The 72,089-nt window shown below is 41.6% G+C and overlaps 1 protein-coding gene across 1 annotated transcript; it reads left to right on the plus strand.

Moving 5' to 3' along the window:
• The first annotated feature begins 21,958 nt into the window (after nucleotides 1-21,958).
• On the plus strand, nucleotides 21,959-40,638 carry LOC132864424 (tripartite motif-containing protein 16-like). The gene is made up of 6 exons (XM_060897841.1): nucleotides 21,959-22,600; nucleotides 28,756-28,851; nucleotides 30,931-31,164; nucleotides 31,353-31,512; nucleotides 32,002-32,061; nucleotides 40,061-40,638. Exons 1-6 carry the CDS (start codon nucleotides 22,001-22,003, stop codon nucleotides 40,594-40,596), a joined length of 1,686 nt encoding a protein of 561 aa, XP_060753824.1. The 5' UTR covers nucleotides 21,959-22,000; the 3' UTR covers nucleotides 40,597-40,638.
• Nucleotides 40,639-72,089: the final 31,451 nt, after the last annotated feature.

The raw sequence follows: 72,089 nt of genomic DNA on the forward strand, positions 1-72,089 counted from the left end.
ACATTTAATTCAACTTTTAATAAATTAATGAAACATTTTATTATTTACTTAAAGGTTTATTTAAATAATTATCCGTGTCACAATTCATCCTCCATAGGTAGGAATGCCGACACTTGTTGCTCCACGGAGTTGCTGCCCAGTTCATCAGATTCTCCCTCCCTTGTCACTGCTTTTGCATCTGACCCGGGTTTAATCTGAATCCCAGTGACGATGACGTCCTTCATCCTGGTGTCCTGTTCCAGTTCAGCAACTCTGCTTTCCAGGTGGGCGAAACGCCGCCGGTCCTTCTCGGCGTTCTGCAGCCTGAGCGACTTCACTTCCGTCACCAGGTCCATGATGGCTTTCTGTTGTTTAATAACGGAAACTTCCTCCGCCAGAAAGTCGAGTGACTGTTTAATGTCCTCGCCTTCCTCAGCTGTAAAGTTCTTTTTTTGGAGGCATAATTCACCAATAAAGCCATCCAATTCATTAAAATGTTTGGAGAGTCGTTTCCTCGCCTCGCTGCCTTTCTGAAGTTTCCCGCCAGAGGAATTTTACTTGGCAACAGAATGTATCTGAATTCTGATTGGTGGTTGTTATATTATTCAGTCCCCCCAGGATTCCGCGGCCTGTTTTGTGATTGTTGCGGCTAAAATGTCTGATGTTGCGGCGGGTTTTCCAAAAAAATTGCGATAAAAGTTGCGGTGGTTTTTTTAGGTTTTTGTTGCGATTACATTGCGGGAGGAAGTGAAAGTTGCGATTTTCTCTTTTTGTGATTAAAATTGAGTGATATGTTAAATATTAAGTTATTACTGAAGAACTATTTATTAAAAAAAACAAAGACACTGAGAAATGGTCCTATAAACAACTTTACCAATATAAAAGATTACCAGGACTACAAAAATGCAGAAAAATAGGCTTTACTTATCCAAAGGCACCTGTTGGTTCAAAAGTTAAAGTGCAGAGAACCTCACAGCACAACATGAAGTTACCTTAAAATATAATATAAATGCCTCAGCTTTCATGTAAGAAAAAAAAAACTAATACTAGTACTGTGTGCAGGCAGTCTCTCCTGAAGACTAAATTAAACAATAATTATAAACTAATAAAATAAATGGCTCAGGCTTCATAGAAGACAAAAAAACAATTTGAACAGAATCTCACAGTATGATGCTGAAGCTGCCTAAACAATGGAAAATAAAATACCATTTTGGCAAAAATGTTGGCATCCATTAATTTCTTGTATTAAGTAAAAAAAATAATGTAAAGTGCACACAGTCCTTCACTGTAAACACAACACACTTTCAGGAACAGAATTTAAGCCTATATAAACACTGACTCGCACATGCAGTGTTACGAAATACTGCCTACATTTTCCAGCCCAAAATATGTTCAAAACCCGCCAAAATGCACTTGAAACCGCCCAATCTGGCAACACTGGAAGTAGGGCGGAAGGTAGTTTGTCGACATCACCTCAAGACGACGCCAACGATTGGTCAAATTTGCAGGAAAGTTGCGGTGATTGGATATAATTGCAACACCGCCCTGAATTCGTGGGGATTGGTTGAATTTGCGTTGAAGTTGCAAATCGCAACATCGCAAAATCCTGGAGGGTCTGAATACCTTGTTACCTTTCTTTGCCTTTACTCTCACAGGAACGATGGCGAGGACACTACCTGTACCCCCGGCCCCAGTCTGCGAGCCTGCGTCCCCAGCATCCACGAATCCACTGACAACGGTTTGTGCTTCCCTTGGAGACTCCTTTTTTGGCTCCTCCTTTGAAGCCTCTTCATTTGGTAAGTCTTTAGGTTTCTGTCTTATGTGTAAGAGCATAGGGTGTGTTGCTGAACATATCTGACAGCTCTTCTTTTCTTCACAGGCCTTACTCATATGTCCACCTTTAAGACAACTGAAGCAAAGTCCTTTGCTCTTAAGGAACTCAAGCTTTTCCTTGTGCAAAGTTTTTGAAGTTTCTTGCAATGTTCCATGGTATGATCTCCCTGACAGAAGATACAGGGTTTTATGAAGGCCTTGTTCACGTTTGTTCCCTTCTCCTGAGCTTTCTTGTTCCCAGCACTAGCAGCATCTTTCTCGGCTTTCTGCGCTGTTACTTTGGTGGCTAGTGTTGTGATGTTGTTCTTTCCACTTGACTTTTCTGTCTGGCGTTTTGTTTGCCCTGAGATTTCGCCGAACACAGGGTGTGATGCCATCTCGGCCTGTATGTTGACAAACGCCACTACATCTTTGAACCTCGTCCTACGATCTTACTTTTTCTGAATGTCTATGGCGACACTCCTGAATCTCTCTCTCAGCCTGTATGGGAGCTTTGCGATGATCGTGCGCATGTTAGCAGCATTTTCCATCTCTTCTAAGTACTCTAGATCTGCCATTGCATTATTACAGCTTGTTAGAAAGAGGGCGTAGGATTCAAGTGCCTTGGTGTCATCTGTTTTAATGGTGGGCCAGTTTAAAGCCTTGTCAAGGTATGCCATGGATATCAGTGTTTCCGCTATGTACAATTGGCTGCGGCGGGCCGCCGCACCTTGATTTTTGCCGCCGCACCTGGAATTCCTGAAGGGGGGCCGTGGCCCGGGTAACTTTTTGAAAATTATTTTTGAAAATTATTTTAAAAAATAGGCTAAACCAATATTTTTTGACGTTGCGCGGACTCGAGCCTGGCATAAACCGCTCCGACGCGCTATAATGACACCAATCTATCACCAGCCAATCAGGAGACTTAATCAAACGCATCTCCCGCCCACTTGTGTCTGCGTCTGATGCTGCATTCATGTGCTATGGGAAGATGATATTTTCCAATTGGGAAGTGGTATTTACCAGTGTGTTGTGTTCACATGCTTTTGTTGTTGTTGACAAATTAAAGATGGTGGACCAGATTCAAGTTAGCAATAGTTAGTTAGCTATCGTTAGCAATAGCATCTGCTCTGGATAGGTAAAAACAAACCATAACACTTTTTAAAGGAAACGGATTTCTAACGTATTATATTACACTTGTTAATGACGCAACATTGCATAGACACAAAAAACTACCCACTAGTACTAGTAAAAAAAACTTTAGTAGCGTACAATGCTTAACATTCAAGTGTCTTGTACCGCTCGCCGCCATGCTGAAAAGGTTAAAGTTCATCTCATCTCGGCAACTCGTGTATCAAAATTTTCTACGAGTTGCCCAGTGGAAAATACCACAAGAGGGGGCGTTCATGTGTGCTTTCCATGTCGGCGTTTGGTATTTACCATAATTCCCATAGCACATGAACGCAGCATGAGACATTGAATTTTCACAGAAGGAGGGAAGAAGTTGACTGAGGTAAGGCTGTGTGATAAATTAACGAACAAATAAGAGAGGAATTTCAACATATAGGGCTTAAGTTTGTTCCCGTTAAATAAGCATTGCTTGTACAGTAGCGTTATGTCGTTACAACGTTGACCCATTTTTAACGTGCCGAGTACCGACTCGACTGTAGCCGCTAACATGCTAATTAGCTTGCTGTCAAAAGTGCAAAGACCTTAAATTGCTCTGTGTAAATTAGAAAATGGCGCAATTTCCTCTATAGCTGTCAGCTCAACTTGTCTTGAGTTTTGAGCCGATCACAGCAGGGCAGCACTGTGGCCTGAGGTAAAACAGGATAGTTTAAGTTTGTTTAAATTACAGAAGTGAGTAACTCAATGACTGTCTCCTATACTCTTCATATACTCGTACTGTTTAAGTAATGCAATAAAACTAATCTTTAAAAGAGGAATTTACTCAAACTGTTTGCATAGAATGAACTTTGGGGTTAACAGTGTAATAGTGTTGCAGTGTTCTGCAAATTTGCAATTTAATATTTCAGATCTTGAGACATGAAAGTGCTATTTTAAAAAATAAAAGGTCAGAGATGTTTTCTTTGTTGTCTATTTAGTTCATTTTATTTCCTCAATAATTTTCCTTGATTGAGAAATCGGTCTGGGCTCTTATGGGTTAATCAGTAGCCTGCATGCTAGTATATGTTCCATTTACAGTCAAACATTTTGATGAACTCCAGGCTCAATTTTGATTAATCAAAAATCTGCGTAGTAGTACAGTCTGAAGATGCTCTTGCACATTTGGTGTCAATTGAACAAAAATTACGGGAGGATATAGGTTTAATAAGTTTTACAATTTTTGAAGTGAGTGATGGATTGATAAGTTTAGATGTGTTCAATATTTTCTTATCTTCAGACATAATAGTGTAGATGTTTCTTTACCTGCTTGATAGTTTTGACCGGGACTCCAATCTTCCTCAGAAGAGTCATTAGTCCTTAAATTAAATTCATTGTAGACATGAACTTAAAATCATTGTTTTATTTTATGGCCTCGGTGCCCTGGCTTTTGGCCTTCGTGCCCTCAGCATCAGCAGAGCGTTCGTTTTCCACACTTCGTCGATTGAAATCATACCTCCGATCCACAATGACACAAAAGAGACTGAATGACTTGATGAACTGCCATATTCACCGTGACATTCTGGAACAAACTGACATGACAGCCATCGCAAAGGAGTTCGTGCAGGCCAATGACAGACGCAGGCAGGCCTTTGGGAAGTTTGAAGCGTAAGTCATTGGTTACTTCTATTAGCACCGCCGAGTGCACTGCTTCCTCTGTTTTCAATGTTTCTATACTGCATTGGTACTGATACAAGCAAGTTGTTTAAGTTGAGTTAGCCTACTACCGAGGTGCTTTTGTTGTGTACTGTTGGCTGTTTTAGCATTTTATTCTGCGCAGTTATGTGCTGGCATGTTGTGGGCTAAAGTCATGACCGATGGATTAATCTATGTATAGCCTTCTGTGCTGTTGGCTGTTTTTATCCTCGTACTGGGGTGGGACGTCTGAGCGCAGGTCTTGCCACCGCACCTTCAAACATTTTCTAGGGGAAACACTGGATATCTTATATTTATCACCAAATCGTTCCTTTAGAAGTCTACTGGCTTCAGGGTAGCCCTGATCTGGGCAGGCCTAGACATTAAGCATTTACCACTGGTGGCCCATTGGGCCAGTGGAATTGAAAAGTTACTGGCCCAAATGGAAAACGTGGTGGCCCGAATGTGTGCGGTACCCGCATTCAGGCCACCACATTTCATACAGTTCATAATACACTATGATCATTGATTTTTGGCTAGAAAAGTAGACTTTAGGGGTACATGTTGTTGCCGAGCGCAGCAAGGCTGAAAATATTTGCAGAACATCCCCAAGCCACATCATTGTAGGAGGCAATAATCTCCGTACAAAGTAGTGTCACTTTTTCATGACCCCCCCCATAAATTCATAGCCCCCCCCATAAATAATGACCGCCCCCTAAAATTAAAAAGAGCCTTCTCAAGATTATCACAACTTATATTTTGATTTTGTACCTGAAAACAATACTGACAAAAGACAGTAACTCAGTCTAAATTACCAGCAATGGACTCAAAAACAGTCAAATCATATTGAAATAAATATATAAAATGTTTTTGCTTCTGAAAATGTGCACTGCACTGAAATAGCAATAAAGTCAATTTAAGGTTTATAGTTTAGTGCAATAGCTTTCCTCTTCCATACTCTCATCTAAAATGGCAGGGCTCTACATTAACTTTTGAAACCGCTTGTCCTGTCAGGCAAGTTGAAAGGAAATTTACTTGTCTGAATGTGAAGTTGACTTGTCCGAAGAAATATTTGAGGAAAAAAAACAAAACAAAACCACAAACTATTTGTAACCCAATCTTTATGGCATTTGTTTCCGAATTCACAACATATGCATAATATCTATGAATCAAAAGTAATCAATACCTGATATACTGAGGCAAAAGTTCAAAAATATAGTAAAACAGACTGATTGATACCATAATTCACCAATTATTCTGCTGAAGTTCAGAAGCCATATATCCCAATAGAATAGAAATTATGAACATAAAATTAAGAACAAAATAACTATACTATGAGATCCAGAAACACTAACCATTATATACACACAGATCAGTACTCTGCAGTTCAGTAACAAATATCACAAAAAGTCACATTATCATAAAATTTATGACTTGATGAGATATCACTAGTTTGGACAAGAGAAACAAGCAACAATGCTATAAATAAAAACAACTGATAAAATTGACTGATTAATACTGTAAATCACTGATTATTATACACTGAAATCTAGTTATCAAATGACAAGACAATATATCTTATGAAAACCTCCACACCTCTATTGACTCACAGATGAATGGATACAAATAAAGTTTCTATTCATCTTCATCTATCAACCCTTGAGTTCTGGTCCATCAATTGGACTCCATCAATCATTAATTTATTTTGAGAAACTGAAAACCAGAAAATTAAAATTATATATATTTTCATTTTTAAATTATTAATTTTGAATATATATCCTCCACTGATTAATTGTCTAATTATTCAGTGTGGCTCCTGTATGGTATTTAATGGTAAAAATATATATATAATTTCAAATAATCCATAATTTATATCTAAATTATAGAGCCCGATGTTTCAAATCCCTAAACTCCCATTACTAATTAGTTAATTAATACAGCCGGTAACCTAATTAGCAGCCATTTGACAGCTTGGTGTTTCCTACATAACTTTCCCCACTCCTACCTCACTCCCTGTCAATCCACACGCATGCAGGCGCACATTCCCCGCCACACACGCTCGGCTATATAATGAACACCATCAACAACAATTCAAAGATTTGGAAATTACCACACACTCAACGTTGAATAATTTTCCCGCCAACAGAAATGTCAACAAATCCACGTGTATGACACAATTAAAACCAATCATACACGACCGTTTACTTCTCAGCTCAAATACACGAAGTGGTATTGGCTGGTTTCGCAAGTGGAATATTGCGCATGCGCACATCGCTCTTTCCGAATAGAAACGTCCAGCGATTCATCAAAACAATATGTCAAGTGAGATGCTTCAGAAATCATGTGAATAAACTGATACATTTGATATGTAACCTGAATATCGGCGTATTTTGGCACTTGTCCGATTGGACAACTAACTGAGACGATGAACTTGTCCGATATTAAGTATTACTTGTCCCGGACAAGCGGACAACCGTTAATGTCGAGCCCTGATTATGCGTGCACATCCTGCTGCCATGGTGTCACTAAGTGTGTCCCGATGGTCATCTGAGACTTTGGTAAACTCCGCCCTTCTCGCCTCGATCTGGCGCTCAACCAAAATGACGCTTCCGAACATCGCCAAACATCTCCGACGATGCACGAAAACGACACACTCCTGCCGCGGAGCGGAGCGTGACGTAAACAAAGATGATGGACCTCGTATCTAAAAGGTGCATTTTATGAACAATTTCTTCACAATTCTGGGTAAAATATGAGTAATAAAATTTGTTAATTTGTATCGAAAACATACTGGCCCACCCGGGCCACTGTTTGGCCAAATTTAGTGGCCTGAACTGGCCCGAAAGACGTAAAAAACGCCGCCGGGCCATCGGGCAAGTGCTAATGTCGAGCCCTGCTGGGTCCATGTGAAAGCAGCTGCGCACTAAGTCATTAGGCTGTCCATTTGTGTGCTGTTCTAGGTAATAAAGCCGGTCTTTGCTATTTTCAGTCTTGCTCTCAACACTGTGTTCGAAGGCTCTCATGAAGAGACGGAATTCTAACAGATCTCCCTTGAAAACAGGAATGTTCGGCGATGGCAATGTAGACAGCCTTTGTTGCTTTATTAGGCTTTCAGTGATGTCATTTTTGCGGTGCATGACGATAACCAGATTCTCTGTATTCACAGAATTGTCTAATGAGTTGACGGGAGCTTGTATCGCATCTGCATCTCTTCCACTAGTGTGGCTGTGCTGAGTGCTACTACTGGCTACACCACTCTTACTGCGGCTGACATCACGCTTCCTTAGAGTAGACATTAGTACATCCACTCTACTACTTCTGGTTCTGCCTGACACATCTGAACCTCCATATTTTCTTAGCACAGTTAATTGCGCATCATTTGCAGCAAGCCCTGCTTGTAGCTCCAACTCTTCCTTTTCAACCTTGAGCTGTAGTTCGTGTTCTTCTAAAGTCTGTCTTCTTCTCAATGCAGCTGACTTGGCTAACAGAGCGGCTCTTTCTAATTCTACCTATAAGCGTTCGGCACGAGCTGACGATGTTGCAGAAGTAGTAGAGACAGACTTAGACTTTCTATACTTCTTAGATGTGACTGACACACTATCTTCAGGATGTATCGCATCACTAACCTTGTTAGCCTCTTCTCGGCGTAGTATCGCATCCTGTATCCATGTATTCACTTCTTGCATAAATTCTCTGTGCTCACTATTTCTTGGCACAAACCAATCCCTTTGATCTGTGTTCATGTTCTCTAGGTATTCAATCTGGCAGAAGAGGTCTTTAACGTGCTCATTTATTTTACTGAATTCCTTTATCAGTGTTTCATATTTGGCCAACAAGTCCCTTTCTATAATTTTCACATTTGCATTATCATCCATTAGAGCTGGGGTGCCATGGTAACGGCCCGCGGGCCGGATACGGCCCGATTGGTCATCACATCCGGCCCGGTGGTTCATGAGACTTTTTTTTTTTTTAATAATAAATTAATAAAAATCGAATGTTGTGTTTTTTTTCGTAATGATTTTAAATCGAATGTTTCAATTTGATTCCATTTTCGTATAATCCATCGGTTCGTTTTTAGCTGCTCTCTGCTTGCTGCAGCACGCGCAGGTGCAATGACCCGGATTTAATGTAGAGTAGGCTAGTTGTTGCTCGTTCACAAGCAACAACAGTCTAAAAAGAGAAAAGTTGATTCTGAGGGTCGCATCTTTCAGGAAAAATGGAGAGAGAAATACTTTTTCTGGGAAGTAGGGGGAAAACCTGTTTGTCTGATTTGTTCGCAACAAGTGGCTGTACCGAAGGAATACAATGTCAAAAGACATTACGAGACCCACGCCGACAAATACAGCCAATTCACCGGGCAACGCAGGACTGAAAAGCTAAATGAGCTTGCCTCAAACCTTCAAAAACAGCAAGCAGCTTTCTCAAAGTCTCAAGAGACACATGAAGGTTCGTTTTAATATCATACATCATCTTCAGTTCTCCTTTAATGTTAAATGCGGCTGTTTTCAAAGAGGGGTGTCTCAATATCTTTGTTGTACATTTTATTTCATGTTAGGGGCAGTGAAGGCGAGCTACATCATCGCGTGGGAGATCGCAAAAGTGTCCAAGCCATTTTCGGAGGGTGCATTCGTCAAGGATAAATACGCATCTGTTGGAATCCAATCTTTCTATCAGTCATTGCCACCAGAGTACCCAATTATCACGGCCTTTGCCGGTAAAATACTCTGTATGTTCGGGACAACATATTTATGTGAACAGGCATTTTCAGTAATGAATATTAATAAATCAAAACTGCGTAGTCGTCTGACCCATGGACATCTCAACGATGTCATGAAAATAGCAACTGCCCAGAGTCTGTCCCCCAGTGTCGACAAGCTGGTAAAAAGTAAAAGATTTCTGGCTTCCACATGTAAAATGTAGCTGGTATTTCTCCCCCATGTAACCTTGTGCTGTGTACTTGAGGGGGAATAAACAGGATGGGTGTGTGGAAATATATGTGGGACTTGACCAGCAAAGTTAATGTGCCATCTGTAGTTTGTTTTTATTGGTATGTTCAGTCACATTTGGCTCTTTTAAACTAATGCTACTGGATATTTAGTCACTTGACCTATTGGTGGAATTATTTACCCTGGCACTTCTTTCTTTTGACTCGTTTAGGCCTACTTGCCAATCGTTTTAATTGGCCTAATTAGGCCTATGCATTGACATGTTTTTGATGTGCAAGATCAATAAATCTGATCCAGGTCATTTACAGTTTACACTTGTGTTATTTGTGTCTTAGTCCATTTCTGTAGCATTTTTTTTTTATAAATGTAGGCTACTTGCATGCTTAGACTGTTACATTTTCAGAGGGTAAATTGCTTTTGTCTGCCATGTTATTGTGCGCCTCATTTTGAGGCTATAGCTTTACAATTCCTTTTGGGCATATAGGCCTTCAAAAATCATATAAAATAATGTCCTTTTGTTGAGTTAGTGTCTGGTCTTTTCAGGCCAAAAGTGTAATTCGGCCCCCAAGGTCCCACTTGAAAAAAATCTGGCCCCCCTGCATTAGAGCATGCATTTCGTTCTTTTTCTCAGTGAGTTGGCCTAGGATGGCTCTTCTCGAGCTTATTTTCGTTTGCAGATTATGTTCCAGTGCTTTTCTTGTTGGTTTAACCATTCGCTTTTCCTCAGTTAGGCTTTCAGTTAGGTTTACCGTGGCTTCTGTTCCTGTCTCAGTCATGATTGCTTTGATGGTCAGTCGTTCTGGTTTTTACGGGGTTCCACTTGCAACAGACACAAAGCAGAGAAGACGAGACTCTTTGGAATTGTTAGCGAACTATCCACCTGGTACTCATAAGCCACGAACACTGCGCCTAATCAGTCCCCCCAGGATTCCGTGGGCCTTTTTTGTGATTGTTGCGGGCTAAAATGTCTGATGTTGCGGGGGGGGTTCTAAAAAATTGCGATGAAAGTTGCGGTGTTTTTTAGGTTTTTGTTGCAATTACATTGCGGGAAGAAGTGAAAGTTGTGAGAAATTGTTGCGATTTTCTCTTTTTGTGATTAAAATTGAGTGATATGTTAAATATTAAGTTATTACTGAAAAACTATTGATTAAAAAAACAAAGACACTGAGAAATGGTTCTATAAACAACTTTACCAATATAAAAGATTACCAGGACTACAAAAATGCAGAAAAATAGTCTTTACTTATCCAAATGCACCTGTTGGTTCAAAAGTTAAAGTGCAGAGAACCTCACAGCACAACATGAAGTTACCTTAAAATATAATATAAATGCCTCAGCTTTCATGTAAGAAAAAAAAACTATTAATACTAGTACTGTGTGCAGGCAGTCTCTCCTGAAGACTAAATTAAACAATAATTATAAACTAATAAAATAAATGGCTCAGGCTTCATAGAAGAAAAAAAGCAATTTGAACAGAATCTCACAGTATGATGCTGAAGCTGCCTAAACAATGGAAAATAAAATACCATTTTGGCAAAAATGTTGGCACCCATTAATTTCTTGTATAAAGTAAAAAAAAAAATGTAAAGTGTACACAGTCCTTCACTGTAAACATAACACACTTTCAGTAACAGAATTTAAGCCTATATAAACACTGACTCGCACATGCTGCTTCTCTTGAACGTATACACGGAAGTAAGGCAGAAGGTAGTTTGTTGACGTCACCTCAAGACGACGCCAACGATTGGTCAAATTTGCGGGAAAGTTGCGGTGATTGGATATAATTGCAATACCGCCCTGAATTCGCGGGGATTGGGTGAATTTGTGTTGAAGTTGCAAATTACAACACCGCGAAATCCTGGAGGGTCTGATATATGCTTAATTAGTCAAATTAAAGTGTACTTTGTTTGTATTATAGTACACTTTAGAAATTAGTACACTAAGTACACTTTAGAAATTGCACATAACTTTCACTTAAAGTATATTTTTAATATATATTTCTAAAAGTGTAATCTAGTATAATTATTTTAAAGTGTGTTAAGTGTTAGCGTGAAAGCGTGATGTTAGTATACTTTTTATATATTTACAAAAAGTACAATTTGTGTAAGTACATTTTCAATATACTATTAAAAATATGAATATACTTTAAATAAATAATATACATATAAAGTACATTTTTTTTTCGCCAGGGTAGGCAGCTTCAGCATCATACTGAGATTCTGTTCAAATTGTTTTTTTTTCTTCTATGAAGCCTGAGCCATTTATTTTATTAGTTTATAATTATTGTTTAATTTAGTCTTCAGGAGAGACTGCCTGCACACAGTACTAGTATTAATAGTTTTTTTTCAGTCAATGGGTCAAGCTAATACTCTGGCGACTTCCCTGTGTAGATTAACAGTGCGTAAATGCCAAAATCACAGTAAAAAAAATTAGTTCATTTTCATTTAACGTACAATAAGTCAGTATGGACCCTTTTCACGTGACGTCACGACAAACGCGGCCGCCATTTTGGACATGTACTACCAGTAGTTTACCACAGCCAACATTGAGGAACGGCAGCAAAGAAAGTTTTTACTTTCAGCAAGACTTCCATCATGCCACTATATTGTTGTGCACCTGGATGTAGTAACCATCAACAAACAAGGCAAGGTTTATCATTTTATCGGATCCCGACGGAGAAGATGGATAGTGGCCATTAACAGGAAAGATTGGCAGCCCTCGGCATACCAACGCTTGTGTAGTGACCACTTTGTTGGAGGTAAGACGAATAAAATTAGCCAGAAAAGGCATTACATTGCTGTTAACATTCTGTGGTGGCGAGTGTGTAACCAAATAGGTTAAAATAACCCATTGTAACCTCTTTGTTCTTCTGTAGTAGCTATTGTTGACTAGCTAATGTCAACAAGTAGCTGGTATATTACTGTAGTAATGTTTACGTTCAGTCATTTGGATGACTGTTAAAACCTTTCAGTCTCAAGTTTTTCCTTTACTGTATTTACTAGTTTACTGTAATTATGATCTGGCAGCTATTTACACCGGATCCAATGTAAATAGCTGCCGGAGCCAACGTCCGAGGTTCCGGAGCGCGCTCCGGCTTGCTCCCCCTCAAATTAAGCAGCACGCTCCGGCTTGCTCCCGGAGTGCTCCGGCCGAGGTTCCGGAGCGTGCTCCAGCCAAGGTTCCCCTCAAATTAAGCAGCGCGCTCTGGCTTGCTCCCGGAGTGCTCCGGCCGAGGTTCCAGAGGGCGCTCCGGCCGAGGTTCCCCTCAGATTAAGCAGCACGCTCCGGCTTGCTCCAGAGCAAGCCGGAGCGCGCTGCTTAATTTGAGGGGGAGCAAGCCGGAGCGCGCTCTGGAACCTCGGCCGGAGCACTCGTGGAGCAAGCCGGAGCGCGCTCCGGAACCTCAGACGTTGGCGTGTATGTGTATGGCGATGGGTTTTTAACGACATGGGTATACAGATCATGTGGGCCGAAGTCAGGTAAAGACGAGGGCTTCGTGTACTTCCGTACGTCAGTGAACAATCCTGGTGGAAGCAGGGAAACGTCGTTCTCTAAGCCTGCTAACCTCAATTTTTGCAAATACCTCTCCCTCTGCTCGCCCTGTAAATGCCCTACGTCGCTGGATAGTGAAGGTGTTTTCTGCATCTCGCTCCTTTTTCTTTTATGTTTTTCGTTTGTCGCCTTCCTCGCATTCAAACTGATTCGAGCCGAAGTCCACTACATGTCCAAAATGGTGGTCGCATTTACGAAGGTCATGTGACTGAAAAGGGTCTATATCGAATATCATGACAGGCCTACTCTCACCTCGTGAGGGGAAAAGATATTGCTTGGTGATTGTTGATATATTCTCCAAGTGGATAGAAGTTTTCCCTACAGCAAAAAAGGACTCAGACGCAGTGGCCAAGGCCTATGGGATATAATTCCCTGATGGGGCATTCCAAGGAAGATTTCCAGTGATAATGGCACACCATTTATAAGCCAGGCGTTAAAACAATGGGGTAATTATTTGGAATAGACTTAAGACAACATTGTGCATACCACTCTGCTACTGGAGGAACGGTAGAATGGGAGATTGAAAAATAAACTGAGCAAATGCTGTGGGTGGTAAAAGAGAGCAACTGGACTTGCTTGAAGATTCTTGAAGATGTTTCACCTCTCATCCGAAAGGCTTCTTCAGTTCTGTCTGAGCCAATGTTTACATTAGACCGTATCAGCGGATCATCAGATTAACGTTTTTAAAACGATTAGTGTGCACACAGCAACACCAATACACGATTTGCGTGCTCACAACAATACCAATACACAGATACGCTCGGCTCCGCAGGCATCCTGCGCTCCAAATCACTCCGCCCTGAACAGCGAGTGCCCTCTGGAGGGTGCGCACTCCAGCCCTGCGCAGCTCACACAGCGCGCGAGTGAAGCACACTAGCAGTGTTTTCGGGACTGAGCCGCTGTGTGTGTGATCCCAGCGCATATCACTTACCACTTGCAAGTGGAAGGATGGCAAGCCTAAAGACAATCATAACTACACAATGGGCAGTATTTGCATCAGTATTTGCAGTATTTTCATACTTTTATACTCTTTAATGAAAGGTGATACAAGGCGGAAGTCCACGCCGTTTTTCAGCAGTCGCGTCACGTGACCAACGCCAGCGAATCAGGAAGGTGGATGTCACAGTGACGTTGTCCAATGAGACGCCAGCTAGAGCTCAGCACAGCGTATCCGCATATTCTGAATGTTTACACAGCACCGGAGCTGACACGATCTGGATTGAATACGTGGACGCTGGCGGATTCCCGTTTCCCGGCGTTTCCAGGCGGTTTAATGTAAACGGACAGTGCATCCGCGAAGAAAACGAGACAGATACGGTCTAATGTAAACGTAGCCTGACTAGTAGGGAGTATCGGGTATTTATCCTCTCATGGATGAAAAGCTCATCTAAGGTGTCGTTGAGTCATCCTGTTGGTGTGGGTCACTGGGGGCTGGATGTGAACGGCCTAAGAGTCATTAGCGTGATCAATGGATTGCCCGTTAAGGTGATCAATGGAATGCTGATTCTCTCTGTCCTCCTGTATGCCACTGAAAACAACTGGATTTTGGTGTGCATTCAGTTGTCTGGGAAGTGTGCCAAGGATTGCATTGTAGGTGGCTGATAAATGATGTCTTAGACCCCCACCTCTGTTCAGTGATGGCCGTTCCAGGTTGACAAAAATGGCTTCTTTAACTCCTCGCTCATACCAACGATCCTCTCTGGCTAAAATGCGTACGTTCCAATCCTGAAATGAGTGTCCTTTGTTGTTAAGATGAAGGTAGACAGCAGAGTCCTGGCCTGAGGAACTGGCTCTCCTGTGTTGAGCCATACGCCTGTGAAGCAGTTGTTTGGTCTCACCAATATACGAATCTGTGCATTCCTCACTGCACTGAATTGCATACACTACTGTAGGTACCATGCGCCATCTTGTGTCTAAGAACTACAACTCCCAGCCAACTTCCACGTTGACTACGTCACGCCTGGGCGGGATCATGTACATCACATTCCTCAGGAATTCAACAAAGGACTTGGAAATCCACCATCTCGTGCTCTTTCGTGTCTGACTCTCAGCGAGACGGGCTGAATGAACGTCTCACCATCAGACATCTAAACCGCGCATTTTCTTCTCTATCTAACCCTGATCAAGTTAGATTTCGGAAACACGCGATCATCAACTCAAGCGAGTTATTAAACCGGTTTGCAAGTATTATTTTTCTTTTAAAGCGTACGCAACTGCAAGCAAAAAGGCAGTTTTTCTAAAAAGTGGCTGGCCTTCTCTTCTTTTCTGTTTCTTTTAAATCCGTGCATGGTACTGAACAAAGACTTTTCGTCTTATCAACTACGAAGATCACCAAAGAAAGCTTCAGAACTACTCTCACCGAAGCGCAACCTTCCGACTCGAATTTCTTCAGACAGAAGACGAGACTCTTTGCAGTAAGAACAGGCATTGGGCAAACGGAAGTTTAAGTCTTAGGAATTATTCACTTAATGTGAAGTTATATGAAGTTAAATGAAGTTTATACACTGAATTTTGGTTCTCTATCATTTGTTTGTTGATTTAAAATTGGTTAATCCATAAGTTTGTGCATCTCTCTCTCTCTCTCTCTCTTCCTTAACATTTTAATTTCACTATTCACCCACATTTTGACCTTAAGATTTCAGGGGGTTTGATAATGTTATGAGTATGGAATTCTTTTGTTACTTAGAAAACACGTGCCCAGCAGGCCTGACCAGGCCTGATGTACATACCAACAAAATCAGATAACATTCCACACACCCTGGCTCTGCCTTCCACGAACTACATTCCTTGGGCCTTAACTCCTCCCCCACAAACACGTGGAGTTAGCCACAAGAGCCAACCCTCTCAAGAGAGACCCAAGGTGTCTCTCTCTCTCCCTCTCTTTCACACACCCACATATTCATATACACACACCTCACTGTATATATTCCAACTGATTATCCATTTTTGATCTTTGTATAATAAATTCATTTATTATCAAAGCTGTGTGTATTCATCTGCTGTTTCGATACTTTGAAGTTGACCAATCGCAAAGAATTCAAGGAAAGGTGTAGACAATTTATGTAACATGGTAAGTGATCAATAATGATATACCATAATTTAGCTGTTTGGTAATTTATCCAGGATTCATTGAACGATTCACTAAATGATTCACTAAATGATTCACCTGAGTGATTCATTTCAAACGATTCAAATGAGACTGATTCTATGGTATGATTCAATTCAAATGAGTCAAATTAAACGATTCAATAGGATTGATTCATTTTAATTATTAACCTTCAAATTTAATGAGACTGATTTCATGTAATTATTAAAGATTGATCACTTATCCAATCCTAAATACACAAAATCATTAATTACACCTACACTACGTTGTGTGCTCCGTCACCCGTACGGTAAGCTGGACCCCCAAGATGGCCGCCACTAGGGAATCCCCGACTCTGTGATGTCATGTGAAAACTATCTATACCACGTAGTTCATTAACTGACTACTGCCACAGACTGGACAGTCACCAGTAGGTGAACCCTGTATGACAGTATTATAGATTTAATGTTCTCATTTACATGATAAAAGGGGGAATTGTAGAGTAAATTTTAGTGTCACACTGTCTTGTAATTTTCCTTTTCACTGAGCGTTTCCTCTTCAAGGACTAACGACTCAGAACATTCACCACTGCAACATGTTAATCTTATCATGCTCGTTATGTGCGTAGCAGATGTGCGTACAAACCAGCGATTAGAGAAGATCCAATCAGCTTTAGAGCTGATCACGCTCCGGCATGTAATTGCAATAGATGTCTCCTTTTTATCTAGTAAAGAGTATATATAGATTTGAGAACAAAGGGACGGTATGAGTGGTGTGCTGAACCCTTATCACCATGTGTCTGTTTCTGCAATAAACCTTCTTTAACTTACAAAATGACGAGACTGGTGTTGGTGTTTGTCATTTTTCAACGACGTGTTGGAAAGATCTTCAGGAGCAGCATCAGGGCCATTTCTGACTTTAATTTTAGTATAATGTGTTAAATGGATGTGAACAAGAAGTCAGGAGATGAGAGGAGAAATTTTTATTTTTAATTTTTAACTTTGATCAAAAACACTTCCACTGTTGAGGTATTTATAGATTTATTTTTAGAATGTACTTACACACACACACTCTTCCCTTTCTGCTTTTTCATTTTATCCTTGGGCATTTTTTTTATAATTTTATTTTTACTGCTTGACCATTTTGTAGTTTATTAGGTTATTATGGTTTCAGAATGGGATTAGAAATTTAAACATAATGTAAGTAAACTATGTGCAAACATTACAAAAATTCAATATAAAATGTTTTTAATCACAGTTACAGAGAATGGATGGATGGATGGATGGTCAGATCAATTAATCACTTCAGAATCCTGTTTATGAGAGTGAGAGAGAGAGAGAGAGAGAGAGAGAGAGATGTGGTCATTGTTCACTTGAACTATCACTGGTAAGATTGTTCAAGTCTATACGCCCTGTATGTCTGTGAATATTCTCAGTCATCCAGGACATAGTAACTATGGGTGGTAAAAGAGAGCAACTGGACTTGCTTGAAAATTCTTGAAGACGTTTCACCTCTCATCCGAAAGGCTTCTTCAGTTCTGTCTGACTGGTAGGGAGTATCAGGTATTTATCCTCTCATGGATGAAAAGCTCATCTAAGGTGTCGTTGAGTCATCCTGTTGGCGTGGGTCACTGGGGGCTGAATGTGAATGGCCTCGAGAGTCGTTAGGGTGATCAATGGATTGCCCGTTAAGGTGATCAATGGAATGCTGATTCTCTCTGTCCTCCTGTGAGCCACTGAAAACAGCTGGGTTTTGGTGTGCATTCAGTTGTCTGGGAAGTGTGCCAAGGACTGCATTGTAGCTGGCTGATAAATTATGTCTTAGACCCCCACCTCTGTTCAGTGATGGCCGTTCCAGGTTGACAAAAATGGCTTCTTTAACTCCTCGCTCATACCAACGATCCTCTCTGGCTAAAATGCGTACGTTGGAATCCTGAAATGAGTGTCCTTTGTTGTTAAGATGAAGGTAGACAGCAGAGTCCTGGCCTGAGGAACTGGCTCTCCTGTGTTGAGCCATACGCCTGTGAAGCGGTTGCTTGGTTTCACCAATATACGAGTCCGTGCATTGCTCACTGCACTGAATTGCATACACCACGTTGTCCTGTTTGTGTCTGGGTATTCTGTCCTTAGGGTGGACCAATTTCTGCTTCAGGGTGTTACTGGGTCTGAAACGTACCGGAATGTTGTGTTTGTAGAAAATCCTCCTGAGTTTCTCAGATAGACCAGAAATGTAGGGAATGACAATGTTCTTGCGTTTGTTCCTGTTATCCTCCTTGTCCGTTATGTTCCTTTTCCTGCTCTTGAAGAAAGACCAGTTGGGATACCCACAGTTCTGAAGTGCTTTCCTGATGTGATTCTGCTCCTTCTCTTTTCCCTCTACCGTTGTAGGGATGTTCTGAGCCCTGTGTTGCAAGGTCCTAATGACCCCCAATTTGTGTTCCAGTGGGTGGTGAGAATCGAAGAGTAGGTACTGGTCCGTGTGTGTGGGTTTCCGGTAGACCTCGATGCTAAGGCTTCTGTCTTGTCTAATGTGTACATCACAATCCAAGAAGGCTAGATTATTCCCACTTACGTCCTCCCGAGTGAAATTGATGTTGATATCCACTGCATTGATGTGTTTAGAGAAGGCTTCCACTTCATGGGCTTTGATTTTAACCCAGGTGTCATCTACGTATCTGAACCAGTGGCTGGGAGCAACTCCTGAAAAGTGGTCAAAGCTTTATGTTCCACTTCCTCCATGTAAAGATTGGCCACAATAGGGGACACCGGTGAGCCCATGGCACATCCATGCTTCTGTCTGTAGAAACTTTCATTAAACTGGAAATAAGTGGTAGTCAGGCAGAGGTCAAGCAGGGTGCAAATCTGGTCCGTGGTGAGGTTCGTTCTATCCAGTAAGGTGTTGTCTTGAAGGAGTCGTTTTCTAACAGCTTCAACTGCTTCTGTGGTGGGAATGCAGGTGAAAAGAGAAGTGACATCATAAGAAACCATGGTTTCATCTAAGTCCAGTTTGAGGTCTGCAACTTTAGTAGCAAAATCTTGGGAGTTTTTGACGTGATGTAGCATATTCCCAACAAGAGGAGCCAGGATGGTGGCTAGGTGTTTGGCAATGTTATAGGTGACAGAGTTTATACTGCTGATGATAGGTCTGAGTGGAGCTCCTTCCTTGTGAATCTTGGGGAGTCCGTATATGAGAGGAACGGCTTCCCCGGGGTACAATCTGTAGTACAGAGATCGGTTGATGGCTTGGTCCTTTTCTAGTTGTTGCAGGCAGCTAACAACTTTCTTTTTGTAACTGTCTTGGAGGAAGAAATCTGACCAGGCTACACAACCGGACATAGAAGGGAAATGGGTGAAGAACTTATCTGACAGGGTACTCACCCAACCAGAGAAAGATGTTTTATCCAAGGGACTTAACTTTGCAGTTTCACCAGAGCGGATACCAGTGGTAGATCTCATCACAGCCACAGAGTCAGCCATCAGAAACAACAACCTGACCAACACAGAGGCAGAACAACTTAGACTGAAGGTATCAGCTGCTCTGTCCGGTGCAAAAGCACCCCCCTCCAACCTCACCAGCCAAGAAAGGAGGGCTCTTACATTGCTTCAAAGAGACCGGGACATCACCATCCTTCCTGCTGACAAAGGGAGATGCACAGTGGTTCTAAACACAGCGGACTACCACTCAAAGATGTCCAGTCTCCTCAGAGACACAACCACCTATGAAACCTTAAGACGGGACCCCACCAGTTGTTACAAAAAGAAAGTTGTTAGCTGCCTGCAACAACTAGAAAAGGACCAAGCCATCAACCGATCTCTGTACTACAGATTGTACCCCGGGGAAGCCGTTCCTCTCATATACGGACTCCCCAAGATTCACAAGGAAGGAGCTCCACTCAGACCTATCATCAGCAGTATAAACTCTGTCACCTATAACATTGCCAAACACCTAGCCACCATCCTGGCTCCTCTTGTTGGGAATACGCTACATCACGTCAAAAACTCCCAAGATTTTGCTACTAAAGTTGCAGACCTCAAACTGGACTTAGATGAAACCATGGTTTCTTATGATGTCACTTCTCTTTTCACCTGCATTCCCACCACAGAAGCAGTTGAAGCTGTTAGAAAACGACTCCTTCAAGACAACACCTTACTGGATAGAACGAACCTCACCACGGACCAGATTTGCACCCTGCTTGACCTCTGCCTGACTACCACTTATTTCCAGTTTAATGAAAGTTTCTACAGACAGAAGCATGGATGTGCCATGGGCTCACCGGTGTCCCCTATTGTGGCCAATCTTTACATGGAGGAAGTGGAACATAAAGCTTTGACCACTTTTTCAGGAGTTGCTCCCAGCCACTGGTTCAGATACGTAGATGACACCTGGGTTAAAATCAAAGCCCATGAAGTGGAAGCCTTCTCTAAACACATCAATGCAGTGGATATCAACATCAATTTCACTCGGGAGGACGTAAGTGGGAATAATCTAGCCTTCTTGGATTGTGATGTACACATTAGACAAGACAGAAGCCTTAGCATCGAGGTCTACCGGAAACCCACACACACGGACCAGTACCTACTCTTCGATTCTCACCACCCACTGGAACACAAATTGGGGGTCATTAGGACCTTGCAACACAGGGCTCAGAACATCCCTACAACGGTAGAGGGAAAAGAGAAGGAGCAGAATCACATCAGGAAAGCACTTCAGAACTGTGGGTATCCCAACTGGTCTTTCTTCAAGAGCAGGAAAAGGAACATAACGGACAAGGAGGATAACAGGAACAAACGCAAGAACATTGTCATTCCCTACATTTCTGGTCTATCTGAGAAACTCAGGAGGATTTTCTACAAACACAACATTCCGGTACGTTTCAGACCCAGTAACACCCTGAAGCAGAAATTGGTCCACCCTAAGGACAGAATACCCAGACACAAACAGGACAACGTGGTGTATGCAATTCAGTGCAGTGAGCAATGCACGGACTCGTATATTGGTGAAACCAAGCAACCGCTTCACAGGCGTATGGCTCAACACAGGAGAGCCAGTTCCTCAGGCCAGGACTCTGCTGTCTACCTTCATCTTAACAACAAAGGACACTCATTTCAGGATTCCAACGTACGCATTTTAGCCAGAGAGGATCGTTGGTATGAGCGAGGAGTTAAAGAAGCCATTTTTGTCAACCTGGAACGGCCATCACTGAACAGAGGTGGGGGTCTAAGACATAATTTATCAGCCAGCTACAATGCAGTCCTTGGCACACTTCCCAGACAACTGAATGCACACCAAAACCCAGCTGTTTTCAGTGGCTCACAGGAGGACAGAGAGAATCAGCATTCCATTGATCACCTTAACGGGCAATCCATTGATCACCCTAACGACTCTCGAGGCCATTCACATTCAGCCCCCAGTGACCCACGCCTACAGGATGACTCAACGACACCTTAGATGAGCTTTTCATCCATGAGAGGATAAATACCTGATACTCCCTACCAGTCAGACAGAACTGAAGAAGCCTTTCGGATGAGAGGTGAAACGTCTTCAAGAATTTTCAAGCAAGTCCAGTTGCTCTCTTTTACCACCCATAGTATACGCCCTGTAGGAAATACACACACACACGCACACACTGTTTCAAATCTCTTCACACTGAATGGCAATTTGCTAACATAGCCAGGCCCCTACTGACACATTACAAAAAAGGAGCCCTCTCTTTAAAGCCCCGCCCACTCTTTCTGCCACACAGAACACACACAACCAGGAAGTTCATTTCAGAGAAAACGAAACTCAGCAGAGAGTTCAGAGTCTTTCTCTCTCTCAGTACAGGAAAATGGCAGAGGCTGGTATTTCAGTAGATCATTTTTCTGTGGATCAGTTCAGCTGTCCAGTGTGTCTGGATCTCCTGAAGGATCCTGTAGCTATTCCCTGTGGACACAGTTTCTGTAAGGTGTGTATTAATGGCTGCTGGGATCAGGAGGATGTGAAGGGCGTCTACAGCTGCCCCCAGTGCAGAGTGACTTTCACCCCAAGGCCTGTTCTGTGCAGGAACAACATGCTGGCTGAAGTGGTGGAGAAACTGAAGAAGACTGAACTCCAAGCTGCTTCTCCTGCTCACTGTTACGCTGGACCTGGAGATGTGGAGTGTGATTCCTGCACTGGGAGAAAATACAAAGCCGTCAAGTCCTGTCTGGTGTGTCAGGCCTCCTATTGTGAAGCTCATCTTGAACCTCACTATCAGTCTCCTGCCTTTAAGAAGCACAGGTTAGTTGAAGCCTGTGCAGAGCTCCAAGAGAAGATCTGCTCTGAACACGACAAACTGATCGAGATCTTCTGTCGTACTGACCAAAGCTTCATCTGTTATTTGTGTATGACGGATGAACATAAAGGTCATGATACAGTTTCAACTAAAGCAGAAAGAAATGAAAAACAGGTGAGAACTGGACATCATTCTTCTTTTCCAAGTCATTTTATACAAATTCTATTTCTAATCTAATTTCGATTCAGTGGATTTAATTGGTTCTCTGTCATTCTCAGTGAAGTAAATTTTTATTTCCAGTCAAACAGTAATATGTAAAGAAATGTTAGAGATCAGACCAGTCAGTCTGCTTTAAACAGCCAACACCCAACAACCTTCTTCCAGCATTTTACAGCTAAAGTGCTCACGTGACTGTGTTAAAGCTCTGTAACTGGAGATCATATTTCATAACATTTAATGATCTACAGGTAAAAAAAAAAATCTTTATCTTTCTGAATGTGGAAATTGGGTGTGGTTGTCTTCCGGTGGAATTGGGTGTGGTTTTGAATGTACACACAGCACCTTAAAGAAGTAAACCTGACTATGACTCTGGATTTTACTGCTGAACAAATAAATAACTCCCATGAATCCAGATGTGCACTGTGCATGTCTCCCCCCTCTAAACTCACTGAGAAATAAAAGGGAACAGTGATGACGCGCACTGCTCTCAGATCAGTCTTCTTCTTCTGTCAGGTTTTATGGCAGTTTACAAGCAAAGTGTATTACCGCCATCTACTGGACTGAGGTGCAATCAAATGGATGTCATTTCAAAGAAAAATTGAATAAAAAGGAAAAACAACAAACTAAATCCTATTTGCTAATTTTGTTTCTTTGATAAATGTTATCATAGCACAAGTGATGTTTTCTGATCTCGGCTCACCTAATAAGGTGTCTAAAGAAAAGGCTTTCTTGACTGCGTTCACTTCCCTCTTCAGTTTTTCTCTGTCTGTAGAATTTTAAGCACCTTAAAAGAACATGATCTACATCCTCTCTCACTCCACAAAGTTCACATTTTCCAGATGGATGTTTGTTTGCAACGTATAAGCTGTTATTTAATCCAGTATGGCCTATTCTCAGTCTTGTAAACCAAACCTCCTCCTGTCTGTTTGGGTAACTCGGTTTGCTACTTGAGATCTTTCTGTATATTATATAAGTGTCTACCTTTCTTCTCCTTATCCCATTCAGCTTGCCATATGTTAACTCTGTTTAATGAGTACCTTAAAGTGCATATCACGGGTAAATTCAGGAGCAAGATCAATGTAATTCTCCTATTTTAAATTAAACTTTGGTCAAATATCTGTAACATTTTTTGCATTTTTTTTTTTTTTTTTTTACCTTGCGCAATACCAGAAAAATTCAGTTGAAATCAAGCCATTTGAGGTGAATTGGTCCGCCTCTGAAAAAAAATTGGCATTTGAATTTCCCGGGAAACATTTGATTTTTCGTGACATCATCTGCGGGACGCCTCCCTCTGAATCCTACATCAGTGCTGGTTTGTTTCTGAGAAAACGACCTGGTGGTTTTCTGCAAATTTCTTCGTTATCGCGTAACTATTAAAATGGTTCATAGATGTATCGTAGGAGGGTGTAGCGACACCAATCTTGATGGAATTAGTACTAATCATTTTCCAAAAGACAGGACAGTGAGAGAGAAATGGGAGCGCTTGGTCTACACAGGCTGTGCACTGAAACCGGGCAAGCTCTCGCAGCCTGCCAGCGCTTCTGCAGGTGACGTCACGATTCTGGCTCCAGACTCCCTTGGGATTTTTTAAGATGCGTTTGGTTATTTATTTTTTTTTTTCTGCTGTAGACAGATGGCCTTGTGCAAAATTACCCTTCTGGATGAGTGTGTAAAGGGACATACTTTTCATATAAAAAAACCTAAATTGGTCCAGAATATGCACTTTAACTTCTGATCTACTGAGTGGAATACTTAACTGAACCTCCTCTTCTTTGCTTGCCTCTTTTGCCAGCTTGTCTGCTTCCTCATTGCCACCAACTCCTTTATGGGCTGGAACCCATACAAACTGGATTGATATTCTCTGTTGACTGATTGCAAATAAGATATTAATTTCATTCAATAAGTCCTGTCGGCATGACGATTCTCTACTTTGAACGGATGTGAGAGATGACATAGAATCAGAACAAATAACTGCTTTAGGGGACCTAGTTTCTTCTATCCACTGTAATACAATAATAATGGCTGTCATTTCAGCTGCAAATATAGACAGATGATCTGATGTTCTCTTTTTAATAGAGATTTTGTAATCAGGGATATAAACTGCAATACCTGTTTTACCCTCTGAATCTTTAGATGCATCTGTATAAACCTGTGTTGTATTATAGTACCTACTTCCTAAATATTGCTCTACGTTCTGATCCACTCCTCCAGATTTAGCTATCTCTTTGGTTTCCATGATCACCGTAGGGGAGCAAAACAACCAAGGTGGAGTTGTTACCAGGGGCACAGTCTTATTACAAATGATATCATCTATTCCCAATTGACTTGGTAATTTGTTACCATCCCATCCAAAGCTACAAATCTGGGATATGCCATACTCCCAACACTCACTGAGAACTTTTTTTAGTAGGGTGTGATGCCTCATGTCCATTTAAATTAATCCAGTTAGCCATACTCAACTTAAGACGTCTGAGGCTGAAGGGCATTTCTCCTGATTCTACTTGCAACGCTGGTATGGAAGAAGTTCTAAATGCACCACAACATGTCCTGAGACTTTTAGCCTGCATTCTATTGAGTTCATTAAGCAATGTCTTCAATGCTGAAAGATACACAATACAGCCATAATCTGAAACTGATCTCATCAGTGCAATATAAATTCTTTTAAGGGACATCCCTGAGGCTCCCCAGTTGTACCCTGATAAACATTTCAAAACATTAATGCCCTTTTTGCATTTCTCAGTTATTTTCTGAATATGTTCCTTCAATGTTAACTTGACATCAAACCAAACTCCCAAGTACCTAACAATATTAACTTGCTCTAAGGACTGGTTATACAACTTAAGCTCTACTGTGGGACTCACTCTTTTCTTTGAAAAACAAATAAATTGAGTCTTTTCTACAGACAAATGAAAACCCCACTCACATGCCCATTTTTATACCTTGTTGATAGCTAATTGCATTTTAGTTCTAATATCAATATTTCGTCCTTTTATCCACAAAGCTCCATCATCAGCATATAATGCTCTATTGATTCTAATATCTATTTTATTAAAAACATCATTAATGATAATGTTGAACAGTACTGGACTGCATACACTACCTTGAGATGTTCCATTTTCTATTGAATCGATGTTAGAGAAGTTAACCCCAACTCTTCTATTGTTCTGTCCTTTAGGAAGTCTCTAATCCAGTTAAACATCTTGCCACCAATACCCATCCTATTCAGCTTAATTAACAACCCCTCCTTCCATAGCATATCATGCGCTTTCTCTCTATCAAAGAATGTTGCTAAAACTGATTCATTATTGACTTGTGCTTTCCTTATTTCATTTTCTAAACATACAATAGGGTCCATTGTAGTACGTCCACTACGGAAGCCGCTCTGGTGTGGGGAGACAAGACCTCTTTTTTTCAATTTCATACACTAGCCTTCTAGTGATCATTCTTTCCATAATCTTACATAAATTTGATGTTAATGCTATTGGCCTATAACTTTTAACTTCAGTTTTATCCTTCCCTGGTTTTCCAATCAGAACCACTACAGAATGTTTCCAACACAAAGGCAATCTACCTTGCTCCCAAATCTTATTAAAAAGACTTAAAATTACATATTTAGCCACGTCATTGACTTCATTTTATAACATATACCATCTTTCCCTGGTGAAGTGTTCCTAACCTCATCTAACGCTCTCCTCAGCTCAAATAATGTAAAATCCTTATCAAGTACACTCTCACTTATTACCTGCTTTTCCAGTAATCCTTTATTCTCATCTATTACTTTAACTCTCCAAGACAATTCATCATCAGTTAAGTTCTGTGAACTATGAACCTTAACTTTTCGCAAGCATCTCTGCTTTCTCTTGATTAGTTACTGCCTCCACATCATTGTTTTTAATCACAGGTAAGGAAAACTCCCTTCTAATGCCTCCCATCTTTTTAATCACGCTCCAAATATCATCCCCTTTGACTTCTGCCCTATTTTAGAACAGAAATCACGCCAATATTTCCTTTAGCTTCTCTTATAATTCTTTTAACCTTTTGAATGTGATTTTTTTTTGTATTCCATTAAATTGGTATAGGAATGGTTTGATTGAACAATTTTGAAAGCTTTATTTCTAGCTTTAATTGCTTCCTTACAATCATCTGACCACCAAGGTACCATTCTCTTTTTCCTCATCCCAGAAGATTTGCCAAGAACCTCTTCTGCTGACTCATAATATATTTGTAATGATTGAGTTTAACTCAGGGCGGCACGGTGGTGTAGTGGTTAGTGCTGTCGCCTCACAGCAAGAAGGTCCGGGTTCGAGCCCCGTGGCCGGCGAGGGCCTTTCTGTGAGGAGTTTGCATGTTCTCCCCGTGTCCGCGTGGGTTTCCTCCGGGTGCTCCGGTTTTCCCCACAGTCCAAAGACATGCAGGTTAGGTTAACTGGTGACTCTAAATTGACCGTAGGTGTGAATGTGAGTGTGAATGGTTGTCTGTGTCTGTGTCAGCCTTGTGATGACCTGGCGACTTGTCCAGGGTGTACCCCACCTTTCACCCATTGTCAGCTGGGATAGGCTCCAGCTTGCCTGCGACCCTGTAGAACAGGATAAAGCGGCTAGAGATAATGAGATGAGATGAGACATACCATCTAGCATCTCTCTCAAAATTCTTTTACCAGGGTTATAAAAGTTGATAATTTTAATCTTAGTTTTACCGACCCAAATCTCAACCAGAACTGCTTCAACCTCTTTATCTATATTTAAAGCTCTGTAATTAATCCCCTGCTGAATAAATGTGGCCACTCCACCTCCTGCAGTATCCCTGTCTTTACGCACTGCTAGGTATCCATATATTATTAAATCAAGTGATGGTTTTAACCAGGTTTCCTGTATACAGATAATGTTTGGTTTAACAACTTGTTCCTCAGTAAAGTGTTTTAGTTCCTGACCATTAGCAATTAAGCTCCTGGCATTCCACTGTAGAATAGATAAGTCATTATTAACTGCCACGTGGTGCTTGACTATCAGATACCTCTAATACCATATTGTGAATGGAATCAACTGACAATTCATGAATCTCTAGATAATTTTCCACTGCTTATTAAATTATTTTAATTCTATCAATTCTACTTGCTACTTGGGCTGAGCAATTAACCACTTCCACCATAAAAGCAATGAATTTTTTCTTCTCCACAATTAAAGTCTCTTCAGTTACTTTACAGCATTTCAGAGTCGTTTGAGTTTGACTCGGGGGTAAAACTACAGGAGTCATACTTCCTTTAACCCTTGATTTTCCTTGGTTTTCTTTGTCAACCTTTTTAATAGCTTCGGCATAAGTAACGCTCTCTTTCACCTTAACACTTTGCACTTGAATTGCTCTTTTATACATCTCACACCCTTTAAAGGCCGCACTGTGTTCACCTCCACAGTTACAGCACTTGATTTTGTTCCTTCCTCACATTTACCATATTCATGTTCGCCTCCACATCTAGCACACCTAGGTTTTGACTTGCACACAGAAGAAATGTGTCCATATCGCTGACATTTAAAGCATCTAATTGGTGGTAATTCCATTTACCTGACTTATCTTCACCTTCCCTGTTATAGTACTCTCACTGTCATTCTCTTCTGAAAACTCCTCCAAATCATTAGTTTCACACTCATCTAGAACTCCTTTCAATCCATGATCGCACCCCAGTCCACCAAAAGCCAGTTGCAATGAATCTGCCAGCTCTTTCGCATTCCCGGAAGCACTCATCGCGTTTTTTCTCAGATCAGTCTGTCTGTGAATCCCATTGAAAGTCACAGCTGCCTTTTGAACAGTTTCACTCCAGAGAATATTGCTGAACTACCTTGATGTTTCTGTCACACAAATAACATTTGAAATAACAATCAGTTGACATTTTCACAGAAAACTAAACTTATAATATCATAAGTGGTGCAAACATATGAAGATAGAAGTCACTTCATTTTGGGTGTCTTTTAATTTTAGTTAGTTTTAGAGGCGATATTTCTAGTTTTCATTGAAATGTTTTTATTGCCTTTTTTTAGTTTTTTTTTTTTTCGTTTTGGCTATAATTGTGTAGAAGATGATGAAATGTATTTAAAATGTATTTTATTTGTTCTCAGAATGAGCTAAAGGAGGAGCAGATGAAATCCCAGCAGAGGATCCAGGAGAAGCAGAAGGAGGTGCAGGAGCTGAAACAGACTGTGGACACTATTAAGGTGAGGAGTGAAGAGTAGCTGTGTTTCAATTAACCTGCTTAAAGGAGATACGCAGAACCATGGCCTCATTTTTTGTTCATAAATGCCTTGAGACCCCAAGAATGGCACAGGAATAGTTTTAAGCGTTAACAATCAATCTAATATCGTAATATTTATGATTAAAATTATTCATATAGGTAGCGGCCTGAGTGAATGACCTTGACGTCTGTAACGTCACAGCAGGAAGGCTATCGGTCCCATCGCCATTTCCGCGATACTAAAACACAGAGCTAACTGCAACTTCCAGCTTCCGTTTTGAGGTAATTTATCGCCATGCCATGTAGATGTGTTGCTGGCCGGTGCAGCAACATGACAGAAGGTGGATTTATGTTGCATTCATGGCCCAAAAATGTTCAAACTGCAAAGATTTGGAAGCATTTTGCGAGAAGTTCACAGGCACATTGGGCGCCTACGAAGTGGTCTCTCCTCTGCTCTGCACATTTTACTGAAGACTCGTACGAAACCTCTGATCTGTTGAGGAGCGTTGGCTATAAGCCAGTTTTGAAAGAGGGTGCAGTATCAACAATTAAATAAAACTATGAGAAAAGGAAAAATAAAAAAATAAAAATAATTTTTTTTAAAAAAGGAAAGCAAGTTCACTGGCACCAGCTCTCCCACAGTTTGAGCCGAGGGTTGTTGGTAAAACCCAGGATGGAACGAGACGTGACATATTATCGCTCAGGCAGTGACCTCCCTGCGGTTGTTTCTAAAACCGGCGATGTCCTGTCCCAGGTTTTAGTAATTGCCTGAGCCGAGCAGTAATGGTGGAGTACTCGGTATGGAGAAAATGGAGAATGAATGGAGCAGCCGTCTGATTTCTAAACTGGATATTGTTGCCATCTCGCCCTTATGTGGAAGAAGCGAATGAACGGAGAACTGAATGAACAACTGAACATCAGATTGTTTTAAAACAATCGGCCACAAGATTGGCCTTCAAGAAGCGAGAACGCAGACGGGTAAGCTCCGACTCTCATTTGGATACAAAACAACAAAAACAACACGTTTACCTGCATTTAGATTAATACATTGTATTGTGTATTTAAGTTACCGGTCTAAGATTTATTTAATTTGCTTCAGAATGTGATTGTTTCAGTTCATCTGATTATTTAATGAGCCTTTTACGTTTTATCAGTGAAAATGCTTGCATGTGGGCGGCACGGTGGTGTAGTGGTTAGCGCTGTCGCCTCACAGCAAGAAGGTCCTGGGTTCGAGCCCCATGGCCGGCGAGGGCCTTTCTGTGCGGAGTTTGCATGTTCTCCCCGTGTCCACGTGGGTTTCCTCCGGGTGCTCCGGTTTCCCCCACAGTCCAAAGACATGCAGGATAGGTTAACTGGTGACTCTAAATTGACCGTAGGTGTGAATGTGAGTGTGAATGGTTGTCTGTGTCTATGTGTCAGCCCTGTGATGACCTGGCGACTTGTCTAGGGTGTACCCCGCCTTTTGCCCGTAGTCAGCTGGGATAGGCTCCAGCTTGCCCGCGACCCTGTAGAACAGGATAAAGCCGCTAGAGATAATGAGATGAGAATGAATAGATGCATGTACGTGTATGTTGCATAAGTTATAACACCTATCCTGTTTTAATGAGTCAACCCACAATCAATGAAGTCAAATCAGTCTTAGTTGAGCAAGTCGGTAACGGTATTTCTTACTTTCACCATAAATTTTTATTTATATGACTTTGGTCTATAGCTGTCAAAGGCCTCGGCCTTAAAACCAGTTCCCGCAGTGACATCACGCGCTCAGGGCTGGCTGGCTCAGCGGGGCAGCTCCAATGCCAAATTTGCGGTCGAGTTTAACTCTCAAAAAAAATATTTTTTGATTCCTATTTATGCAACATACAAGAGTCAAGGATGGAGATACTATCCACTCAGAAATGTATTTAAAAATAAAGGTTCTGCGTATCTCCTTAAAATAGTGAACTAAAAAAACAAGGAATGAAAACCCGGGGTTTAACAAAAACAACTCAAATATCTCTTGAGAGAGTTTATTTTTACAGAGTATCCGATTAGACCTACATTGTGTGTGTGTGTGTACTAACAGAAGCGTTCACAGGCAGCAGTAGATGACAGTGAGAGGATCTTTACTGAGATGATCAGCTCCATGGAGAAAAAGCGCTCGGAGATGACGGAGCTGATCAGAGCTCAGGAGAAAGCTGAACTGAGTCAAGCTGAACGACTCCTGAAGCAACTGGAGCAGGAGATTGCTGATCTTCAGAGGAGAGTCACTGAGCTGGAGCAGCTTTCACACACACACGATCACATCCACTTCCTCCAGGTAACACTCACTGTCTGATCTACAGAGGGCGCTGTTCCTCACAAAGTTTCCTCCTAAAAGCTCATTACAGCAACAATAAATGTTCCTGTCTGAGATCCCAAGTGTGTCTTTGGTCTGATTCAGTCTGAGATTCATTCGTTCCTCACCTACACTTTTCTCCTTCTCTATTCTGTGTTTCCTCTCTGTAGAGTTTCCCGTCTCTCTGTGTTTCTCCTGGATGTGACGACTCACCCAGCTTCACTGTCAATCAACATCTCTCATTTGATGGAGTGAGGAAATCTCTCTCAGATCTGAAAAAACGAGTCAAGGAAATCTGTGAGGAGGAATTCAGCGTAATCCATCCACAAGGTAAACAAACAAACATTTGTTCTGTATCACAGTAGAGAGAGCCATAAAATTCACATTACAGAAATAAAAAGTAAACGGGAACAAAACTGCATCAAATCACAAAGCATTAGTATTAGCCTCAGAAATTACATGTGCAAATTACAAATAAATTTCCCAGATAAACAGGACCTTAATCACAAATCCACAAACTAATCTTATTGAACTTTACACATAACAAATATGATGAACATTAGATCAGAACCGAGGCCTTAATTCCTCCATAAAATCCATCAGAAAGTAAAAACACACACATTGTCAGAGCTTCAGCTGGGAGAAGTTTTTTGCTTCTCATGATTCTTACATTCAAATGCTGCACAGTGTGATAACATTTTGGCCGATCTCTAAATCGTGTCTGACTGAGAGCAGTGAGGAATCTAATTTTTCATTTTCATGCTTTAAACTGTTTTCGTGTCATTTTTCAGTCTCCATTTTGTCTCTGTGTCTCTACAGCTGCGGCAGTTCACATGATTTTACCCTCAGAACCAAAGAGCAGAGAAGATTTCCTGCAGTGTAGGTGTAACACACACACACACACACACACACACTCTTCAACTCAGAGGAGGACCGCCCACATGATGGTCTTTCTTTTGACCTACAACACACAGAATGTGTATCAATAATAGTTTATTTATATCACACACAGAATTCTAATACATACGAAGGATAAAATTCTGCCTAGAAATAACTAGTAATCTAATCTCACTTGGCAGAAAAAAATAATGGATTACTGTTATAAAGAAGAAAGCTAGTCGCACAGAGGCACAATGATAAAATACAATATTTCAACAAATACAATAAAACAATAAAAAGAGGGAAAAAATGAAATGACAATGTGAGGAAAAGAGAAAGGAATGCTGATCTGAAGCGATAATCGTACTTTTGATAGAACGCTTGAAATTGCTGAAGCTAAGACTCTGGAAAGATTCATCAATACTGTTCCAGAGAGCAGCAGCTTTGAAGCGAATATTAAACTTGCCATCGTTAGTTCTGGCTGAAGGAACACAAAATGAAGATCTCGAAGCCAGTCAAGTTTTATACTTGTGCCTTGATGCTAAAAGTGTCAAAAAGTTATCGAAGGCAGGCAGCAAATAAACTAGAATGAAATTTAAATAAAAAATACTGTTTAAGTAATCTATAAAATCAGAGAATTTCATCATCTCCAGCTTTTTAAAAATAGGAGGTGTGTGTTCATTAAAAGAAGCTAAATTAATAATTCTGACAGCTTTCTTCTGGAGTCCAGTTATCGGTCGAAGGGTAGCCTCATAAGTATTACCCCAAACTGTAACACCGTATATTAAAAAAGAATAAATAAGAGAGTAGTACAGCTGAGTTAGAATACTTTGAGAAACAGTGATGAAGCTCAGCGATAATTCCAAAGCCTCTGGAGATTTTCTTGCTCTACTGGTGGATGTGTTTCCTCCTGATGAGGTGAGAGTCGAAAACTACTCCAAGATACCTGATGTGGTTCTTCTGTTTAATCGGCTTATAATTAATTTTCAGGAAATGGTTCTGCTCAGTTTCTTTTGGGGTGGATTAAAAAAGAACAAAATTTGTTTTGTCGACATTCAGAGAGAATTTATTTGCACAAAGCCATGCGATGATATCAGAATTACTTTATTAATCCCCGGAGGGAAATTCAAATTTGCAACCAAGCTCCCAAATATTGACCAATTCAGAATTTACCCTGGCTTCTAGAGAATCTAAAGATGAATCTGCCAGGAATAAATTTGAGTCACCTGCAAAAAGATGAAAATCAAATATATTGGAGCAGCTCATAAAATCATTTATGTATAAGAGAAATAGAAGGGGGCCATGATGTGAACCCTGTGGTACTCTACATGAAATTGGTAAAGAGCTGGATGAAATATTAACGATTGAAACAAACTGATGTCTATTTGATAGTTATGAGGCAAACCAATCATGGACAATCCCACGGATGCCATAAGAATATAATTTTTCTTACAAAATATCATGATCTATGCCATCAATGGCTTTACTCAGACAAAGAATGATACCACAGGAAAATTTGCCATCTTCAATTGCTCTTTGGATTTTATCAGTGATTTAGTAAAAGTGCATGTTCTGTAGATCTATTGTCACGGAAACCAAACTGACCAGAATATATTAAATCAAACTTCTCTCGATATGTATTCAGCCTATTTTACATGAGTTTTTTTCTAATAATTTTGATAGACCAATTTCTCTTTTGTCAATTTTTATGATTAGAAGTTAACAGTTGAGCTCCTGCTTTAAACACGGGTCTGACACGAGCAAGTTTAAAAGAATCAGGAACAGTACCAGAAGTAAAGAAGTGATGTAGGATCTCCACAGGCTTTGAGATTGAGTTTAATATCTTGAACAGGGCTACAGAAATACTAAAGGGGCCACAAGCCTTTCCAGACTTGAGCCGGAGAAAAAAGCCTTGAATTTCTTGTGTCCAGGACTAAGAAGAAAGCTGTCGCTTGTCAGAGAAGCAAGAAAATCTGAAAATATTTTGTTGACCTTTGGTATTGCTTGGCTGATACTTTTACCAGTGTCTGCAAAATAAACATTGAACTCATTTGCTAGATCCTTTTACCTATAGGAGTCAAATGGTTTAGCTTATTTCTCTACACTTTGTACTGAGCATACAGGCACTGATTTCTCGTCTTGATCGATTTTTCTATACAATTTGATTTTATAATTCATTGTTCTAAGACTGAAGGGAAATCCAAGGTTCAGATTTGAGTTTGATTTCCTTCCTTGACATGGTTTTTCAGAGGAACATGAGCGGCAATAATTTCATCAGAGTTTTCAATAAAGCTGGAGAATGTCAGGAATATCAGGCTCACCATCGGACTGGCTAGAGCAGTCAATTTGTTGAAAACCATAAATAAATGCATCATTGAACCATATGAAATCCATCCATTATCCATAACCAATTATCCTGTGCAGGGTCGCAGGCAAGCTGGAGCCTATCCCAGCTGACTATGGGCGAGAGGTGGGGTACACCCTGGACAAATCACCAGGTCATTGCAGGGCTGACACATAGAGACAAACAACCATTCACACTCACATTCTCACCTACGGTCAATTTAGTACCAACAATTAGCCTAACTAACCTGCAGGTCTTTGGACTGTGAAGGAAACTCACACAGACACAGGGAGAACATGCAAACTCCACACAGAAAGGCCCCCATTGGCCACTGGGCTTGAACCCAGAACCTTCTTGCTGTGAGGCGATAGTGCTAACCACTACACCACTGTGCCACCTGCCACAGGAACTCTCTTCTCTAAACTTGCTTATTCAATGGGGAGGGTGAATTGAGTCAATAGACACAAAGTTGGGAAAATGGTTAGTTAGGTCATTATAAAATATTCCCATTACATGTATATGTAGCATATTTAAGTCATCCGGCCATCCATTATCCTTAACCGCTTACTCTGTGCAGGGTCAGCCAGGATAGGCTCCAGCTTGCCTGTGACCCTGCACAGGATATTTAAGTGAATTAAAATATATATCGTCAATAAACATGGTTGTAAAGAATAGGAAGATAAAGTATTGATAAATTGACCTGTAGGTATCCGAGTGTCTGAATTCATCAGATTTAAGTTTAGGTTGCTCACAAAAATACAAAGCTTTGACTCCTCATGGATTTTATCAATTATTATTGAAAGCTTATCCAGAAATGGCTGAAAAGAACTGTTTCGGTGTCTGTATCTCACACCACAAACTGTGTTCTTACTGCCTTCATTATGGAGCTCAACAGAAACTGATTCGTCTTGATCAGAAGTATTAAGGTCATCTCTTAGATTATCACTTCAGGAATTTATGAAGAGTCCAATTTGGAGTGTGGGGAAATGTAAGTAAAAATTGCCAAAACTATCTTTGAGTTGAATGCCAGGTTTCTGAAAGGCAAAGGATCTTCAATAGATGATCTAAAATACTGAGTATGTCTTGAAATGCATCAAATTTAGCTGAGAGGCTCCTGATAATATAGTGAAGGAAAGAGAACAACTTGTCAGATAAACAAGAAGATAGTCATCTATATCCCCCGCCCTACATACCAACTATATACCAAGTTTCAAGATATTGTCATGTTTTTGAAGTTCTGCTGCAGGAAACCAACCGTACCTCTTTACACTGACCTCAGCAGCCCATGACATAAACCCACCAGACCTTTGGTCCAGGTGAGCTCAAAATTAAAATTTCACATTTCTTAGTATCAAAAGGCACATACACTTTACTTCAACACATATACCAACTTTCAAGACCAAACCACTCATAGTTTTCAGGTTCTGCTCTGAAAACCAAACCTACCCTAGAGACTAAGTCTGAAATTGTTTCCATGGAAACATGAAAAATTAAAATTTCTCAAATTTCTTCGTATGAAAAGGCACATCTACATCACCTTGTTAATATGTATACCAAGTTTCAAATCCGTATCATGAATAGTTTTGGATATATGCTCCAGAAACAAACATTGCTCAAAGTCAAAATCTATTACTATGTAAAAATGTGAAAAATACTTTTTTCCAAAAATCGAAAATAGCAAAAGGCACCAGTTCACATGTTGGTTGATATTTATACAAAGGTTCATGAAGATATCTTCAGTAGTTTTAAAGATATGGCCCAGAAATGAAAACATGACCAGATGGACGGATGCATCGACAGAACCTGTTTCTATATCCTTCTCCAACCTTCGTTTGGGTGGGGAATAATTACGAAGTTCTTGAGAAGAATGAAATTCGTGTGGGGAATAGTACCTAGAATTAATATGACGAGTATTCACGTCAGGATTGAAATAACTTAGGTTTGGTGATAATTCTAATCATCATAATTAATCTCATAATAATTCTAAGCAGGAACAACGTCAGCTTGATTCACACACAATTATACTGACAAAGTTAAGGTCAAAACAGAAAAAGACACCACGATACAACACTAAAGATTGAAGTATTTTGTGTGTACAGAATGCTGAGGGAAAAGGGAGGAAAAGAAAAAAATGGCTGAATGTGAAAGCTGTTTGGAGTGGTTCCATCAGGAATGTGAAGCGACCCCAGGGCCTGTTTTTCACGATGGGGGGCAGCAACTGCAGAATCTAAAGGGGATGAGGTGCAGTGGGTGAAGACGGACCACCAAAAGCAAGATTTTGTTCATTAACTTGGTTATTAATGCATAAACATTTGATTTTTTTTCTTTCTTTCGCCTCGACTGTCGTGACATGCGTGGATTAAATATACATTATTCTCGATGCGTCAAGTTGGAGCTTAATCTTATTTTTATGTAATAAAAAAGGGCTTCATATTTAACAACAAATGCACTGGACTTGGAAAACTGATCTACATTCCTCACCACAGTTTATTAACATATCATCACCATCTTTTAAACTTGAATGGTCTTCAGAAGTCACAAATCTAAGCTTGAAGGTTGATTTTATAGACATGGTATCTACATTTTAAGCTGGGATTTTATAAAGCTCATGAGCGGACATCGTTACTGCTGAGAATTATGGCGATGACACGATCAATCTCAGAATTCCAGACATGATAAACAAAAGTACAACACTTATTCAGAAGGTCATTAAAGCAGGGGTCACCAAACTACGGCCCGCGGGCCAGATCCGGCCCGCCACCCCCCTTTGACCGGCCCCCCAGCCCCTCTGCCCCCCATCACTTGAACCGGCCCTATGAGGCAATCCCCAAAAGTGGTCATGGCCTATTTTTTTAAATTGCTTTTTGGCAAATAATAACATGTCTGCATCTTGTATTTTGTTGAATTTATCAATTAAAATTGATATTTAGTTATAAAATGAACTATTCATATTTTCTTCATATGCTCGCGATCAAGCAGTGACAGGCAGCGCATGCGCAGAGAACTGTCAGTGTTCAGGACAGCAAAATGGCTAGCGGTCAGCGAAAAGCTGACAGAGAGTGCAGAGTTTTTAAAGAACAGTGGACCACTGATTATTTTTTCGTTCAGTGTAAGGACCGTGCAGTTTATCTTGTATGCAAAGAAAGTGAGCTGGTTTTCAAAGAATATAATCTGTGTCGTCACTATGAAACCCGCCAGAAAGAGTATACTAGTTTGCGAGGGCAAACAAGAGAAGACAGGATTCGGAGGATGAAATGCGGACTGGCTGCACAACAGAATGTATTCCTTCACCAAACCCAGATCAACCAGGCTGCTGTCTGAGCTAGCTATAAGGTAGCTCACCTAATAGCTACGCATGGAAAGCTGTTTACTGATGGGGACTTTGTTAAAGTATGCATGCTTGCTGTGGCCGAGGAGGTGTGTCCCGACAAGAAGGATGCGCTCAATGCGGTGAGTCTCTCCGCACCTACTATGACCAGGTGAACCAAAGATTTGGGGGACAACGTGTATGACCAGCTGAATGAGAGAGCGTCAGAATTCGAGTTTTTTGCTTTGGCCATGGATGAGAGCAATGACGTGCAGGACACAGCACAACTACTGTGATCTATTGATCTATTGCTCATATTATTATAATTTCACTGTTTTTTTAAATGTATTTATTTTATAGGCCTATTTATTTGACCTTTATTAAGTGCTGCATACAATTATTATTTATATTATTAATAATATCATCAGGCCTACCTACAATTTATAATTTTCCACTCACCTTTGCCAGTGTCAATCACCTCAAATAGGCAGATGTTTCTTACCTTGACAGCTTTGATATTATTTTTATTAGAAAAAAAATAAATGGAATATCAGTGGTATTTCAAATTAAAACAAAGTGTGAAGACTTGATTACTACATTTGCAAACCACTAGTAAAGATAAACAAATATGTGCTAGGAAACAAGTGTTGATATAGTAGTATGGATATAGTAGTGGGGATGGCCGTACCAGGCTAGTAATCTCTACTACACAATGAGGCCTGCTGGTGGTCATATTTGTCTGGGTCATACAATTCTATGTGATATAGCTGACCCGACCCCGGCCCCCATCACAGTCAGGAACGACAATGTGGCCCCCAGAGAAAAAAGTTTGGTGACCCCTGATCTAAACCTTTTCCTGTGCAGACACAATTATACTGAGCATAAATTCATACAGAGACTGTGTGTGTGTGTGTGTGTGTGTGTGTGTGTGTGAGAGAGAGAGAGAGAAAATAAGAGTACTGAATAACAAAGGTATATAAAAAACTAATGTTTATAAGTTATTTTAAAATGGAAAACTGTGAATAATAATGTAAAGTGTCAGAACACTGTTGTGATGTCGGAATTAAAACATGCTGTACATTTCTCTGAACAGTAGGTGTCGCTAGTGAACTCTGTTGAATGAGACTCCGAGTCATGAATCTTTTCGTGAATCACAACCACTGAGCTCTATATAAAACCTGGAGGGCTCCGAACCCATTCTCCTCTGTAGAGACGAGTGAAGCCATCTGGACACCATCTTACCACTCACATCGCGTGGATTTGGTTTGTGTGTTAAACCGTCGTCTCATCTCATTATCTGTAGCCGCTTTATCCTGTTCTACAGGGTCGCAGGCAAGCTGGAGCCTATCCCAGCTGACTACGGGCGAAAGGCGGGGTACACCCTGGACAAGTCGCCAGGATTGTGGGGGAAACCGGAGCACCCGGAGGAAACCCACGCGGACACGGGGAGAACATGCAAACTCCGCACTGAAAGGCCTTCGCCGGCCACGGGGCTCGAACCCGGACCTTCTTGCTGTGAGGCAACAGCGCTAACCACTACACCACCATGCTGCCATGAGAGATGATAATACTAATAACACAAAAGGCTGTACAATACTTCCTTTCTATTTAGGACAGCTGTTGAAACAGGATTATTTTCTCATGTTATTTGCCATTTTCACTTCATTCTCACAGTCATGTCTTAACAGTATTTATTCATCACATAATTCACTGTCATTTTAGACACAAACGATTCTATTTTGATGCTTTTTCTTTTTAAGACGACACAGTGTTTAGCAAATGGGGTAACTTTTAACCTGGTAAACAAATGTAATAAGAAATACAGCGTCTGACAGTATGGATGCCGGATGCACCGTCTGGCCAAATGCTTCAGTGAGATGACGACTGGACTGAACCCACACTCCACAAGCAGTTAACAAAACTCATCTTGCATAGGCGTGAATTATTTTATTTTCCAATGCATACATCATTCATAATTCTGATTAAAGTTGCATTTGTTTACCACATTAAAAGTTACCCCATTTGCTGAACAGCGCGTGGGCTTAAAAAGAAAAAGCTTCATTCTCACATGTTTTAACAGTATTTATTGGTCACAATTTTGCTAATTGAATCTTTTGTGTCTAAAATGTGACCAATAAATACTGTTAAAACAGAGGGGAATGGGTTCGGAGCCCTCCAGATTTTATATCGAGCCGAGGCTTCTTTCGTCATCGGTCACATGGTTTTGTCTGCCACGTCCCCTTCTACTCCATTCGCGCTTCGGAGCCTCACGACAGACAGGTGTCTCACACACACTTCTTATAAATCCTGTGATTAACATCTAACCTGTGGATATTTTATTGTTTTAGATTTCTGTTATCTGACTCTGGATCCAAACACAGCACATCCTGAACTCATTCTGTCTGAGAAGAACAGAGCGGTGACACACAGTGAGACAGAACAGAGATACTCTGATCACCCAGAGAGATTTGACTCCTTGTGGCAGGTGTTGTGTAAGGAGAGTGTGTGTGGACGCTGTTACTGGGAGGTGGAGTGGAGGGGTCGTGGTGTGGACATATCAGTCTCATATAAAGAGATCAGCAGGAAAGGAGGGGGTAATGAGTGTGGGTTTGGATACAACAGTCAGTCCTGGAGTCTGCTGTGTTTTTATTCCTCTGTCTGTTTCTGGCACAACAACATTCAGACTGATCTCCGAGGTCCATCATCCTCCAGAATAGGAGTGTATGTGGATCACAGTGCAGGAACTCTGTCCTTCTACAGCGTCTCTGACTCGATCAGGCTCCTCCACAGAGTCCACACCACATTCACTCAGCCTCTATACGCTGGGGTCAGGATGTGGGGTTCTGACTCATCTGTGAGGTTTTGTGATCCGATGAAAAAATGAAATGTTGGTAAAAGTTGAAATGTTTAGTAAAATTATAACTGAGGTGTCAGATTGAATTTCTCCCTGAAATACAAAGACACTTTTGTGTGCAGAAACTGTGGCACTAATGAATTATTATTTTCAGAGTGCATCTGTTTTATAGATTAATAAGAAAAGTTACATAAATGTCTTGATGCAGAATATAAGATCTCATCTCATTATCTCTAGCCGCTTTATCCTTCTACAGGGTCGCAGGCAAGCTGGAGCCTATCCCAGCTGACTACGGGCGAAAGGCGGGGTACACCCTGGACAAGTCGCCAGGTCATCACAGGGCTGACACATAGACACAGACAACCATTCACACTCGCACCTACGGTCAATTTAGAGTCACCAGTTAACCTAACCTGCATGTCTTTGGACTGTGGGGGAAACCGGAGTACCCGGAGGAAACCCACGTGGACACGGGGAGAACATGCAAACTCCGCACAGAAAGGCCCTTGCCGGCCCCGGGGCTCGAACCCGGACCTTCTTGCTGTGAGGCGACAGCGCTAACCACTACACCACCGTGCCGCCCAGAATATAAGATGTTTCTAGAAAAAAAAAATTCAGACTATTTCAAATGTCTGCACTATTATGAGATTTATTACACTGATATGAAAGTTTAGAATGTCTCAAATTATGTTTTTTCTTTGGCAAAATCTGTTTTTCAGAAATAAAACTTCCTCAAACTACTGCGTCTTTCTGTCCTGCTGCTGGTGGAAACACACCCTACTGTGTGTAAGAACATTTTTAACAATTTTATGTCTTGAACCATTTTCTGTTGAAAAAATAACAATTACACTCACTGTATTCAGACCCCTTTAAAAAATAATATTTAAAATATGGAATAAATACAGAGTTATTTTGCAGGTTTTGGAATATATAAAGATATATAAAGATTATTTACAAATCATTGTATTCAGTTTTAATTTCAATTTCCACATACAATATCACCTTTTTCTGATTTGGGGCTGTTTTTCCTCTCAGATGCCTGATTTAATGTCAGTGATGTGTCTCTCTCCCCATGTTCTAAACTCATTTGTACTAGTTTATTGTACTTTAAAACTAACAGATGATGTAATCAATTAAAACAATAAGTGTTAATTTTAATTACCAGGGCATTAAAACTCCCTTTGTGTTTCTACTTTTCTATTTCCATTTAAAGGCCAAATGACGACTATTAATCAAACTCAGGTTTATAAAAGATGCTTCATAAACTCAAGATCCAAACACTGTGTCAAAACAAAACTTTATTAAACAGAGGTCAGTTTAAATCCCAGAGGGAGCGCTCGTGTCTCTCTCCATCACTACACACTGGGAACTGCACACACTTCAGGCCTCACACACCACACACTGGTTTCCTGTGAGGCCTTCACTAATGTGCAGCTCCACACGTGCGCTAGCGTACGGGGAAAAACCACAAACACCACCGATCCAGTATCGTCAGGATTCTCTGTTCAGACACAAATATACAGTACAAAACAACAAAAAGCAAAATAAAACTACAGTTTCAGATGGAACAGCTGGAAAAGGGCTGATGATCAGGAGAAGGACGCCTGGGATCCAGTCCTGTTCTAAAGGAATGCCATAATTAGGTGTAAATCATGATACGATGATGAGACTTAAGATCGGCCCACGCCTAGTCGAAACCCGAAGAGGTGAATTAAACAACAAGGTGGAAAAGGATGAAGTGATTTCATTATGAACTTTGTTTGGATGACAAGAACATTAATTCTTCTTATAAGTCTTCTGTAACTGTTCAGGTATTTATAGATTTTATTTTTAGAATGTAGTTCACACACACACTCTCTCTCTCTCTCTCTCTCCCTCTCTGCTGTTTCATTTTATCTTTGGGCATTTTTCTGATCTTTTTATTTTTACTGCTTGACCATTTTGTAGTTTATTAGATTATTATGGTTTCAGAATGGGATCAGAAATTTAAACAATGTAAGTAAACTATGTGCAAACATTACAACAAATTCAATATAAAAGATGTTTTTAATTGTCCAGTCATATGTGACAACAAATAAAATAAATGACAAAAGAAAAGTACACATGGGGGAAAAGTGTAAAGGAATAGCAGTGTTTGGTCAGATCAATCCCACAGTCCAGAGACATGCAGGTTAGGTTAACTGGTGGCTCTAAATTGACTGGAGGTGTGAATGTGAGTGTGAACGGTTGTGTGTCTGTGTGTCACCCTGTGATGATCTGGTGACTTGTCCAGGGTGAACCCCGCCTCTCACCCATAGTCAGCTGGGATAGGATCCAGCTTACCCGCGACCCTGCACAGGATAAGCGGCTACAGAGAATGGATGGATGGATGGTCAGGTCAATTAATCACTTCAGAATCCTGTTCCTAAGAGAGAGCGAGAGAGGAGAGATGCGTTCATTGCTCACTGAAAGGAATAGAAAATGTAAAGTAAATGCATGCATGGGTTGGTAGCTTGTAATATTGAGAGCCTGTAAGAAAAGTTTCAGGCATGTTTGACCATTTCTAAGAAAGTTGTGAGCGTTTTTGTATCGCTGCTCTAATGCCACCAGGAGGCCGCTATGTTGCCTGTTGGAAGGGCGATGCGTGACATCATTTGGGCGCAAGGCTGAGTGTAGCTCTTCAGTACTGAAGGAGCAAAGCGAAAGGTCTGCTAAGGTGAGAATGTCGATTTTTTTCACTATACATCTGAAATAGTGTATTAATGAGCTGCAACCCTGACTTTCGGACAAACCTGAACTCTTTACCTGTAAAACGAGGCTGAAACTGCGTTATACTACTCGTTAGCACGCTTAGCATGCTCTCGACTCATTCATGAAAAACTTCATCAAGACGTCCCCAGGCTAGCCGACCGTAATTACCGTGGTAGACAGTCCAACTCCCGCAGCAACGCAGAAAGAGGGTAAACAAGCACTGCTTTACTATACAGGATTCATCTGAACATTACAGCAGGATGCACTTGTACGAGAAAAGGCAGAAATATTGCCAGAAACCCCCGAGCTGCTGGTATGGGATGGATTTATCTGGTAAAATTCATACACGTAAAGGACACAGTATAAATAGCACCGAGGACAACACAAAGTATAAAATACACTTATTTCCAATGTGGTCCTCTTGATGACAGCAGGAAACAATAAAATATACCAGACAATAATAAATTGACAAAATTCTATAAACAATGATGAAAGTCAAAAACAAAAATATGATAACTGTAATTATCACAGAGTACAACTAGATTACAGAAATAGCACCAAAATGATTAGAAATTAGTTACACACACAAAACTGGGTTTGGAATTTACTCCATAAAATTTAAGAAACAGGTGAAACAGTTATCACGTGTTTGCCGTCACTTACAATCCACGGCCGTATTCGATAAAATGGACCACAGCGCCAGCGACATTTCTTCACTGATTTCCTCGAGTATTTCGGACAATGACACGAATAACGATGAGGATCATGATAAACAAGCATTACCGTATCAATTAGTTACACACAAGTGAACAATATTTATAGAGTTGTTTTAGTCAGTCATTACTGAGGCTTTTCTGAGAACACTGAATCAAAGCAAGACACCCAACAAACATCGAGCTGCTTAGCTGCATCAGCAATTATTACGTTTACGCCCAAAGGAACTCAAAATAACATCACGCTTAATAAAAACTTAGGGAAGCCATGAAGTGTTTTCTTACCCTTTGAATTTCTCTTTTGCGGACTACTGACTGTGTTGTCTCGTTTGTAAGCTTCAAGTCTTACTCGCTATGCGGAGCTTCCGTGTCTTGCACCCAAATGATGTCAGAATTGCCGGAAACGATTGGGGGGAATTTTCTGATTGGTTAAAATATTTTCAATGGCGGTATCCATGAATTCATCCATTCTGCATAGAAACTGACTTTTGGAGATGGAGATCTTTGTTGTGTGAGCTCCTAATTTTCAATTATTCACATGAATCGTTAGATTATGATATAAACTATCTTCATAACTGTATTTTAAAAATTGATTTTCTTTTCTTTTAAACTACCACTGGCAAGATTGTTCAAGTTTATATGCCCTGCAGGAAACACACACACACTGTTTCAAATCTCTTCACAATGAATAGCAATTTGCTAACATAGCCAGGCCACGCCTTCTTCTTCTGTGTTTTTTATTGGCAGCTTGCATACGACGTGCACTACCGCCATCTACAGGGCTGAGGTGTGATCCTTGAGGGAGTTATACTACTGCTTTATCAAACTGATATAAAAAAAAAATGGAGAGCAGTGAAAACTTCAGATTCTATTGGCTAATCCTGTTTCCATCAGGTACCTGACTATAGCTGCTGTCTGTCTGTTGGGTGCACTAAGCAAGGTACTCAGTGATATGGGTGTCTTAATTGCCCTTTGCATCTTCTCCCTCTCATTAGAGTACGCTGAACAGTGAACTAAAACATGTCCCACTTCCTCCCTTTCTCCACAATGCATACAGGCTCCTGTCTGGTGCTTTCCCACAATGTGTAACCCACTATTCAGACCTGTATGTCCAATCCTCAGCCTTGTAATCCACACCTCCTCTCTACGTTTCAGTTCCCCACTCCATCTAATGCCAACCTTCTTCTGTAAGCTGTACAGATGTCTTCCCCTTTCCTCTTGGTCCCATCGATCCTGCCACAATTTGTTAATGTTTTCCTTAAGTATAATTTTCATTTCTGATCTACTTAAAGGAACTTCAAGTTCTACGTGCTCAGCCCCAGTTGCTTCTTTTGCCAACTTATCTGCTGCCTCATTACCCTGAATTCCTCCATGGGCAGGAACCCAAAAAAACTGCAGAAATGTTTTTTGCTGTGTTATCTTGTATATTATCTGATGTATTTCTTCCAAAAGATCCTGACGGCTTGAAGACCTTCCGCTAAGAATACTAGTTAATGAAGACATTGAGTCTGAACATACTACCGCTTTACTGGGTTTTGTCTCCTCTACCCATTGCAGGGCCAATATTATCGCTATCATTTCAGCTGAAAAAATTGAAAGAAAATCTGATGTCCTTTTTGTAATTTGAACATTAAATTGAGGGACGTGTACTGCCGCACCTGTTTTGCCATCTTGGGCCTTTGAAGCATCGGTATAAATTTGGACTGTGTCATCAAACATTATATCGATATAATGTTGTACAGTCTGATAAACACCTCCAGGTTTAACAATCTCCTTTGCTTCCATGTTGACTTGGGGAAAACAAAAAAACCAAGGGGGAATGATAGGTCTGGCAGAAGTTTTGCATACAAGGATACCACCTAACCCCACCTGATTTGCCTGCTGGTTTCCCTCCCACTAGAGATGCACCGATACCACATTTGTGAAAACCGATACGAGTATGAGTACTATCATTTCAGTACTTGCCGATACCGAGTACTACCGATACCGGAAATTTTGGAATTTGAATTGAACGCATATTTATAAACACACACAGGCCATTTACGATATAGGGTTTGTTAAAAAAAAAAACATTTTTTCAAAAATTGCAGCATTTGAATATTTAATAGGCCTACTTTATCTATTTCCCGTGAATGTTGTTTTCTAACTGGAGTGATCATGCACACGGGTTCACATTGACAATCTCCGCTGCTCCAGAAGCGCAGAGTAGCCTTGAGTCCACGTCACACAGCGCCTCTTCACGGTAGCGCTTATCTTTTGCAACATTGTTACAATAATGTTGCAAAACCTAAGCGCTGCTGCGCTAGGCCTACATAATGTTGCAAAAGAAGCGCTACCGTGAAATGAAGAGGCGCTGTCTGCTGGCAGTGTAACGTGGACTACAAGGCTATCTGCGCTTCCGTGTGCAACCTCTCTCGATTGTCGCGCAACATTCACTCCCAGAAAACTACACTCATTGCAAATAGCCTACACAAAGAATTAAATATTTAGCTGCTGCAATTTCTGAAAAAGGCTGCTATTTATTTGGATTAGATTACAATGTCCAACTTTCGAAGTCAAGAAAGACTTGCACTCTTGCAACATGTAAGACCAATTGTTGATGAAGGGAGGAGAGAGCAGTGAGTTACCACATGCAGCGTGATCATTTCACTCCGCTGGTCACTTACCCCCTCTATCATCGGCCTTCCGCATCATTGCGGTCTTGGTTGACTTATGGCCCTTTTCCACTACCCTTTTTCAGCTCACTTCAGCCCGACACGGCTCGCGTTTCGACTACCAAAAACCAGCACGACTCAAGCTCGCTTCAGCCCTGCTTAGCCCCTAAAACTCGCACCGTTTTGGAGTGGGGCTGAAGCGAGCCAAGCCGTGCCGAGTGAGGCTGGGGGCGTGAGCAGACACTCCCCTGTGCACTGATTGGTGAGGAGGAGTGTCCTCACATGCCCACACACGCCCTGCGAGCACGCTGGGATCTGTAAACACCGCAAACCCGGAAGGAGAAGAATTACGAATTACGAGAATTTCTGGAGCCTTATGCGCCTCGCCTCATCTATACGCTCTTGCCAGTATCTGTCCGCGTTGTCGGTGACAACAAGCCACAGCACCAAGACCAGCAACACTAACGACTCCATGTCCTCCATGTTTATTGTTTACTATTCGGCTCGTGAGACTACCGCTTAAAAGCTCACTGATGTCACTGTTTGCGCTGCTTAACGACATCACGTGACGTCTACCCACTTTCGCTAACTCCACCCAATGTGTCCACCCACTTCCAGCCAGCACGGTTCAGCGCGGTTGTAGTCGAAATGCAACTCCAACAGCCCCGCTCAGCCCGACTCAGCACGGCACGGCTCAGCCCAACTCAGCCGCGTTTGTACTGGAAAAGCAGCATTAAGGGTTGTTCTGGTGGTGCGCTTAAACTACTCCAATTACATTTAGCAACAAGACAAGGGCGTGAAAGGGAGGAGCAGTGACCATCGCAACATCACAGAGAGCGCACAAGATAACAGTGGCGGCCGGCGACGATGTATTATTTAATTTCCATCGCCAGTAATGCAGACTAAAATATATAAAAATCTATAAGTACTCTTTTGGTAGGGTGACTGTCATTGTGTCCCTGAAGGGTTAACCAGTACATACTTGATAACTGAAGCCTTCTGAGATCCAGTGGCATCTCCCCTGATTCCACCTGAAGCGCTGGGAAGGATGAGGTCCTGAAGGCACCACAGCATATGCGTAAGGCTTTAGCTTGCACTCTGTCCAGTTCTAGAAGAGAAGTCTTAGTTGCTGAATTATACACTATACACCCATAATCAAGGGCCGGTCTGATCAGTGCAGTGTATATTCTTTTTAGGGATGTACTTGTTGCCCCCCAGTCACTTCCTGATAAACATTTCAATATGTTAATACTCTTCTTACATTTGTCTACTGTTTTCTGTAAATGTACTTTAAAAGAAAGTTTCACATCAAACCATACACCTAAGTACCTTATACTTTCTACCTGCTTAAGTAGCTGCCCATACAATCTAATGCCGCTTTTCCACTACAAACGCGGCTGAGCCGTGCCGTGCCGAGTCGAGCTGAGTCGAGCTGAGCGGGGCTGTTGGAGTTGCATTTCGACTACAACCGCGCTGAACCGTGCTGGCTGGAAGTGGGTGGACACATTGGGTGGAGTTAGCGAAAGTGGGTGGACGTCAGGTGATGTCGTTAAGCAGCGCAAACAGTGACATCAGTGACAGTGGCGGAACAAGTCCGAGCCGGGCCGGGGGCGGGGCAAATGACCGGGCCCTTTATTAAAGCTTATCATAACATCATTTTAGGCTACAAAATGTCCGCAACTGCGGTGTTTACCAATTTCAACACTACCGGGTGCAACTATGTTATTTAGTACATCAAGTCCTTCAAACGAACATGTAACTCAGAAACAAAAAACATTAGGATACTGTACATGGCTCATAATAAAACATCAATAGCCTATACTGCGCACATTATTTGAAGGGCATACGAATGAGCGCTCAGAGTGGTGACAGGAAGAGTCAGAAATAAAAGGAGGGCGGTGCAAACCTCACTGAATGCACTGTGTTTACCAATTTCAACACTACGGGGTGCAACTATGTTATTTTGTACATTAAGTCCTTCAAACGAACATGTAACTCAGAAACAAAAAAACATTAGGTGACATACTGTACATGGCTCATAATAAAACATCAATAGCCTACTGCGCGCATTATTTGAAGGGCATACGACGAGCCTTGCGCTCCGCGAACTCGTCCACGATGCTCTGTATGTCACTGATTCAGTGAGCTTTTAAGCAGTAGTCTCACAACCCGGATAGTAAACAATAAACATGGAGGACATGGAGTCGTTAGTGTTGCTGGTCTTGGTGCTGTGGCGGACAGATACTGGCAAGAGCGTATAGATGAGGCGAGGCGCATAAGGCTTCAGAAATTCTCGTAATTCGTAATTATTCTTCTTCCGGGTTTACGGTGTTTACAGATCCCAGCGCGCTCGCGGGGCGTGTGTGGGCATGTGAGGACACGCCTCCTCACCAATCAGTGCACAGGGGAGTGTCTGCTCACGCCCCCAGCCTCAGTTGGCACGGTTTGGCTCGCTTCAGCCCCACTCCAAAACGGTGCGAGTTTTAGGGGCTAAGCAGGGCTGAAACGAGCTGAGTCGTGCTGGTTTTTGGTAGTCGAAACGCGAGCCGTGTCGGGCTGAAGCGAGCTGAAGCGAGCTGAAGTGAGCTGAAAAAGGGTAGTGGAAAAGGGCCATAAGATCCATCTTAGGATTGACCCTTTTTTTGGAGAAACAAATGACCTGCGTCTTTTCTACAGACAAATGAAAACCCCCACTCATGAGACCATTTCTCCACTTGACTTATAGCAGCTTGCATCCTACTCTTTAGGCTACAGATACTTTTACCCCTCATCCATAGGGCCCCATCAATTCTAAGGTCTACATCATTAATCGTAATATTGAACAAAATAGGGCTGCACACACTCCCTTGTGGAGTTCCATTTTCAATATTATATGTACCAGAAAAACTTGCTCCAACTCTCACTTCTATAGTCCTATTATTCAGAAAGTCCTTAATCCAGTTATACATTTTCCCACCAATTCCCACTTTGTTCAATTTAATTAAAAGGCCCTCTTTCCATAACATATCGTAGGCTTTTTCTATGTCGAAAAAGGTTGCCAAAACCATTTCCTTGTTCACCTTGGCCTTCCTAATTTCGTTCTCTAAAATGACAATTGGATCCATGGTGGTGTGCCCAGTCCTAAAACCGCTCTGATGCGGAGAGAATAGACCTCTCCTTTCAATTTCATACACCAATCTCCTAGTCAACATTCTTTCCATTAATTTGCACAAGTTTGACATTAGAGCTATTGGCCTATAGCTCCTGACCTCTGTTTTGTCCTTGCCTGGCTTTGGTATAGGGACAATTATAGAATGCTTCCAACAGGAAGGTAGCCGTCCCTGTTCCCACACCTTATTATATAGTTTTAGTATTACACTCTTAGACATATCAGATAGCTGTTCAATTAGTTTATAACACACTCCATCTTTGCCTGGAGAAGTATTTTTTGCACCAATGAGAGCTCTCTTCAGCTCAAATAATGTAAAATCTTTATCAGGTGCGTTATCACTGACTTCCTTCCTGCCCAGTAGTTCTGCATTATCCTGTATCACCTGTTTCCTCCATAATAGTAAATCAGTAGACAGATTGTGGGAGCTATGAACTTTCACAAAGGCTGCTGCAAGCATCTCTGCTTTTTCAGTATTCGTTACTGCTTCAGAATCATTATCTTTAAGTACTGGCAAAGAAAAATCCCTCCTTATTCCTCCCATCTTCCTAATCATGCCCCACACATCCTCAATTTTAGTATCTGACCCAAGGGTGCCGCAAAATTCCCTCCAGTATTTCTTTTTAGTGTCTTTAATAATCCTTCGAGCTTTAGACTGAGCTTGTTTATATGCTATTAGATTATCAAAGGAGTGATTTAATTTCATCTTCTTAAATGCTTTGTTCCTAGCCTTAACAGCTGCTTTGCAATCATTTGTCCACCAAGGGACCATTTTCCTTTGCCTGACACCACTCTGAAGTCTAAGGCCTTTCAGAGACTTTGAGGCTGTTTGCAACACCCTGACATTTTCAAGTATTTCAACTAACTGTAAATATCTATGCAAAAGTGGCACATATGGTTGTATTCTGAAAAGCCTAACAAAAAATAATATGAAAGTAAAGTGAATGTAATACAAACACGATTGAGTGTAAACACAACTGTACAAAAAACAGGTTTTAGAGGTCTTCAAACAGTGCAAGAAAACACACAATAAATATATCTAGCCAAGACTTTTGAAGTTTGAACCTTGTAAACAAAAGTGTTGGCTGTATAAAAGTAAAAAGAGCATTTAGAAATGTTTTGTTGTTTCCATACAAAATGTAAAAAAGTAATTGTATGTCAAGCCAGTGTCTCTGTTAGTCGAATACTAATTAGATGGGCGTGAAACACCTCTGATGGCCCCCACCCCCCTGTCACTTTCCATGTGCTCTGGCAGGACATTGCCTTTGCCTTCTGGCTGAATGGGGCGTGCTCTCACCTCTGAATAGCCACTCAAGCACCGGGTACAAGCACCTGGTACTTTACATGTGAATAGCGATAACCGGGTACTTTACATGTGAATAGCGATAGGTGTGGCCTCGGGGGCTGCTGCAGTCAGACAGTACAGAAAATCCAAAGATTTCTTTTCACTCTCTTTAAAAAGGGCCAGCTATATAAAATTTATTTCATATATATATATATATATATATATATATTTGAAAACTAGAAGTTTCAAGGTTTTTAATGGTGTCACTTATATGTTTGAATGACAAAAACTCACAGGGTTACAGATGTGTTTTTGGAGAAGTGTCAAATTGCCCGCCGGCGGGCACTTGACTTGAGAGGGTTTTAACCTAAGGTTTCCTCTGCAGTGTCACATATTATAGCCGTGATCACTGAGTTCAATTGCTCTACATCATCACCGACATGTGACAGAACCCCCATAAGTTTAACATCCGCGTTCATGCTATATAGTCCCCAATTGGCCTCTCTCATATTCCACCTAGGATGCAAATTGTCCTCCAAATGAACATAGTGCTGTTTTATCTTGACCAAAATAGGGAAGTGATCACTTCCTAAGGAGTTTTTAAGCACTTCCCACTGAGTGGTTCCTGCTACCTGTTCTGATACTATAGTGAGATCTATGGCTGAGTCCACCCCACGCAACACATCATATCTTGTCCCCCTTCCGTCATTCATGCACACTAACTTACAATCATCCATAAACTCTTTGACTACCCGCCCATTGTCATCTGTTCTATTACTTCCCCATAGTGTGTTGTGAGCATTAAAATCCCCACAAAAAATCAATTTGCTACTTACTTGCCCGCAGATTCTCTCAAGTAGCTCTCTTGTAATCTTTAGACATGGATTGTAAAAATTAACCACTTCAAACTTTGTATCCCCAGCCCACGCTTCAGTCCCAATAACTTCCGCTTCTATATTTAATTTTAAAGGCTTATAACTAAGACCCTGTTGGATGAACATAGCTACTCCTCCTCCTGGTCCTATACCTCTATCCTTCCGTATAGCTGTGTATCCAAATATTCTGAAGTCCAGTGATGGTTTCAACCAGGTTTCCTGTATGCATATGATGTTTGGTTTATCATGTTGCTTTTCAATAAAATATTTAAATTCTTGGCCATTTGCTATTAAGCTTCTGGCGTTCCACTGCAGTATGGACAGTACCATCACAATCCGCCACCACATGACTGCTGACTTTCATTTACCTTTGCTGTTAGTATTTCATTAATTGCTTCAAAGGACAGATCTTCCATTCCAAGATACTTCTTAGCTGCTCGTATGATGATATAGGTTTTTTGTGTCCAACTTTCTACTGTTGCTGAACAATTAATACATTCCACCACAAATGCAACAAATTTCCGTTTGTCTACAATGAGGGTGTTGTCGTTGACATTGTGTCTCGGAGTTTGAACAAATGTTTGCGGTAGAGGCTGGGAGGCAGAAAGTACTCGGGCGATGGGCTTTGCTTTGCTATTCACTTTCTTAATAGCTTCAGCGTAAGACAATTTCTCCTTTACTCGCACATTCTGTACTTGCACTGCTTTTTTGTGTTCCTCGCACCCTTTATATGCCGCACTATGTTCGCCCCCACAATTACAGCACTTTATTTTTGTATCTTCAGCGCATTTGCCATAATCATGTTCGCCCCCACATTTGGCGCAGCGGGGTTTAGCCCTGCATACCGCGGCAATGTGTCCGAATCTTTGGCATCTGTAACACCTCATGGGGGGGGGGGGGGGGGGATATATGGTCTAACGCTGTAACTGACATACCCAATTTTAATCCTGTCTGGCAATTTATCCTCATCCATCACCAGCATAACAGACAGACTTGCACTTTTAATTCCATTTCTTGTGATAGGTACCGTAGACGTTTCACTTTAATAACTCGTGCACCCCTCACACTAGTTTTAATCTCTTCTTCAGACATGTCGGTCGATACTCCTGAAATCACCCCCAAAACTTTTCCTCTCTCTTCCCACACCTGTGGTTTAATCGCTTTCCCCAAGAATATCTTACACTTCATTAAACCTTGTTGCTGGTTTCTATCTCGACAAGCAATCATTAGATTACCATCTCTCAAAGGCAAGACTGCAAGAACATTTCCGACCAGTTTGTGAACTTCTTCACTGGCCTTTATGGGATTGACAGTACACGGGGATTGAAATCGAAGTATTACTTTTAATTCAGTTGGTTTACCTTCCTCCCTACCGCTCTCGTCAGATTCAGATGATTGTCCCTTCCTTCTCTTGTTGTGATTGACCGTCTGAAATTCACCTGCTTCAGTGCGTCTTTCATTAGCCTGTATCGGGTCAATGCCTTGCTCCATACCATCTATTTCTTCTCCCTCATCCTCGCCTGCCATCCTGCTTCCTCCCGGATCACACCTCAACCCCCCTACAGCTGGTCAAAAAAAACATGCGACAAAAGAAGAAGGCGAAAAAATCCGGAAAACACCGTGTTCGTTTTCCGAAAACGGCCTCTCCAGGCCACGCCTTAAAAAAAGCAGCTCTCTTTAAAGCCACGCCCACTCTCTCTGCCACACAGAACCAGGAAGTCCATTTCAGGAAATAGGAGGGAAGAGATCTGAAGGGGGCGGGGTCATGGCATGCGGCTGGATTGTGAATGGACAGAGGATGGCAGGAGGAAGTGACGGATCAGGAAGTGAGCTGGGAGGAATGGATGAGGGCGGCGGGAAAGACGAAGGTTGGTGGACTGCAACTTTTAAAAATAGTCGTAAACGAAGGAAGCGGAAGCAACGAGGGAAAAATGTGAGTGTTGAAGACTCGGACAGTGATGAAAGCATGGGAGCTGCAGGGAAACAAGTTGAAGAGTATAAAGTGATAATTAAACTAACTCAAGAAGGAGCGGCATTCAGTGAGTGGAACCCGATTCAACTAACCAAAGCGATAAACAAACTGGTAGGTGATGTGAAGAGCCAAGATACTACGAAGTGGAGCACTTTTAGTTGTGTGCAGAGATAGTACTCAGCAAGGGAGGGCCATCAAACTGAACAAGAATTCCTCTTTATAATATTATCAATACAATCAGCATTTGTTACCGGATCAGAGATATTTTGAGCTAATCTTGGTCCAACATTAACAAAAAAGATTATTAAAACTATTAGCAACTACACCCATGTTATAATTTTCGATATCTTTGTCATTAAAGTATTTAGGGTAATGTATTTGTCCAGAGCCATCTTTAATAATACTATTTAATATATTCCATCTTCATTTAATATTATTTTTGCTATTATCTATTAATTTGCCATATTGATCCTTCCTACATCTCCTTATGATACTCGATAACTTTTTATATATTTTTTATCTTTATTTTCTGCCTCTTTGGTTCTTAATTTAATAAATTCTCTGTATAGAGTATTTTTCTTACAGGCATTTTGTAATCCCTTAGTAATCCAAGTTTGGTCATTATAGTTTTGTTTTGTATTCTATTGCTTCAGTGGGCAATTCTTATCATATAATAATTTGAATATACTTAAAACGTTATCATATGCTCTATCAATGCTATTCTCTGTATAAACTGTTTCCCAGTCTTGCAGTAATAAATCATTATTTAATGCAAACATGGCTTCCTCTGTCCTAACTCTTCTGTACTTAAGTTTATGGTCTGTCACATTTCTCTTGCAATTACAGTCATAAATTGTAAAAACTGGTAGATGATCACTGATATCATTGATTAATATTCCACTTATAATGTTATCTATGTCATTGGTAAATATATTCTCTATTAAAGTAGCACTATGGTCAGTAATTCTGGTGGGTCTGGTAATTTTTGGGTGAAGACTCATACTGTACATGGTATTAATAAATTCCTCAGTCATACTGTGCTTATTAGGGTTCAACAGATCAATATTAGTATCCCCACAAATGAAGATAACTTTTTTTTATTATCTACTGTAAATGTCTTTTCTACCCAGTCCTTAGACGCCTCTATACTAGTTTCTGGCGCTCTATATATACAGCTAATTAATACATTTCTACTTTTTTTCAATATTAATTTCAATTGTTAAAAATTCTAATAAATGATCAATCACTGTTATCATGCCCTCTATTAACTTATAATTCAAATTACAGTCCACATACACCGCCACTCCTCCTCCACCTTTATTTTTCCTGTTTATAGAATTAAATTCATATCCAGCCAGTTCGAAATCCACTCCTTTCTCCAGGTCAATCCAGGTCTCCGATATGGCAATGATGTTGAATGGATGAGTAAACTGACTTCAGTATTTCTTGATGTGTTTGAAGTTAGTGTCCATGCTTCTGCTGTTGAAGTGTATTATTGATCATTTCCCCACAGCCTGAGTGGACTGATTGTACTGTTCCTCTGTGTAATGGTGGCAATTGTCATTAATGGTTGAGAGAAAGTTATTGTCCGGGTCTGTCATTTTCTGTATCCAATAGTTTATGGTCAGTGAATTCATGTGGTTTCAGTTCCAGGTTTTCATAATCAACAAGCGTTTGCTTTAGCCGAGTAGTGTTCCGAGTAATGGATGAAAGAGTTATTTCAGTGTGTGTCATGGTTGAGTTTGGTGTAGTGTCACGTCGGTATCGATTACCTTACAGTCCTGATAGCCATCACTGGTATTTGTCCAAGTCCTCGATATGACCAGAACTCTCGCCTCCTCCGGTGTACCATTCAGCTTAATGAATACTTTGCAGTTGGTGATCCATGTAGATTGAATCTTTTCTTTCTTCAGATGTCGTGCTTTTCTGGCAATGTCAGCATTGCGTTTTTACAAGGTGCTCGTTGATGTAGACGTTTGTACCTTTTCAGTTTCCTTCCTTGTTTCAGCAATGCAGCTTTATGTTTCCGATTGATGAATCTCATGATGATGGTAGTGTTTTCCTTGTCTCTCCTGGGTAGAATGTGGCAGGCCTCAACGTTGCTGCAATTAGTGATGGGATGTTTGGCTCTTGTGGCACGGCTCCCAAAGAAGAGCCGGCTCTTTCAGCTCCCAAACGGCTCTTAATTTATCATCTGTAGTCTCGTATTTTAGCCTAACTTGGCAAATATGAATGCTTTGTGTGTTGATAAACCCTGTTGCATTTATTGTTTTTATGAGAAGCCTTATAATTGCCTAATTTTGTGTATTTGTTCTGTTACAAAAGCAGGCATTCTTACTTTTGTTTAATATTTTAATCAAACTTTTAATTTAAATTTAACACAAAAACAAATGAACAAAACACTGCAAACAGATCCACAGAACCAAACTCAGTAACCCAACAGTATGTCTTCAGTGCAGGTTGGCATTCAAAAAACTCAAATGCCTCAGCTTGGATGGGCTGATGCGGTTTCTCTTCTCAGTTAGTATCTGCCCTGTTTTTGAGAAGACTCTCTCTGAAGGAACAGATGTTGCCACAATGCACAGTCTCCCCTCCATCACCTTCACCAGGTGTGGGAAGACTGAGGCCTTGGCCTGCCACCAGCTCAGTGGGTCTTCTGCTCGTTGGATGAGGGGCTCCTCAAAACATTGCATCTCCATTATAACATCAGCTGTAGTATTTCTCCTTGCAGCATCTCCTGTAGCTCTTTCATCAAAGAGCCTCCACACAGCAGAAGTTTGTGGCTCCTCCTCCACTTGGCCCTCTAATGGTGGAGCTGGCTGGCTGCTGGGGGTGCATTTTGCTGCTGCGGCAGTTATTCTCTGAAGTGCCCTGTCAACAGCTCTGTTGTCACTGAATGCAAGCTTTTTAAACCTAGGATCCAGTAATGTGGTTTCTGAGAGGACAGTGTTGAACTCCATACGCAGAAATTTTCGGTCCATGGCTGAACAAAGAGCCGCAACCAATTCCTTTACTTTCTGCACGGTTACTGTCAGTTGGTGTTGGGCTGTCACGGGCTGAAGACCTTTGCAAAGCAGGAGCATTTTGGAGGCTGTGACATAGCTGAAGGAGAGAAAACAGCAACTTTTAAAATTAGGATTTTTAAAAATTGTGGCATATTGCTTTTTTCAGTTTAGTTTTGTCAATCATATGTGTTGTTTCTGCAATGTATAATAGTGACTGAATAGTAGTAGAGAAAAAACAATTGTCCAAGGTACCTGTCTGCACTTATCTCCACAGTCACCTCCTCAAATGGTTGCAGGACGGTGCAGACCTCTTTCACCAGCTCCCATTCCTCTTGACTGAACGTATCAACAGGTGCATTGATGAGGGCCAGGGTGGAGATCAAGTCAAGTTTATTTGTATAGCGCTTTTAACAATAAACATTGTTGCAAAGCAGCTTGACAGAATTTGAACGACTTAAAATATGAGCTAATTTTATCCCTTATCTATCCCCAATGATGAAGCCTCTGGCGACTGTAACACCATATATTAAAAAAGAATAAATAAGAGAGTCGTATAGCTGAGTTCGAATACTTTGAGAATCATAGTGATGGAGCTCAGCAATAATTCCAAAGCCTCTGGAGATTTTTTTACTCTACTGGTGGATGTGTTTCCTCCTGATGAGGTGAGAGTCGAAAACTACTCCAAGATACCCGATGTGGTTCTTCTGTTTAATCGGCTTATAATTAATTTTCAGGAAATGGTTCTGCTCAGTTTCTTTCCATAAATTAATACATTTTCATTGAGCCTCATGAACTCTCTTCTCTAAACTTGCTTATTCAATGGGGAGGGTGAATTGAGTCAAGAGACAAAAAGTTGAGGAAATGGTTAGTTAGGTCACTTATAAAATATTACCATTATATGTAGCATATTTAAGTGAATCAAAAAATATATTGTCAATGAATGTGGTTGAAAAGAACAGTCAAGTCAAGTTCATTTGTGTAGCACTTAACAATAATGCAAAAAAAAAAGTGTTTCCGGTAACCCGACCGATCGAAAATTTCCGCGTCGAAATTGCCGACCGTAAAGTTTTTATTACAAATTTCCCTCGATATTTTAGTGTAAGCGGCGTTAGTTTGTCATAATTTTTTGTTTCAATGCATTCAAGTTGTGAAAGAAATGATAAAAAGTAAAATGTTTCGCCACTTCTATCAGCCCTCCTGCATAAACATGGAAGCGCACTTGTATACTGAAGGAGGAAGGGAAAACTGAGCCGAGCCGCCATTTTGAATCCTCATTCAAGGCTGTAATGCAAATTGCTTCCTCTTCAGTATACAAGTGCACTTCCATGGCAGGAAAAACACTACATTTTGCTGCCTATGTAGTCCCCTATTTATACAAATAGGAGTCATTCAGGATTCAGCCATGTTTTTGCTCGGTGTTTTTGCTCGACCCAAGTTCTACAGTAGATTAGGCCGTCTGCTTTTAATGGAAGTAGCCTAGCCTAGGATGTTATTTTCACGTTATTTCTTGATAAGGTGTTTTCACATTATTACATGAAAATATCATGAAATAATGGAATAATTTGGTATCATGAAATTACGTGATGTTATGTTATTACATGATAAATATATTGTAAAAACGTGATAACTTTGTGAACAATATCTTTTCACGTAATTACTTGAGTCTAAGCCAATTTTTTTTGAGTGTGGCAGCAATACGCTTCCGTAGATCATAACTCGAACTCTTGGGATATTTTTTTTTATTCGTTTAAAGATTTAAAACACTTTTTTATGATGATGTGTGGTATAAAGGATTCTGTGCCAAAATACTATTTTGTAAGATGTTTACTTGTGTTAATTTTTTCGAACAAAATAAAAAAAAATTTTTTAAAAATTTGTTTTCCTACCTACCGACCTTATTTTAGTATTTCATGTTACCTGAAACACACTTTTTTTTGGCCTAAACATTGTCACAAAGCAGCTTTACAGAATTTGAACGACTTAAAACATGAGCTAATTTTATCCCTAATCTGTCCCCAATGAGCACGCATGTGGTGACGGTGGCAAGGAAAAACTCCCTCAGATGACATGAGGAAGAAACCTTGAGAGGAACCAGACTCAAAAGGGAACCCATCCTCATTTGGGCAACAACAGACATGACTATAACATTAACAGTCCTAACATAAAGCCAGCTTTGTTGATGCTATAAACCCCCCACCGACGGAAACCTGAGCGCAAAACTGTTCACGACAACCACAGTCCCAAAGTCAGCAAGTCAGCTGCAGTCGCCAGCCACAAAAGCACCACTGCAAGAGTCCAGAGCGTCCTCCAGGCGCGACCCCCAACTGTCCACATGGGGCCGCCCTCCACAGGAGCGATGCGATGAGACTCCAACGAGACACAGGGCACCAGGATGGATCAGGCAGGTCCAAGGAATAGAAGAGGTCAGCATCTCGATCCCGGTACCAACATCTAACTCAGAGGGACAGATTTTTTTTTTTTGGGGGGGGGGGAACCTGGCATCAGGGGCGCCGATAGGGGGGGAAAGTTAGGACGATTCTAAGGGCCTGGCACTGACAGGGGGGCCCTGTGAGGGATATTAATATTATTTTAATAGTATTGCCTTGTGTAAGTTTTTGAAATAAAATATTTCATTTCATCTGTTAAAATATGCAAATTATACATGGTTATGATTTGCTATAACATTTTTCTTGAATTACTTATGATATTGTCATTTCACCCCTCCACCCTTTTTACTAATGGTACAGTCTGATTCTGGGCGCGGGATTAGCGCAGCTGGCAATTTCTCTCTGCGCACAACAGAGGTGTACATTCTAGAAGTTGCTAAGCAGGAGCAGGTGTGATAAATTATGAAGTCCGGATATCACACTGTGTGTGAAAAAAAAATCACCTTTTTTCATAGGTATCTTTATTGTATAATTAAGTCTAGATGTTTAGCCATTGTTCATGTGTGGATTTGTTGATATCGTTAAGTATTTAACTTTAATATTTTGCACATTAGCTGTGGTCATAGATATCATTGCTATTGTTCATGTGTGGATTTATTGATACTGTTGCTAAGTATTTAACTTGAATATTTGAACATTTGCTGTGTTTTCTAATAAATGTGTGATGCCTAAAAGAAACCAAAAACACTTAGTGGATTTCTTGCAGTGCACTATGTGATTGTATCAAAAAACTGGTCTAGTTATTCATCAAGGCATACATTTGATCACATACAATAAGTCAATAAATGGAGGAAACAAAGGAATACATTTTGTAATCCTGATTATTGATGATGTTTGCTGGAGGGCTCTGGAGTATCCATAATGTGCATACAGAATGTTATAAATCCATACTGATACAGTGATGCATGCAATTTCTCTCAACACAAACATTTGGATTGAATGAACTCCATAGGCTACTGAGTGGCCTAATAATAGTTGCCCATAAAAGAAAAAAAATATATATATGGGCGGCACGGTGGTGTAGTGGTTAGCGCTGTCACCTCACAGCAAGAAGGTCCTGGGTTCGAGCCCCGGGGCCGGCGAGGGCCTTTCTGTGTGGAGTTTGCATGTTCTCCCCGTGTCCGCGTGGGTTTCCTCCGGGTGCTCCGGTTTCCCCCACAGTCCAAAGACATGCAGGTTAGGTTAACTGGTGACTCTAAATTGACTGTAGGTGTGAATGTGAGTGTGAATGGTTGTCTGTGTCTATGTGTCAGCCCTGTGATGACCTGGCGACTTGTCCAGGGTGTACCCCGCCTTTCGCCCGTAGTCAGCTGGGATAGGCTCCAGCTTGCCTGCGACCCTCTAGAAGGATAAAGCGGCTTGAGATAATGAGATGAGATGATATAAATAATATTAGGGCTGTAACGATATGCGTATCGAAATCGCGATACAAGAAGGCAGAATCGCGGTACACCCTTTCAAACTTCTCCTCAGCCCAAAAACAGAGGTGCTTCCAAACTTCAATTTATGAATACTTTACTTTTTATTTAAATTACATTTTAAACTTACTTAAATGACTTTTATTTTTTATATCTATTAGTAAGTCGTTTTTTCGCCGACCTGCGACAATCTTCTGCGAGTCACGCAACGTCCACACTCGCCACTGGCAGAGCATTCATTTCTTTTAAGCGGTCGCCATTCTGGTTGCGACGCGGGGAGCGAATCTGTAAACAAGCAGCTCATTGGCTGGCTAGGTGTGCCACAAGCCAATCACAATCACTTGACCGGAAAGGCATGCAGTGTTGCCAGATTGGGCAGGTTTAGGTGCTTTTTGGCTGGTTTTGAACATATTTTGGGGTGGAAAACGTTAGCAATATCTGGCAACACTGAAGGCATGTCTGCTTGGGCGGAAGCCTTCTGCGGCAGTTACATTTTGACATGCGAGCAATGTTTCACCATAAAAATTCCGTAATTTCCATCTGTTTTCCGCGATCACAGAAAATCATTGGCCCTATGAGAGTGAGACAGTGAGAGAGCCCCCCCCCCCCCCCCCCCCCCAAAAAAAAAAAAAAAATCTTAACGGATTTACACGATTTGGAAAAATGACTTTTTCAGAACCGAAAAAAAACAGAGCTTCCGGCTCAACAGTATTATTTTGAGAAATAAAACAACCTTTGGATATACATTTGTTCATTTTTGCATACATATTACTCATTCTCTGCAGTGGTCTGAATTATTTGTTATTAAATAGTTAATGTAAGTAAGTAAATGTTAAGTCAATTTACTACTTTAAAAAAAACATTTTAAAAAAATCGTGGGCGTATCGAATCGTGGGTCAAAAATCGCGATACGAATCGTGAGTTGGGTGTATCGTTACAGCCCTTTTATATATATTTATATATATATATATATATATATATATATATATATATATATATATATATATCTTCCATATATATATCATGGAATGTTCATTTTAAGGCAACAGTCTATTCAGTCTAATTCTGACAGTTCTGCATTTAAAATGTTCATAGACCAAATAATTGTATCACCTAAACTTGCTAGGTAGCTGATCACATGCGTAGTAAAGTAAAAGTGCCAGCCAAAAACAGACTTCAAATTCAGTTGCTTGAGCTTGAAAATTTTACCGGGGGGGGGGCCCTAAATTGTAATCTTTCATAGGGCCCAAGATTTCTAGTGGCGCCCCTGCCTGGCATCTGGAGATGATGGCATCTTTTGTTTCAAGAATGCATTTCAACATATAAAGTGTTGAGTTCCACCTGGTAACACACTCTTGTTTGGGCCTCAGTTCGGGCAACTCCATCTGGCGCTGTGTGGACTTCAGCCTCTCTGCAGCTACTGTGCTTCTGTGGAAAAACTCCACAATAGCCTTTACCTTGTCCACGGTTGTTTTCACCACCTTCAGGGAATCTCTTATCATCAGGTTTAATGTATGCGCCAGACATGGGTGGTGGGTCCACTTCAGATTTTTTATGGCTTTGGTGATGTTTGCAGCGTTATCACTCACACAGCACACCACTTTGTCCTGTACTTGCCACTCATTTACCACTCTTAATAGCTCCTCTACCAAGTTTTCTGCAGTGTGTCTGTCGGTGAACTCGAAGCAGTCCAGCAGGCAAAATGTCATCTTGTAATTTTCAATAAAGTGGCAAGTGACGGACATGAAAGAGCAGGTGGTTCTAGAGGTCCAGCAGTCAGTTGTCAGGCAAACTGATGGAGCTTTTTTCACCCTGTCTTGCCATAATGCACGTTCTGTGTCATATAGTTTTGGGATCATTGTTAGGGACAGTGTTTTTCTACTGGGTAGAGTGTACGTGGGATTTAAGGCTTTGACAAAACTTTTAAAACCTTTGTCCTGGGGGCGTTGTGGCTCGGGTGGCTGGGGCGCCATGCCATGGATCCGGGGACCTGGGTTCGGTTCCGACCTGGGGTCATTTCCCGATCCCTCCCCGTCTCTCTCTCCCGCTCATTTCCTGTCCTGTCTCTGCACTGCCCTATCCAATAAAGGTGAAAAAAGCCCAAAAAAATATATTAAAAAAAAAACCCTTTGTCCTCCACAATGGAAAAGGGCTGGAAATCCGTGGCAATCATTTTAGCCAACTCCTCATCGATACTGTGCTGTTTGGCTGGGGTCATCTGCTTTAGTATAAACTGACTTATTTTGCTTTGAGTTGCAGTAGGAGGGGTTATTATACCTGTACTACTAGTAGCTGCTGCAGCAGTTGTTGGTTTGGGACCAGACAAACCAGGGTCAGTAGACATTAAGCCAGCTTGCCCTCTCTCCTCCAACTGCACTGTGGGATGGACAGTTCTGATGCGTCTGTGCAGGTTTGTGGTGGAACCTGCTCTTACTGTTATTTTCATTTTACAGTGAAGGCACTCTGCTCTGCTATTCCCAATATCTTTAAACTGCAGCCAGATGCTGCTTTGTTTACGGGAGTCGGTCATATTTATGTGTTTTGGCGACGCACTCGCACTGTCCTCCTCACCGCTGTCTACTGTCTCACTCACTGACGGGAATGGACAGATGCTCCACCTGAGTGTCGCGTCTGTCCCCCTCTCTGTTTTCACATAATGGTATGATCCTATATCCTCACATGTGATTGGCCACAAGGCCGCCATGTTGCCAATCATAACAAAGTTCTGCCATGAGCAGAGCTGAGCCACTGAGAGTGAGAGCTGAGAAACAAAAGGAAAAAAAAAAGTGGGGAGCCGGCTCTCACTCGATGGGAGTTGGCTCTTCTGATTCACTACAAAGCTTTTGCGCATGACACATCACTAGCTGCAATCAATATCCATTCCCTTTGAGTGTAGGAATGCCGACACTTGTTGCTCCACGGAGTTGCTGCCCAGTTCATCAGATTCTCCCTCCCTTGTCACTGCTTTTGCATATGACCTGGGTTTAATCTGAATCCCAGTGACGATGACGTCCTTCATCCTGGTGTCCTGTTCCAGTTCAGCAACTCTGCTTTCCAGGTGGGCGAAACGCCGCCGGTCCTTCTCGGCATTCTGCAGCCTGAGCGACTTCACTTCCATCACCAGGTCCATGATGGCTTTCTGTTGTTTAATAACAGAAACTTCCTCCGCCAGAAAGTCGAGTGACTGTTTAATGTCCTCGCCTTCCTCAGCTGTAAAGTTCTTTTTTGGAGGCATAATTCACCAATAAAGCCATCCAATTCATTAAAATGTTTGGAGAGTCGTTTCCTCGCCTCGCTGCCTTTCTGAAGTTTCCCGCCAGAGGAATTTTACTTGGCAACAGAATGTATCTGAATTCTGATTGGTTGTTGTATCTGAATTCTGATTGGTTGTTATATTATTGCCATTTTGTCCTCTTCTGGAGAGGAGAGGAGGAGGGGGGAGTGAGTGAGTGACAGGGTTCTCCAGAGAGAAGTTTTTAGCCACTGCTTTCAAATGAACCCCCTCGAAAACCAATCAGTTCAGCGGATGTGTCGACTCGGTATGCAACATTTTCAAAAGAGAGGCGGAGTAACCAAAAATTTCTGATCAAGAAGGCGGAGGCTGTTATGTTTATTACATGAAAATGTTTTATTTCATTGTTCGTGGTCCAGACACCTTTTAATGTCCACATCACCATCGGGTTGTTGTTTTATAAAAGTTTATTTACATGAACTCGGTCAGGGCTCTGCAGGTCTTAACTGAAGCACTTCAAATTCAGGGTTAGTGGGCTGCTAAAGTTTGCAGGTGCTTCACAAGCAAGACTCAGTGCAATATTAGCCAACATTAGCAGAATTTGATATGATGTAATAATGTCTTTGTGGCCTTAATGAACACCGGTTGTTGTCAGTATCAAGTCGGATTGTTATTTACATGCCACACAAACTTAGAAAAAGTCATATTCGTATGTTGTCGTTTTTACACACTGAATACAAACTGTTATGTGATTTTCATTTTACAAGCTAATCTAACATTACATTCCTCAAGGACCGCTTGCTAGCTAGCAGCCGGTCACTGCACTGCAACCGCACTTGCTAATTGACACGGTAGCTAAACCTGCTTGCTGTTTTGTGACCACGACCCCAGAGTGAATATTCATGAGTGAGTTGGTGTGGTGTTTCTCCCAGTGGAAACCTACAGGAACCATTTGTGTAGCGCGCACAGAGCGGGATTTTTTTTTCTTCAATCAGAAATATTTGTAGGGATATGCCCATACCCAATTCTACGCCTGTGGTCTGTATAATGGAGCAATGTGTTGTTGTCTTTTCCCCATTCAGTGGATCCCCTGGCTGGATAACTGTTGCATGCTGGGAGGCCCCGCCTCTGACAGAGAGCTGCGTGAGACGACAGAAAACAGCGCAGTGTTTTATTCAGTCAGTGGGTCAAGCTAATACTCTGGCGACTTCCCTGTGTAGATGTACAGTGAGTAGACCAAGTTCATTTTCATTTACCGTACGATAAGTCGGTGTGGGTGCAATCAGTTAATTATTAATATTAAGTGATCAATCTCGTTAAATCAGTCTCATTAAATTTTGAAGGTTAATAATTAAAATGAATCAATCCCATTGAATTGTTTACTTTGACTCGTTTGAATTGAATCATACCATAGAATCAGTCTCATTTGAATCGTTTGAAGTGAATCACTCAAATGAATCATTCAGTGAATCATTCAAATGAATCATTTAGTGAATCATTCAATGAATCGTTTAGTGAATCGTTCAATCAATCATTTAGGGAATCATACCATTAATCCTGGTGCTTAATAATAAATTACCAAACAGCTAAATTATGGTATATTTCCAAATTATTAAGATCACTTACCATATTACATAACATATGCACCCTTTTGAATTCTTTGAGAAGATTGGGGACTTCACATATTGTTGTTCACACAAACACAGTTTGTTTAATAAATGAATTTATTATACAAAGATAAAAATAAATTATATACAAATATGAGGTGTGTATACATGTGCATGTTTGTGTGGTGTGTGTATGGCCTAGCTTGTTGCTAGCTAAAACACAGGAATGTTATCTAAGTAGAACAATAGGTTAGCTCTGTTGCTAATCTTTGATTGTGTGTGTGTGTGTGAGAGTGAGTGAAGGACTTGACCATGTGTTTAGCCTCGTGTAGCTAACTACACACGTGTTGCCTAGATTAGCTGTGTGTTGCTAAGTAGACAAAGGGAAGCTGTAGCTAAAGTTATCAGGCCTGTTGAGCACGTGTTTTCTCAGTAACAAAAGATTCCACACTCATAACATTACCAAACTCACTGAAACCTTGATAAGGTCAAAATGTATGATGAGGAAATTGGTGTTAGTCAGAATAAGAGAGGGAGAAGGAGCATGCCAGCCTATCTATTAAACAATTGAGAGAACATAGAACCAAAATAAATCAACACGCTGCGTGTCTAACAGTGTAACAGATAAACCTGGGTTTAAATTCACACTATTTCAATAAAAGCAAATTCCTAAGACTATCCTAATTATGCCCAAATGCCAAAGTCTTACTTAATCCTGCCTTTAGCAAGATATGAAGAACTATTCGCCGGTGTAGTTTCAGGCCTCGCCGTGGGAGCACGTGAGCCGCTCGTGATGATGGAGGCGTAGAAAACTTTCGGGTCCAGCGGAGCACTTGGGTGTTTCCCGTGGAAAGCAGAGGATTCTTGGTCCGAACCTCAGCGTTCGTGAGGAAAAGTCTCTGATCAGAATGAGATGTACAGCGCTTTTGAGTTAAAAAGGATTCAATCGCTTCTTAACTTTTAACTGCCTGGGCTGCATTCGTGACGTCACTTCTAATGCAAGTAAACCGGTTGTAACTCAGGTTGAGTTTAAAGATCGCGCGACTCTAGAGTTTACCTTTGCCAAGGGTAAGTAAGAAAATCGCGCTGAGTGATGGCTCTTGCAAGAAAGAAGACGTCTTTCTGGTGGAGAGCGCCTCTTTTGTGCGTCTAGATTCATCGGAAGCCAGACGCGAGAGACAAAGATGGCGGAGTTTCCGCTTGGATTTATGCGTGCATGGCGGACTGACGTACGTGATCCCGCCCACGCGTGACGTAGGTCACGCGGAAGTTGCCTGGGAATTGTAGTTCTGACACAAGATGGCGGCATGATACCTACAGTGGTATATCGAATATCACGACCGGCCTACTCTCACCTAGTGAGGGGGAAAAGGTATTGCTTGGTAATGGTTGATATATTCTCCAAGTGGATAGAAGTTTTCCCTACAGCAAAAAAGGACTCAGACGCGGTGGCCAAGGCCTATGGGATATAATTCCCTGATGGGGCATTCCAAGGAAGATTTCCAGTGATAATGGCACGCCATTTATAAGCCAGGTGTTAAACAATTGGGTAATTATCTGGGAATAGACTTAAAGGCGTCACGCAGTGGCGATAAAAGTCGCATTATTCTGCACCAGAATGCTTTCGAGATTCGAAATAAATTGACCGTCGATTTTTCAAAAGCTTCCCGTGGTTGTAATCGGTCCTTATTTGATCATGCCCATCACTTGAAATTTTCCGTGTTCGCAGCGCCCCCTCTCGGTCAATGGAACAGCTGCGTGACGTCATACCAGTAACCACTCGGTGCAGTTGCAATGATGGACATACCAGAAAATAGGAGCGATGCTGAGGAAATTAGCTTTGATTTTACCGATACAGAAGAAGAAAATGGCCCACAAGTAGAGATTTTGACAGCTGAATGTCCTGGTGGTATCCAGCCTTACAGATTTAAACCTGAGCGCTCATCTTCAGAAGAAAATGAGGACAGTTCTGACGACGACAGAAACGAAGACGAGAATGAAGACCGGCGACTTGAAGACTTGTTTTGGTTGGTTTCTCTGACTAAATCACTACTTGTGTGTATTTTTAAAGACCATTTTCACTTGAATTAGAATGCTGTGTGATTAATCTATGATTATGTGTAATACTGATAGCTGTAGGGGGTGAAAGTATAGCTAGAAAGATTGAATTCTAGCAACTTGACAGCTTGCGATCTCGCGAAATGCAGTGGGCCTTCTGATACAGTAGACCCCTTGATATTCCAGTTTTCATCATTTTCCTTTTATCGCGGTTGATTTTAACTTGATATTCAGTATGTTATAGGCTGGGAGTAATAAGTGATAATTATTAGTTAAAGGCAGCTGTGTGGCATAAATCTTTCAATTAATCTTCTGTCATCCATTTGCTAAAATTATGTGCCACATGTTATCAAGACAACACTTCATGTGACAAAGATATGACAAATACATAAATGTATGAAAATCATTTTGTACAATTAATGATTGATACATAGAAACACTTAAAACGTGTGTGGCAGCGGGGGCGTGGTCAAGCGCCGGTCTGTGACAGGAGGGCGGAGCCAGGGAAGGTGAGTGGCAGAATCATTACACCTGACGGTAATTAACCTGTGTTTTCCCAGTCACTGCGCCCTATTTAAGGAGGCAGAGGGAGAGCAGAGAAGAGCTGATCCCGGGACAAGAACACAGTGTGTGTGTTTCGCTATCAGATTAAAACTGGCGGTTATACTGAAAAGTCTGGCAATAAAAAGCCTATTTGCATCTGAAGCGTTGTCCTGCCGTCCTCTGTGCTCCACCCACACTTCAGAGAGCTCTACAGTGGTGCCAAAACCAACCTACGCATTGTTCGAGCAGGTCGCCGAAGCCTCAGGGTGGCCGATGGAGCGGCGCGCCTCCTCCCCCTCCTGACAGGAGAGGCGCAGCTGGCCGCGCTATAACTCCCCGCCGGCTGGCCTACGTGGACCTTCGCCGGGCCGTCCTCCAGCGCGCGGAAGCGCTGGCGCTGTTGTTCTGGCGTGCCACGCGTTGGAGGATGGCCCGGCAAAGGTCCGCGTAGGCCAGCTGGCGGGGAGTTATAGCACGGCCAGCTGCGCCTCTCCCGTCAGGAGGGGGAGGAGGCGCGCCGCGCGCAGGGCTCGAAATTAACTTTTTTTCTTTGTGTCCCCCAGTGGTCCCGAATTCTGTGTTGTATTGTCCCGAATGGAAGCAATAGTGTCCCCATTTTTTTCCTCTCTGAAATAACCAGTGGTTAATATTATCATATGAAGTCTCATCTCATCTCATCTCATTATCTGTAGCCGCTTTATCCTGCCCTACAGGGTCGCAGGCAAGCTGGAGCCCATCCCAGCCGACCATGGGCGAAAGGCGGGGTACACCCTAGACAAGTCGCCAGGTCATCACAGGGCTGACACATAGACACAGACAACCATTCACACCTACAGTCAATTTAGAGCCACCAGTTAACCTAACCTGCATGTCTTTGGACTGTGGGGGAAACCGGAGCACCCGGAGGAAACCCACACGGACACGGGGAGAACATGCAAACTCCACACAGAAGGGCCCTCGCCGGCCCCGGGGCTCGAACCCAGGACCTTCCTGCTGTGAGGCGACAGCGCTAACCACTACACCACCGTGCCGCCCATCATATGAAGTTACTATTATATTTGTAACTATGCGATTTTGAACCCTTTATATCATTTTTACAATAAGTCACAAGACACAAGCGACACATGTCCAATACATCATCTACTTCAAAATTACAGTTATTGCATTTTCAGTTTATTAAACTTTGGCGATCTCACTGTATGAATAGATACCCGTTTATTTAAAGGGGCCAACTAGCTCATTCAGAAAATGTTTCAACTCCCTACATCTGCAGTACACTTTAGTTGAAAATAAGACCCCTTTTATGTTCATTTCATCTACTTATACCTTGAATATCTGTTGGCACTTATAAGGCCAACTTATCATTTTCACCATTACCGTTATCCATTTTTATGAACTTTCCGTTATCCATTTTTATGAACTTTCCGTTATCCATTACCGTTATCCATTTTTATGAACTTTCCGTTATCCATTTTTATGAACTTTCCGTTATCCATTTTATGAACTTTCCGTTATCCATTTTTATGAACTTTCCGTTGTCCATTACCGTTATCCATTTTTATGAACTTTCCGTTATCCATTTTATGAACTTTCGCTGCCGAAACGTGGGTGCAAATGTTAGCAACATCAGCATAGTGGCAGGTCCGAGCCTAGCTGTGCAGCTGACTGACTAAACTTTCTGAACTAGAAAGACACCAAGAAAACTCACTTATTCTGTTGAACGGTATCTTCCGTCAATATCATCCACATCATTCCTGCTGTATTTTATAACGTGTCTAACAGTGTTCATTAAGTTCATTCAGTTGCTAGCGTTGCCTGCAGACCAGGTGATGACACTTTGGATCCTGAAGGTCCCGGAGACGTTATGTCTGGGCTTTCAGTTTCTTCCCCGCGGTCGGTCCGCTTCAACCACTTAAGCATTTTTGTTCTGGCAAGAGTCGGCGCAGCGTGTGCGGTAGCAATTCCATTCCAAGCCCATATAATGCGGACTCCGGCCGAAGATTCTAGAACAGAATGCGCTGCTCTGTAGCCTACGGATGCAGGTGCATCGAAAGTGTAGCTACTATGTATTTTTCGCTGTTAACGTTTTAAAATTAAAATTGACAAATTAGGTGAATGTCTACGTATGTGTTACGGCTTTGTAAATAATATTAATGTAGAACTTTTTTTCTAGGTCTATTTTTTTCCATTGTCCCGGGATTGTCCCAGACATGATAATTTTGTGTCCCGATGACATTTTTTATGGTCCCCGGGACATCGGGACACCGTTAGTTTCGAGTGCTGGCCGTGCGCTGCTCCATCGGCCACCCCGAGGCTTCGGCGACCTGCTCGAACAATGTGAGAAATGCCTCGGGGTCGTCCTGCGGGCCCATCGTGGTCACGGTGAGGGGAGACGGGCCCGCGGCCGGGGCGCTGGTGGACCCTGCCAACGCGAGGAGATGCCGGAACGCCTCGCGATCTTCCTGCTGGGCCAGCACCAGGGCTTCGAAGCGCCGCTCTTGCTCTTTTCGGAGCGTGACGAGCGCCTGGTGCTGGCTTTGCTGAGCCGTGGCGAGGGCGTGGACCAGGTCCGCGAATGGGGAGGATTCCATGGGGCTGCGAGGTTGATGCTCCACCTTGTCCCGGGTTTTGGCACCACTGTAGAGCTCTCTGAAGTGTGGGTGGAGCACAGAGGACGGCAGGACAACGCTTCAGATGCAAATAGGCTTTTTATTGCCAGAATTTTCAGTATGTGGCAGGATGGATTGGGTGGAAATATGTTTTGTTTGCCTTGTGTCCATGGGTCTCTCTTTCTCTCGTTATTCTGATCATGCTGATTATGGTTGGGCTTCCCCCTCCCCTCCCAACTTTTCCGCTTTGGTTTTGGTTGGCTCTCTGTATTGCTCTGTGACAGCCAATCGCCTGATTCCTGGTTTCTGGTTGGCTCTGTGTTTTCTCTTGGCAGCCAATCGCGTTACCGGCGGGATATTATAGTTTGTATACAGCCCTAATTCAGGGCGCGCTTCTGATCTTTTATACACTGCGGCTACTACGTCTTCCATCAGATTACGCCGGTTAGTGCACCATTGTTTGGCTCATCTGCTATATTGTCGTGGGCTCCTTGTATCCGTGAATTGTTGCTCAGCATTATCACATTACTGGATTTGCATGCTGCATCTTGCTATGAGCTTCATGCATTAATCAGTGTCACTCAGGTAAGTTGTTTTAATTAGAGTTGCGCAGTGAAGTTATTGGGCTGGTTGTTTACTGAGTGTACTTTGTGTATCATTTCTTAGATACCATCTCACAAGGAAGTGACTTTGCCGGCTAGAACAACTGCTGCTTTGCTTTGTTTTGCCTCGCCTGTTTACGATTGCATTGATGCGTCTGCATCTCTGCTGTCCAGTACCGTGGATCATTGGCTACTGCAGCTTGAATTCTTTGCTCTCAGACTTTGTGTGATTGAGCGTGTGTGTGTAAAGTGACTGTGGAGTATAGCTCTTGGTTGAGTGCCAGGGCCAAGGGCTTCTTGCTCATTGTTTGTTTGTTTTTTTGTTTATTTTTATTATTTGGTCGTGTCATTTTGTTATTTTTGGGTTGCATCATAGAGAGGAGGCTTATTGCTGTGGAGTCTCGTGTTGCTGTTTATTTTTTTGTTGTATTTGGTGTTTTGGGTCTTTTGGACCCGTGGGTGTGTTTGTATGTAGGGGTGTGTGTGTGGGTGAGTGTATGAGGATATGTGAGGTCCATAATTAATTGTTTTTTTTGTATACACAGGAGCAGAGCGCCGGTGGTGGGGACAGCATCCTTCGGGTGGTGGTTCCTCTTCTGTGTGTAGTGACTGTTCTCACTGTGTG

This window comes from Neoarius graeffei, chromosome 17 (assembly GCF_027579695.1).
Source record: "Neoarius graeffei isolate fNeoGra1 chromosome 17, fNeoGra1.pri, whole genome shotgun sequence".
Taxonomy (NCBI): Eukaryota; Metazoa; Chordata; class Actinopteri; order Siluriformes; family Ariidae; genus Neoarius; species Neoarius graeffei.

Coding starts and splice junctions, on each gene's coding strand:
- LOC132864424 (XM_060897841.1), top strand. CDS start 22,001: ATGGCAGAGGCTGGTATTTCAGTAGATCATTTTTCTGTGGATCAGTTC. Junction 22,601..28,755: donor CAGAAAGAAATGAAAAACAG/GTGAGAACTGGA, acceptor ATTTGTTCTCAG/AATGAGCTAAAGGAGGAGCA. Junction 28,852..30,930: donor AGACTGTGGACACTATTAAG/GTGAGGAGTGAA, acceptor GTGTACTAACAG/AAGCGTTCACAGGCAGCAGT.